Here is a 72,089-nt window from a genome sequence, read left to right as displayed (position 1 = left end):
GGAGAGTTCAGGCCCCCCCAAAAATTAAATTGATATGGGGCCTGGAAGGCCAGAATCCCCAAATAGAAACTGAGGTGGTGTGCTTCCAGCATGCGCTGAGGTTCGCTGTAACTCTTGAAGACAGAACTTGGATGTTCTTCGTCTCACAAAATAGTGAAAACCACATTGCGAGCAGTGATTGTCGTAGAGTGTATTGCGTGAAGTGCAGTTCATGTATCGCTTCACCTGGAAGATGTGTTGGGCCATTGGAAATAGAGGAGAGAAGACGTCAATGATAGGTGACGAGAGACAAGAAGCAAAAGGAGATATTATTAGAGAAATCATGAGGACAAGAAACCTAACAAAAAGCACTTCACCTGAATGCTCGTCACATTTGTAACATGATTGAAGAGCTAATGGCATAAATCAACACGAATGAAAATGATTTAGTAGACATTAGAGAGACACGGCAAAAGGATGGCCACGACTGCGAGTTAAATATCCAGGAGTTCGAGATTACTTGGAAGATCAGACTGCAGTGTAAAAATAGGTGGCGTCTCTCTGTTATACAAGGCCGACATCAGGGCAGTGTGAAGAGACACTATAAGTTCGATGGAGAATGAGTTTGAATTAATTTGCGTGGTAACTAGAAATTCTATGAAGAAAAGGTCACTGATAGGTATAGTCTACAGGCCAGCAAATACTAACATCACATTGGGGAATGCAATAAACAAAGAAATGAGCAATGCCTGTAAAAATGGGTCGGCTGTTATCATTAGGGATTTTAATCTACATGTAGCTTGGTCGAAGCAGCTCAGTCACAGTATATTTGAGGAGGAGTTCTTTGAGTGTACCCGTGATAGTTTTCTTGAACAGTATGCAATGGAACCGACGAGAGAGAAAGCAATCCTCGATCTGGTCCTGTGTAAAGGAACAGAAATAATTAATGACCTCATAGTTAGGGATCACAGTATGGCAGATCTTAGAATTCAGACGGGGAGTGTGAAGATAAAATCCAATACCAGGATCCTGTGCATGTTCAGGGGGGCACAACAATGGAACGAGAGAGCACCTGGCTAAAGTCGGCTGGAAACAAAGGTTATATGGTGGGAAAGATATCGAACAGTGGAGGACTTCCAAAAAAGAATTTTTTGTACAAGTGCTCAGTAAAAGTATATTCCGGTGAAAAGGAAGGACTGTCAGAAAAGGGGTAATCTGCCCTGCGTGTCTTAGGAAATAAGGGAGGCGATCAAAGCAAAAAAGAAGGCATACAAAGTGGCCAAGAACAGCATGCAACTGAAAGGTTGGGAAAACATTAAAGATAAACATGAGGAAAAATAGCTAGCAAAGATTACAAAGACGGATAGCAAAAGTTTCTATAAAAATATAAAACGAAAAAAGAGTGGCTAAAGTAAAGGTTGGCTCTTTCGAGGATGAGAAGGGACATTTAGTTATGCGATGTGATGAAATGGTCGAGGCATTGAACAAGTATTTTGTGTCAGTCTTCACAGTGGAGGATGCGAATAACATGCCAGTAAGTGGCAAAGAGACAAATGTAGGTGAGGTCCTGGAAACAAACATGATGACGGAAGAGGTAGTGTTAGGCAAGCTAATGGAGGTGAGGATGGACAAGTCTCCTGGCCGTGTGGGAATGCATCTCAGGGAATTGAAGGAGATGGCGGGAGAAACAGCAAGTGCACTAGTGGCAATTTTCAAATTCACTAGACTGCCTGGCAGTCCCAGCAGATTGGAAAACAGCTATTGTGACACCACTGTTTAAAAAGGGAGGTGGATAAAAGATTGAGAGTTATTGATCAGTTAGCTTAATTACTGCAGTGGGGATGATGCTTGTGTGCATTATCAAGGAAGAAATAGCAGGACATCTCGATAGAAATTAGACAGATGTAACGTAGGTTCATGAAGGTTCAAGCAGAGATGTTATGTTGCAGCTGTACAAGGTGCTGGTGAGGCTATCCTTGGTTTATTTTTGGTCCCCTTACTTGAGAACGGATGTACTGGCACTGGTGGGGGGAGGGGTGCAGAGGAGGTTCACTGGGTTGATACCGGAGTTGAGGGGGTTGGCCTATAAATAGAGACTACGTGGATTAGGATTATTTTCTTTGGAATTTAGAAAAATGAGTGGGGAATCTCACTGAAACATGAAACATTGAACGGAATAGATTAGAGAGAATTATAAAAGATGCTTCCACTTGTGGGTGAAACTCGGACAAGAGGGAATAGCCACAGGATTAGAGGGAGCAGATTTAGGACTCAGTTCAGAAGGACCTTCTTCACCCAGACGGATGTTCATATATGGAATACCGTGCCCAGCGAAGAAGTTGACGCGAGTTCACCATTTTTTTTGAAGCTAAGAGTGATACTTCTTTTGAACAATAAAGAAAAAAAGGGATACAGTGGAAGAGTGTGTAAACGGATTTGAGTCTTTAGAAAGATCAGCAATGATGTCATTCAATGGCAGAGCAGGCTTGAAAGGCCGGACAGCCTACTCCTGCTCGGGCTTTTAGGTTCTATGCATTTATGTGTCACAAAAGCAGCTATGCAAGGGGAAGACTCCATGGGGCGTGTTGGGGGAGGTGTTGGGAGTGAAGGCACAGTGCAGCAGAGTTTCCTGTAGGGAAACAGAAGGCTAATAACATGCTGGCCTTCATAAAAAGAGGAATTGAGTATAGAAGCAAAGAGGTGCTTCTGCAGCTGTACAGGGTCCTGGTGAGACCACACCTGGAGTACTGTGTGCAGTTCTGATCTCCAAATTTGAGGAAAGACATTCTGGCTATTGAGGGAGTGCAGCATAGGTTCACAAGGTCAATTCCTGGAATGGCAGGATTACCTTACACTGAAAGACTGAAGGGACTGGGCTTGTATACGCTTGAGATTAGAAGACTGAGAGGGGATCTGATTGAGACGTATACGATTATGAAAGGATTGGACACTCTGGCAGCAGGAAACATATTTCCGCTGATGGGGGAGTGCCGAACCAGAGGACACAGCTTTATAATACGAGGTAGACCATTTAGGACAGAGATGAGGAGAAACTTCTTCATCCAGAGAGTGGTGGCTGTGTGGAATGCTCTGCCCCAGAGGGCAGTGGAGGCCCAGTCTCTGGATTCATTTAAGAAATCGTTGGATAGAGCTCTCAAAGATAGTGGAATCAAGGGTTATGGAGATAATGCAGGCACAGGATAGTGATTAGGAATGATCAGCCATGATTATATTGAATGGCAGTGCAGGCTCGAAGGGCTGAGTGGCCTACTCCTGCACCTATAGTCAATTGTCTATTGTCTATTGAATGGTCGCTGTGGATGGTGGACAGGGACGGGAGAGGGATATAAGTCTCATGATGGCATCTCGCTAGAGGCGGTCGAAATTTTTAAAAAATCGATGATCACTTAGTCACCACTGTGAATTCATTAGCCAACTTTTATAGGTGCGTAATTGAGAGCTTTATGTCTGGATGTATCACTACCTGGTATGGCATCTGTACCATTCAAGATCGGAGACCGTTACAGCGAGTGATGAACTCGGCCCAGATAATCACAAAGGCCAACCTATTATATGTTTACATATTATTGATACATCTTTGCTACTTAACACTGCGATCTGCTTGTATTGATCGCAAGATAAAGCTTTTCACTGTGCCTCAGTACACGTGACAATAAATTCAATTCAATTCAATTGTGGAGTGTTGACGAAATGGATTTTCGGAGCAGCCTGTGGTGGAGCCAAGTAGGGAACAGGCAATACTAGATTTAGAGTTGTGCGATGAGGCAAACGTGACAAGGGAGCTTAAGATGAAGGAACCCTTAGAAAGTGGTGATGATAATATGATTGAATTTACCCTGCAATTTGAGAGGGAGAATGTTCAATCAGAGGTAACGGTACTAAAGTTGAATAAAGGCTATTCCAGAGGCATGAGGGGGTGGGGGCGCTGGATGAAATTGGTGGGGAGAGGAGACTAGCAAGAAAGCAGGAAAGTGGAAATGCAATGGCAGGACTGTCTGAGCGTAATTCAGCAGACACATCCGAGATACATCCTGTGGAAAATGAGGCATGGTGCATAGTGGATGAGGCAACCATGACTGACTGAGGAAGACATTGATAGCATAAAAGCAAAAGAGAAAACATATAATGGAATGAAGGGCAGTGGATAATCAGAGGATTGAGAAGCTCACAAGGACCCATAAAGGGCAACAACAAAACAAATGAGGAGTGAGAAGATTAAATATAAGAAAACTACTAATATAAAGAAAGACTATAGCTGTTTCTTTATTCAAATAAACGCAAAACAGAGATAGAAGTGGACAATGGGCCACTGGAAAATGACACTTGACAGATAGCAGTGGGGAACAAGGAAATGGTTGAGGAACTGAAAAAATTATATTGTGCTGGTCTTCACAGTGGAAAACATGAGTTATACCCAAACATACAAGAGAATGGGGGAACAGATGTGAGTCTAGTGGCCATCACTGAGAAAGTGCAAGAAACACTGAATGGCCTGAAGTTGGATAAATTATCTGGATCAGGTGGAGTACCCGCCAGGTAGACAACTGAAGAAACAGTGGAGACGTTAGTGGAGAACTTTCAGGAGTCGCTAGAATCAGGAAGGATGCTACAGGACCGAAACATCACAAACGTGACACCCGATTCTAAAAGGAAACAGCACAAAAGCTGGCAAATTGCAGACCAATCAGCCGAATCTTCGTTGTGGATAAGGCCCCAGAATCCATTGCGTTGGAAGAAATTTCAGAATACTTGGAAGTGTATGTTTAAATAAGGCAAAGTCAGCATGGTTTCAATAAGGGGAGGCCGTACTTGACAAATCTGCAAGAATTCCTCTTTGAGGAAGTACCGAGGAAGGTAGACCAAGGAGAGCAATTGGATGTTATGTGTCTGGACGTCATGATGGCCTTTGATATTTGCTGCACAGGAGGCTACTGAATAAGATAAGAGCCCATGGTGTCGGAGGCAAGGTGCACTTTGCAGGACAGAAAGCAGTGATTGGGAACAAAAGGATCCTTCTTAGGATGGCAGCTGGTGACAAGTGGCCTTCCTCAAGGCTGTATTGTGACCACAACTTTTCATTTTCTCCATTAGCGATCTAGATAAAGTATCTGAGGGCAACGTGTGTCAACTTGCAAACAATGCAAAGGTTGAAGGACAGGTCGCATTGAGGAGGCGGGGATACTGCAGAAGGATATGGACATGTCGGGAGCATCGGAAAATATAATGGCAGATGGAGCAAACTGTGGGAAAGTGTGAGTTGATGCACTTTGGTAGGAAGAATAAAGATGTGGATTATTGTCTAAATGGGGCGAAAGTTCACCTGTCTGGTGTGCAAAGATACTTGAGAGTTTTAGCCCAGGATTCTCTCAAGATGAGCTTGCAGGTTGAATCTGTAGTTTGGAAGACAATTGCAATGATTACCTTTTTTGGGACAATTTGAATATAAAAGCAGGGATGCACTTCTGAGACTCTAGAAGGGTCTGGTCAGACCACATCTGGATTACTGTGTGTACGTTTGGTCCTCAAATTTCAGGAAGGATGCACTGGTCCTGGTGTGTGTGTTCAGTGGTGATTCACGATTATGGTCCCAGGAATGAAAAGCTTGACACTTGAGGAACGTTTGACGACTCTGGGTCTATATTCGATTATGTTTAGAAGGATAAGAGGAAATCTAATTGGTCCTTAGAGGATCGTGAATATCCTGGATAGAGTGGATGCTGGGAAGGTGTTTCCATTTTTAGTAGAGACTAGAATGCAAAGGCACAGCCTTGGAGAAAAGGGAAGACATTTGAGAGCACTACTAAGAGACACATATTCAGCCACAGAGTGGTGAATTTATGGGATTCATTGCGAGATAAGGCTGTGGAAACTAGGTCTTTGATTACATGTAAGACTGAGATATGGAGCAGCGTGGTTTTCAAGGGGATCAAGGTTTATGGGACGAAAGCATGAGAACTGGGTTTAGAAAGTATCTACCATGATTTAATGGCAGAGCATACTCACTGCGCTGAATGGTTTAATTTCAGCTCCATTGTCTTATGGACTTATGCATCGAATGACCTCCATCTGCAAGTTCCCGACCAAGGAACGTGCCAGCCTGACTTGGAGCATTGACAGCGAAAATCTGATTGAGTGCTGATCTAGACTTGATGGGCCAAATGGTCTATTTCCGCCCTCCATCTTCTATTTTATCATTCGTCTGAAAAAAAAAGTGATTACTGCAATGACCAGACTTGTGGCCGGTCCCCTGACTCTTCTCTGAACAGGCAGTTGCTAAAGTTCCAGCATCATTTCCCTGCTCTTATATTCCCACCTGCGGTCAAGAACAGAAAGTATCTCTTACCCCGCGAAACCACTTGATCCCTTCTCCAATCACCTTCAAAGATTCGTGAATGCCTACTCCAATTTCTCTTTTATTACTGTAAACCACTCAGTATTCACACGTTTATCATTGTTCCTCCCCAAATTCATTATCACCCACTTCACTGCATTGAATTCCTTTCAGCACTTTTTCTTGCCAATTGTTTCCAATCTCCCTGCAGTCTATAGCTGTCTTCCTCATGGTTAACTACATGACTAATTGTTACAAGATTTGAAAACTACTAAATGATGGTCACGACAAATAAGTATGATTATTCACCTATATGAGAAAACAATGGAACTCATAGAATCCATGGTTCATAACCTTGCAGAGGACAGCAGAACTGGAGACTGTAAAAAAGGTGATCTAAGATTCCAGAAGGATTTTAATCCAATGCGTCTTTGGGCTGAAAAATGTCACATGAAGTTCAATCTGGATAAATGGAAGGTATTGCATTTTGCTACATCAAATAAGAGTAGGGATTATACAATTAGTGATTGGGGGTTGCATCGTGTAGTGGAACACGGAGGGCAGGAATGCAAGTTCATAATTTTTTTTAGTTTGCTTCATAATTTGACAGAATGGTTAAAAAATTGTCATTTTGCCTTCGTTGCTCAGTCGTTTTAGCGTTGGAGTTGGTATGTTATGTCGAAGTTGAATAGGACTAAAACCAACGAGGTAAATACAAGGACTGCGGATGCTGGAAACCAGAGTCGAGATGAGAGTGGTGCTTGAAAAGCACAGGTCGCGTTGATATAAGCCAACTCCACAGTCACTGACACCAATCTCTTCCTGTCTGATATAAATCAGCCCCGCAGTCACTGACACCAATCTCCCCTTGTCTGATATAAACCAGCCTCACAGTCACTGACGCCAATCTCCCCCTGTCTGATATAAACCAGCCTCACAGTCACTGACGCCAATCTCCCCCTGTCTGATATAAACCAGCTCCACAGTCACTGACGCCAATCTCCCCCTGTCTGAATTAAACCAGCCCCACAATCAGTGACACCAATATCCCCCTGTCTGATATAAACCAGCACCACAGTCACTGACACCAATCTCCCCTTGTCTGACATAAACCAACCCACAGTCACTGACGCCAATCTCCCCCTGTCTGATATAAACCAGACCCAAAGTCACTGGCGCCAATCTCCCCCTGTCTGATATAAACCAGGCCCACAGTTACTGACACCAATCTCCCCCTGTCTGACATAAACCAGCACCACAGTCACTGACGCCATTCTCCCCCTGTCTTTATAATCCAGCACCAGTCACAGACACCAATCTCCCCCCGTCTGATATACACGAGCCCCTCATTCACTGACACCAATCTCTCCGGATTTCAACCAGTCCCCCAGAGAGTGATACCAAACTCCCCAAGTCCAATTTAAACCATTCCCACAAAATCTTTCACCAATCTCCTTTTGTCAGATATAATCCAGCCCCAGTCACTGACACCAATCTCCCCCGTCTGATATAAACCAGCCCCACAGTGACTGACACCAATATCCCCTATCTGATTTTAACCAACCCACAGGCACTGACACCAATCTCCCCCGTCTCATATAAACCAGCCCCACAGTCACTGATGCCAATCTCCCCCTGTCTGATATAAACCAGCCCCACAGTCACTGACGCCAATCTTCCCCTGTCTGATGTAAACCAGTCCCACAGACACTGACACCAATCTTCCCTTGTCTGATATAAACCAGCCCCACAGTCACTAACGCCAGTCTCCCCCTGTCTGATATAAACCAGCCCCACAGATACTGACACCAATCTCCCCTTGTCTGATATAAACCTGACCCTCAGACACTGACACCAATCTCACCCTGTCTGATATAAGCCAACCCCCAGTCACTGACACCAATCTCACCCTGTCTGATATAATCCAGCCTCACAGTCACTGACACCAATCTCCCCCTGTCTGATATAATCCAGACCCACAGATACTGACACCAATCTCCCCTTGTCTGATATAAACCAGCCCCACAGTCACTGACGCCAATCTCCCCCTGTCTGATATAAACCAGCCCCACAGTCACTGACACCAATCTCCTCAGGTCTGACATAAACTTTGATTCCCATTCTTCCTGGTAGGAAAGTAGGGCCATGTCTGCAATGTTCAAGTCAGTTAGAATTGTCAGCAAGGATTCATCAACACTTTCTTATCGGAGATTTTAATGTTGGGGAATTTTTCAGACATCAAATTTCAGTTCTTTGCCCAGGGAGCAAGTTCCATTTGAAGCAGAAATTCAATATTAGTTGCACACTAATTGCCTGTGAATTTTTTCTGAATTGGACAGAATGATCACAGAGAGCTGGTTTTAAAGGGTCGCGATACCCTGAAGAAAGCTGTCAGCTACAATGACAAGAATCTTCAACTCTACTCTCGTGATAAGGAAGTAACTTCAGCAGAAACAAATCCTAACTGTAAGAATGTACTTGATTCAATGCTGGATGTCACGAGCAACAGGAGTAATGGAATATTCCAACCTCTGCAGTTACATGTAGACTTGTTCAAAGTTTGTGCGAAGATTTGTAGCTCGGGTGCTCGTTGTTGTGGTTCTGTTTGCCGAGCGGGGAATTTGTCTTGCAAACGTTTCGTCCCCTGTCTAGGTGACATCCTCAGTGCTTGGGAGCCTCTTGTGAAGCGCTTCGGTGCTGTTTCCTCCGGTATTTATAGTGGTTTGTATCTGCCGCTTCCCGTTGTCTTTTCCAGCTGTCCGCTGCAGTGGCCGGTATATTGGGTCCAGGTCGATATGTTTGTTGATAGAGTCTGTGGATGAGTGCCATGCCTCTAGGAATTCCCTGGCTGTTCTCTGTTTGGCTTGCCTATAATGGTAGTGTTGTCCCAGTCGAATTCGTGTTGCTTGTCATCTGTGTGTGTGGCTACTAAGGATAGCTGGTCGTGTCATTTCGTGGCGAGTTGGTGTTCCACGAAACGACACGACCAGCTATCCTTAGAAACTACCTCTGACGACCCATTTAACCTTTCTCCTAATAACTTAAAACTATGTCTCCTCGTGCCAGTCAATCCTGCCCTATGGAAAAGTCTCTGGCTATTGACTCTATCTATTACTCTCATTACCTTGTATACCTCGATCAGGTCTCCTCTCTTCCTCCTTCTCTCCAGAGAGAAAAGTCTGAGCTTCGTCAACCTCTCTTCATAAGGCAAGCCCTCCATTCCAGGCTGCCCTGGTAAACATTCTTTGCACCCTCTCCAAAGCCTCTGTATCTTTCCTATAGTCGGCCAACCAGAACCAGACACAATATTCTAAGTGTGGTCTCATAGGGGCTTGTAGAACTGTAGCAAAACCTCTCGTCTCTTAAACTTGATTCCCCTGTTAATGAAAGCCAAAACACCAACTGCTTTCTTAATAACCCTATCCACTTGGGTGGCATACTTGCGGGAACTATGTACTTGAACTCTGTTCCTCCACACTGCCAAGAATCCGGTCTTTAATCCTGTATTCAGCATTCTCGTTCAACCTTTCAAATTGCATCATTTCGCATTTATCCAGGTTTAATTCCATCTGCCATTTTTCAGCGCAGCTCTGCATCCTGTTTATGTTGTGCTGCAGCCTGCAATAGCCCTCGATACTATCAACAGCACCTCCAACCTATGTGCCATCTGCAAATTTACTAATCCACCCCTCAATCTCCTCATCCAAGTCATTTATAAAAACTACAAAGAGCAGAGACCCCACTCAAGACTGACCTCCAGGCAGAACTTGCCATCTACAACCACACTCTGCCTTCTGTCAGCAAGCCAATTGTGAATCCAAATAGCCAAATCTACCAAAACTCATACCTCCTGACTTTATGGATGAGCTTACCATGGGGAACCTTATCGAATGCCTTGCTGAAGTCCTTATACATCACATCCACTAGCTCGATCTTCATCAATCTGTCCTGTCACTTCCTCAAAGAACTCAATAAGATTTATGAGGGATGACCTGCCCCTCACAAAGTCATGCTGACTGCCTTTAATCATACTATGCTTTTCCAAATAGTCATAACTTCTATCACTCAGTATTCTTTCCAAAGCCTTGCTGACCACAGACGGAAGACTGGCTGGTCTGTAATTGCCAGGGATTTCCCTATTACCCTTCGTGAAAAGAGGAACAACATTCGCCTCCTAACAATCCTCCTGTCCGACTCCCGTGGAGAGTGAGGATGCAAAGATCTTCACCAGCGGCTTAGCAACCTCCTTTCTTGCTTCCTGGAGTAGCCTGGGATAAATCAGGTCTGATCATGGGGACTTATCAATCTTAATGTTTGCCAAGATTTCCAGCTCATCAACTTCATCAATCCTGATCAGTTCAAGCCTGTATCGCAGCTCCTCAAAGTTCTCAGTCACAACAAGGTTCCCCCCCCCCCCCTTAGTGAAAACCAAAGCAAAAAGCCTCATTTCGGGCTTCCCCTATCTGCACAGACTCCACGCACAGGTTCCCTATGCTATCCCTGATTGGCCCTACCTTCTCCCTGATCATTCTCTATTCCTCACGTATGTGTAAAATGCCTTTGGATTCCCCCTAATCCTTCTTGCCAAGCCTTTTTCATGCCCTCTCCTGGCTCTCCTCAGTCCATTACTGAGCTCCTTTCTAGCAAGCCTGTAATCCTCTAAAGCTGTGCTAGATCCTTGCCTCCTCCAACTTACGTAAGCTGCCTTCTTCCTTTTGAGGAGAAGCTCCTCTGTTCTCGTTACCCCTTCTTACCCGTCTCAGAGGAACATATTTGTGCATCACTCGCAACAACTGCCCCACATGGCTGCTGTGCCCTTTCTATGGCACAATTGCTCCCAGTCTGTACGTCCCAACTCCTGTCTGATCGCGTCATAATTTCATTTTCCCCAGTTAAAATATTCACTTTTTAAAATGTTTAATGTTCACTTTTAGGATTAAAGAATAAAATTGATATATTTTTTAAAAATAGTGGTATTTGGGAGTCCTCTGTCCCTTTACCAGATTACGAGGCAAGGTGAGTTTTTCTGCGTTTGGTTTAAATTGCAGAAGGGCTCACGGATCTTTTTTCTGTGCTGTAGATCTCTGTAACTCCATGCTGTCCAGGTCCTGTCTGCTGTGGATGGTGCAAAGCTTTTCCGAGGCTGTGCATCTGGTTGTAACATTCTGCTTCCAAGTTCAAATACCGATAGCATTCAGTTCCTGATTCATTGTGTTGGATCAGATTTTGACTGTTTTTGGTTTGGTTTGAGTTTCCATTCTCTGGCCCTCTCCTGATCCCCTGTAAAAGAAGTTTATAAAAGTGATCACTGTCAGGACAGGAGAGAAGTTCAGACCATTTCCAGTATTGGTGAATTATTTCTCCCTGTCATGTTCCCCCCCCCCACCCCACCCCGAGCTGTGAATGCCTGTCCCCACCCCCTAGAGCTGTGAATGCCTGTCTCCCCCCACCCCCAGAGCTGTGAATACCTGTGACCCCCACCCCCCGAGCTGTGAATGCCTGTCCCCCCCACCCCCCAGAGCTGTGAATACCTATACCCCCCAACCCAGAGCTGTGAATGCCAGTCCCCACCCCCGAGCTGTGAATGCCTCCCTCCCACTCGCCCAGAGCTGTGAAATCTGTCCCCCACCTCCCCCAGAGCTGTGAATGCCTGTCCCCTCCCACCCCTAGAGCTGTGAATGCCTATCCCACCTCACCACGAGAGCTGTTAATGCCTGCCCCCCCCCAGAGCTGTGAATGCCTGTGCCCCCCACCCCCAGAGCTGCGAATACCTGTCCGCCCACCCCCAGAGTTGTGAATGCCTGTCCCCCCTTCCCCAGAGCTGTGAATGCCTGTTGCCCAACCAGAGCTGTGAATGCCTGTCCCCCTTCCCCAGAGCTGTGAATGCCTGTTCCCCCACCAGAGCTGTGAATGCCTGTCCCCCCTCCCCCAGAGCTGTGAATGCCTGTGCCCCTGCCCCCAGAGCTGTGAATGCCTGTGCCCAACGCCCAGAGCTGTGAATGCCTGTCCCTCCCCAGAGCTGTGAATGCCTGTGCCCCTCCCCCCAGAGCTGTGAATGCCTGTTCCCCCCTCCCCCACTGCTGTGAATGCCTGTCACCCCACCCCCAGTGCTGTGAATGCCTGCCCCCCCAGAGCTGTGAATGCCTGTGCCCCTCCCCCCCAGAGCTGTGAGTGCCTGTGCCCAACCCCCAGAGCTGTGAATGCCTGTCCCCCATCAGAGCTGTGAATGCCTGTCCCCCCACCCCCAGAGTTGCGAATGCCTTTCCCCCCAGACCTGTGAATGCCTGTCACCCCCTCCCCCAGAGCTGTGAATGTCTGTCCCCCCCCCCAGAGCTGTGAATGTCTGTCCCGTCCTCCCCCAGAGCTGTGAATGCCTGTCCCCCCACCCCCAGAGCTGTGAATGCCTGTCCCCCCACCCCCACCGAGCTGTGAATGCCGGCCCCCCTCCCCCAGAGCTGTGAATGTTTGCCCCCCCACCCAGAGCTGTGAATGCCTGTACCCCAGAGCTGTGAATGCCTGCCTCCCCCACCCCCCGGGTCAGTCCCACAGGCCCCGCCCCATCTCCATTGTCTCCACACGCACACACCAACACACAGACACATACACAATACACGTGCACACACACACACACACACAAATACAGACACACACAAGCACTCACAGAACAAAATGACATCTTGTGTTAAGAATGAACAAAGCTGCACCTCAACCATCACACCTTGAATCTTGGGAGGAGCTGTGTCATTGAAATTTGAGAGGTTATGTCTCCACATTATTTTTCGGGTGAGGTGATGAGTGATATTTTGAGGTAAATGGGATAGCACTAATAATGTCCACGGTTTTCTCAGGGCAATATCCTCTTAAACATTGAAGATAGGAGCAGGAGAAGGCCACTCAGCCCTTTGAGCCTGTTCTGCCATTCATCATCATCCAGCTCAATAGCCTCGTCCTGTTTACTCCCCATGACCTTTGGTCCTATTTGCTCTAAATGCTACATGTAGCCGCGTCATCAATACATTCAATGCTTTGGCATTAACGAGTTCCTGTGGTAATGAATTCCACCGGCTCATCACTCTTTAGGTGAAGAAATGTCTCCTCATCTCCATCCTACATGATCCACCCCGAATCCTCAGTCTGTGTCCCCTGATTCTGGAAACACCCACCATCAGGAGCATCCTCCCTGTATCTACCCTGTCTCGTCCTGTTAGAATGAGATCCCCTCCCATTCGTTTAAACTCCAGCGAAAACAATCCTAAGCTAGACAGCCTGTCCTCATATGTTCGTTCCACCATCCTCGGAATCAGTCAGGTAAACCTTCGCTGTACTCCCTCCAGAGCAAGAGCATCCTTCCTCAGAAAAGGAGACCAAAACTGCACACAGTGTTTGAGGTGTGGCCACACCAAGGCCCTGTACAACTATAACAACGCATCCCTGCTCCTGTACTCGAAACATCTCTCAATGAAGGTCAATATAACATTTGCCTTCTTGACTGCCTGCTGCACCTGCATGCATACCTTCAGCGACTGGTGCACAAGGACATGTGGGCCCTGCAGCACACTCCCCTCTCCCAAATTGCAGCCAGTCAGGTAGTAATCCACCACCTTCCTTTTGTTTCTAAAGTGAATAACCTAACATTTATCTAAAATAAACTGCATCTGCCATTGATTGGCCCGCTCACCCAATCTGTCCAGATCATGCCATAGGGTCGCTGCATCCTCGTCACAGTTCACCCTCCCACCCAACTTGGTATCATCTGCAAACCTTGAGATGTTACATTTTATTCCTTCATCCAAATCATTAATATATATTGTTAATAGCTGGAGTCCCTGTGGCACCCCACTAGTTACTGTCTGCCTATTTGACACGGGCACCTTCAGCCCTCCTCTGTTCCTTCTCTGCCAACCAGTTTTCTATTTATCTCAGTACACTTACCCCAATCCCATGTGCTTTAATCCTGTACAGTGACCTCTTAAATGGGGCATTGTCAAACGCTTTCTGCAAGTACAAATATACCATATTGACCAGTTCCCCTTTGTCAACTCTGATAGTTACATCCTCACAGAATTCCAATAGATTTGTCAAGCATGATTTCCCCTCCATAACTCCATGCTGACTCTGATTGATTTTGCCACGGCTTTCTCAATGCTCTGTCATAAAGGGTAAAGGATTTGAGAATTTTCCCCACCACTGATCTGAAGCTTATTGGTCTCGAATTCCCTTTCTCTGTATCTCTCTTTCTGAGTGTTGGAGTGGCAGTAGCTGCCCTCCAATCTACAGGGACTGCACCAAAATCTAAAGAATCCTGACAACCAAAGCATCCATTATTTCTAGAACCACTTCCTTCTTTGCTCTGGGATGCAGATTTATCAGGCCCTGAGCATTTATCAGGTTCAATCCCTTCAATTTCCCAGCACCATTTCTCTACTAATATTGACCTCCCTCAGTTCTTCCCTCTCACTAAATCTTGCATTCTCCAGGATTTCTGGTACTTGATTTGTATCTTCGAGTCAGAGAGTCCTAAAGCACAGAGACATGTCGTTTGGCCCAAAGTGGTCCATACTGACCAAATTGTCCACCCATGCTAACCCCATTTCCCTGCATTTGGTCCACATCCTGTCCATGTATTTGTCAAAATGCCTTTAAATGTTGTTAACGTACCCACCTCAACCACTTCCGCTGGCAGCTCATTGCATACACGTGCCAGCCTCTGTGTAAACAAATTGCCCCTCAGGTTCCCTTTTGTACTTTTCCCCGTGAACCTCGATTCCCAAACTCTGGCAAAAAAAGACTGAGTGTATGCCTCTCATAATTTTGTACAGTTCTGTAAGGTCCCCTCTCAGTCTCCTAGACTGCCAAGAAAAGAAGTTCTAGCTTGTTCAGCCTCTCCTTATAACTCAGACCACTGAGTGCGAGCAACATCCTTATAAATTTCTTCTGCACTCTTTCCAGTTTAATAACATCCTTCCTCGAGCAAGGTGACCAATACTGAACACATGCTCCAACTGCAGCCTCACCAACCTCCTGTACAACTGTCCTTTTTTGTGAAGACAAAACTAAAGTATGTATTCAGTTGCTCAGCTGTTCCTTTGTCCTTTGTTATACATTTCCCCATTTCTATATGTAGGGACCTACATTTGTCTTCACCAATCTCTTTCTCTTCACGTACTGTAGAACCTTGTAGTGTCAGTCTTCATGTTCCCTGCAAGCTTACTTCCTTTTTACTGTGTTTTCCCCATCTTAATCAATCCCTTGGTCCTTCTTTGCTGAATTCGAAACTGCTTTCAAACATCAGACCTATTATTCTTCTTAGCCAATCTCTATGCTTCTTCCTTCAATTGGATACTATCTAATTTCCTTTATAGGCCATGGATTGGCCCTGTTACCCATTTTGCTTTTGTACCAGACAGGAATAAATAGTTGTTGCAGTTCCCCCATGAGTTTGTTGAATATTTGCCAATGCCTATCTACTGTCGCACCTTTAAGCAACTTCCACTAATCTATCAACGCCAACTCATGCCTTATATCCCTTCATAGTTTCCTTTATTAAAATTCAGCACCCTAGTCTCCAAATCAGCTGGCTCACTCTCCATCCTGATAAAAAAGCTGTATCATGTCATTGTCGCTCTTCCCCAAGGAGTCACACGCAGCTAGATTGGCAATGATTCCCTTCTCATTACACAGTACCCAGTCTCAGATGGACTCCTCTCTAGTTGGTTCATCCACATGTTGGTTAAGAAAACCATCCCATATGTAGGCCAGGAATTCCCCCTAGTAGACATTGTGGCTAATTTGATTTGTTCAATCTGGATGCAGATTAAAATCACCCATGATCACAGATGTCTCCATATCATTAGCTTGGCTAATTTCCTGTTTAAGGAGAAAGTGAGGACTGCAGATGCTGGAGATCAGAGCTGAAAATGTGTTGCTGGAAAAGCGCAGCAGGTCAGGCAACATCCAAGGAGCAGGAGAATCGACGTTTCGGGCATAAGCCCTTCTTCAGGAATGAGGAAAGTGTGTCCAGCACACTAAGATAAAATGTAGGGAGGAGGGACTTGGGGAGGGTCGTTGGAAGTGCGATAGGTGGAAGGAGGTCAAGGTGAGGGTGATAGGCCGGAGTGGGGGTGGGGGCGAAGAGGTCAGGAAGAAGATTGCAGGTTAGGAAGGCGGTGCTGATTTCGAGGGTTGGGACTGAGACAAGGTGGGGGGAGGGGAAATGAGGAAACTGGCGAAATCTGAGTTCATCCCTTGTGCTTGGAGGGTTCCTAGGCGGAAGATGAGGCGTTCTTCCTCCAGCCGTCATGTTGCTATGGTCTGGCGATGGAGGAGTCCAAGGACCTGCATGTCCTTGGTGGAGTGGGAGGGGGAGTTGAACTGTTGAGCCATGGGGTGGTTGGGTTGGTTGGTCCGGGTGTCCCAGAGGTGTTCTCTGAAACGTTCCACAAGTAAGCGGCCTGTCTCCCCAATATAGAGGAGGCCACATCGGGTGCAGCGGATGCAATAGATGATGTGTGTGGAGGTGCAGGTGAATTTGTGGCAGATATGGAAGGATCCCTTGGGGCTTTGGAGGGAAGTAAGGGAGGAGGTGTGGGCGCAAGTTTTGCATTTCTTGCGGTTGCAGGGCAAGGTGCCTGGAGTGGAGGTTGGGTTGGTGGGGGGAGTGGACCTGACAAGGGAGTCACGGAGGGAGTGGTCTTTTCGGAACGCTGATAGGGGAGAAGAGGGAAATATATCACTGGTGGTGCGGTCCGTTTGGAGGTGGCAGAAATGACGATGGATGATACGATGTATATGGAGGTTGGTAGGTGAGGGCCAGTGGGGTTCTGTCCTGGTGGTGATTGGAGGGGCGGGACTCAAGGGCGGAGGAGCGGGAAGTGGAGGAGATGCGGTGGAGGGCATCATCGAATTTCCTGTTTCATACTATTCCAACATGACCACTGCAGTCTGGGGGTCTCTGTATGACACCCACTAATGTTTTTGTCCTTTGGTATTTCATAGCTCCACCCACACAGACTCCACATTGTCGAAGCTAATGTCCTAAAAAGAGATGAGCAAAAATACGTGACCAGGAATTGAGATATTTCTGCTCAAATATTGATCTTGGTTTGATGCTAATTAGCCTTGTCGACTTTCAATGAATTGCTTCATAAAATCTGGGAGCGCCAGCAGAAGGTGATGAGCTAGAACATTTGTGGAATTGCTTTCTCAGTAAATGAACATAGATACATTTTGTTGAGATTTTCACAGTAGATGACAGTGCTTCTCCAGCAGTTGGAAGTGAGGGCTGATAGTAGACCCTTCACCCAACACCTTCACTCACAAAACGTTAAGGCACACAAAAGATTGACTGAGGCTACTTAGTTTAACATCATTTATTGAAAAAAAATGGTCGAGTGTTTAAAAAAGGATGTTACAGCAGAAAACTGAGAATGGCTTTCTAAAATGGAAATCTTGCCAGATAAAAGTATCGGAATTCTTGGAGAAAATGGAGGAAACCGTGATTGTAATATGTTTTGATTTTCTGAAGGCGTTTGATAGCACCCATGCATAAGATTACTGAATAAGATAGGAGCCTTGGCTTTGGAGGTACTGTATTAACATGGAGAGAGGATCTTTGAAATCCCAATCAGAAAAGTTTGATTAAGAGTTTTATTGTACAGGATGTCAATCTGTGGAGTACCACATAAATCTGTTCTGGGGACAAAAAAAAATTACAAAGTATTTTGATGACTGAGATGAGGAAAGTGAGTATATTGTAGGCAAGTTTGCGAATGACTCAAAAATTGGAGCAGAGACAAGTGGTGAGTATGACACAAAAAGAAGTTTGCGGAGGGATACAGATAGGACAAGAGAGTGAACAAGGAGCTTTGCATAATAATGTAATGTGGATGAAATAAATGAGAACAGACATAAACAGTGAAGTTATGCATTTTAACGGGCAAGATAGAGACTGAATTCAGAAATCTACAGGGAGTCAACATCTCCGAACCACAAAAAGTTAGCTTTTAATTTCAACTGTCAATAAGGATGGCAAATGTCATGTTGGGGTTTGTTTAAAAACTAATGGAATATTGACATTAGGAACAGTCAGATAGAGCAGCTAATGTGTGGCTGAGGAGCTGCTGCAGGGGTTAGGATTCCCATTTTTCAATAACTGGGATCTCTTCAGGGATAGAAATGACCTGTATAAGAGGGACCGGAATTGGAAGGGGACCGATATTCTTGTGGGGAAATTTGCTAGCGGTGTGCTGAAAGTTTTAAACTAGTAAGGGGGATGGTGGGAACCAACAAGATAGTGAGAAAAGAGAAATGTTTGAGGTGAGATGCGGTGAGCAATTCTAGGGGTCAAGGCAGACAACAGTTTGGCAAGAGCGAGGTAAGACTGCGAAACTGCATTTACTTCGATGCAAGAGGCCTCACATGTGAGACAGATGAACATGGGGAATAGATGGGAATGTGGGACAAGGATATCATTACCATTACAGAAATGTGGCTCAGGGGTGAGCAGGGCTGGCAGCTTAATGTTCCAGGAGATAGATGCTATAGAATATATAGACAGAGGAGCAAGACAGGAGATGAAGTGGTGTTTTTGGTTAGAAAGAACATTACAGCTGGATGTAGAGAGGATATTTCTTGGAGACTGCCCAGTGAAGTTATATGGATGAAACTTAAAAATAAGAAAGAGGTGATGACCTTGCTGGGATTGTAAAATGGGCCTCCTAATAGTCAGTGGGAAATTTTGAAGCGATTATGCTATTTGTAAGAAAAAAGAATAATGGTAGGGAATTTTAACTTTCCAAACAGAGTTTGAGGTAGTGTTAAGATCTTGGAATGTGGAGAAATTGGTTAAGTGTGTACAAGAAAACGTTGTTATTCAATATGTGGGTGCACCTACGAGACAGTTCGCAATACTTGACCTTCTGTTGGGAACCAAGGCAGGGCAAGTGGCTGAGGTGTCCATAGGGGCAGGCTTCAGGGAAAGTGATCATAATTCTATTGGTTTAATAATAATGATGAGAAAGGATAACATTGATTTAAAAATGAAAGTTTCAAATTAGAGTGTGGCCAGTTTCGATGGTATTAGACTTTGAGAAGTTGGTTGGGGGAGGTTATTCACAGGTAAAGGGATGGCTGACAAGTGGGAGGCCTTTAAGAATGAGACAATGAGAGTTCAGTGATGGTATGTTTCTGTTTGTGTGAAGGGCAAGGCGTGGGAAAAGCTCAATGATGAGGGAAATTGCAACTCCTGTCCAGAAAAAGAAGGGAGCATTCATCAGATATAGACAGCTGGGATTGAGTGATCCTGAGAAGGGTATAAGGGCAGTAGGAGTATACTTTAACAGGAAATCATCAGGGAAAAAATGGGACATAAAATTGCTTTGGCAAATAGAATTAAGGAGAATCCGAAATGATTCTAAAATTATTTTAAGGTTAAAAGAATAACTACGGAGAGAATACAGGCCTTAAAGATCAACATGGCTTTCCTGCAAGTCACCACAGGAGATGGCAGAGACACTAAGGAAATATTTTGCATCAATATTTACAGTAGACAGGAGCATGGAAGCTAAGAAACTTGGGAAATAAATAATATGATCTTAAAATGAGTTTATTTTACAGAAAAGGAGGTGTCGGAGGTCTTAAAGTAGAAAAATGGAAATAAATCCTGGAGACCTGATTAGGTATTTCCCAGAACTTTGTGGGAAGCTAGGGAAGAGATTCCTGGACCCCTTGCTGAGATATTTGTATCGTTGATAATCATAGATGAGATGCCAGAAGACTGGAGAGTGACTAATGTGGCAGCATTATTGAAGACAGTTGTATGGAAAAACAAGGGAACCGTAAACTGGTGCCCCTTTCACACCGGAGATGCTGCCAGAGCTTCTGAGCATTTCCAGCAGTTTCTGCTTTTGTTTCTGATACACAGCATCCACAGTTCTTTCCGTTTTTATTTAGTAGTTAGAGAACATTACTTTTTGAATTGGAGGCCTGTTAAAACATAACAACATCCGAACATAAGAAATACAATCAGGAGTAGGCCATCTGACTCCATGAGTCAGCTCTGCCTTTCAATAATATCGTGGATCATCTTTCAATGGACTGAGACTCCACTTACCCACTGCTCACTATAACCCTTCATTCCTTTACTGTTCACAAATCTATCTTCACCTTTAAATCATTCAACAGGTTAGCCTCAGCTGCTTCACTAGGCAGGGGATTCCAGAGATTCACAACCCTTTGAGTGAAGACGTTGGCTTGACCAGCTATCCTTAGTAGCCACACACGCAGATGACAAGCAACATGAGTTCGACTGGGACAACACTACTATTAGGACAAGCCAAACAGAGAACAGCCAGGGAATTCCTAGAGGCATGGCATTCATCCACAGATTCAATCAATAAGCACATCGACCTGGACCCAATAGACCGGCCACTGCAGCGGACAGCTGGAACTGACAACCGGAAGCGGCAGATACAAACCACTATAAATGCCAGAGGAAACATCGCAGAAGCGCTTCACAGGAGGCTCCCAAGCACTGAGGATGTCACCTAGACAGGGGACGAAACGTCTGCAACACAAATTCCCAGCTCGGCGAACAGAACCACAACAACGTGCACCCGAGCTACAAATCTTCTCACAAAATTTGAGCCTCCCTGCTTCTGCCTTATCTATCGCATTTATAATTTTACAATCCCCTCCCTCATTCTTCTGAATTCCAATGAGTATAATCCGAGTCTTCTTATAAGCCAACCCCCTCATTTCCAGAATCAATGTAGTCAAACTCCTCTGCAAACCCCACTCCAGTGCCATCTCATGTAAGGCGATGAAAAGTGTACAGAGTACTCCAGGCGTGGCCACACCAGCTCCCCATACAGCTACAGCAGAAAGTCCGAATTTTAACCTCTATCCACTGCCAATGAAGGACATTATTCCATTTGCCTTCCTAGTTAGCTACTGGACTTGCAAACCAGACTTTTGTGTTTCATGTACAGGAACACCCAGGTCCCCCTGCACAGCAGCATTCTGTAATTTTTCACCATTTTAAAGTAGACCACTTTGTTATTATTCCTACCAAAATGGATGACCTCATGTTTACTAACATTGTACTCCATCTGCCACATCCTTGCCCACTCCCTTTACCTGTCTATATCCTTCTGCACACTTTGCTCCATCACTCATTTAAGTGGCTTCTGCGAACTAAAACACACTACACTTGGTCTCTAACTCGAAGCAATCTCTCTGAATTGTAAACAATTGCAGTCCCAACAATTGTAAACAGTTGCATTCTCAACACTGATCCCTGAGACACATCACTAACCACTGATTGTCAACCAGAAAAACACCCATTTATCCCCAGTTTTTGGGTTCTGTTAGTTAACCATTCTTCTTTCCATGCTAATGCATTGCCCGTAACACTGTGCATCTTTATCTTATGCAGCAGCCTTTTGTGCAGCACCTTGCTGAATGCCTTTTGGAAATCTACATACACCACGTTCACCAGTTGCCCATTGTCTACCACGCTCATTATAACCTCAAAGAATTCCAATAAATCAGTTAAAGATGACCTGCCTTTCATGAACCTATGATTCATTAAATAAATGTAGGTGTTGCATTTTTGTAAGGCAAACCAGGACAGGACTATTGCAATTAATGGCTGGGCCTTGGGGGGGGGGGTGGTGTTGCTGAGCAAAGAAACCAAAGGGTGCAGATGCATCATTCCTTGAAAGTGGAGTTGCAGGGAGACAGGGTGGGGAAAAATGTGTTTGGCACGCTTTCATTCATTGGTCATAATGTTAAGTGTAGGAGTCGAGATGTCATGTCTCAGCTGTACAGAACATTTGTGAGGCCACATTTAGAATTATTATAGACAAATCTGGCTGACCGTTTCTATGAAGGATTTTGTGAAACTTAAGAGGGTGTAGAAAAGATTTCCAAGAACGATGCTGGAACTGGAGTGTTTAAGGTATAAGCTGAGGCTGAATAGGCTGGGGCTTCTCTTTTCCCTGCAGTGAGAGAAATGGAGGCTAAGGAGTGGCCTGAACAAGACTTATAAAATCATGCGGGGCATTGATATGGTGAATTGCCAAGGCCTTTTTCCTCGAGCGGGAGAGTCCAAAACGAGAGGACAGCGGTTTAACGTGAGAGGAGATACGTTTGAAAAGAACCTGAGGGGTAACCTTTTCACGTGTATGTGTGGGAAAAGCTGCCAGCGGTAGTGGTGGAGGCGGGTTCAATTACTGCATTTAAAAGGTACCTGGATGGGTGTATGAACAGGTCACATTTAGAGGAAGATTGGCCAAATGTTTGGCAAATGGTACTCAGTCAGATTGGGATATCTGGTCAGTGTAGTTGGACCGAAGGGTCTGTTTCTGTGCTGGATATCTGTATGACTATAATGTTTGTTAAAACTGAAAAGAAGCTGTATTCTTACCACAGCAGGAATACTGTGACCTGTTCTTGGGACTCATATCACAAAGAAAAGGTACACTGGACAGAGAGACAATCCACACGAGGTTCAGTCGACTGATCCTAAAGATGGAGGGACTGTCTTGAGAGTAGAGATTGAGTCGTTTGGGCCTATACTCATTAGAACATAGAAGATTCAGTATTGACATTCTGAAACATCTATTATTTTCAGGAAACTTGATGGTGTAAATGCAGAAATGTTGTTTCCCCTTGTGGGAGAGTTTCGGACCAGGGAGTAGAATCTCTGAATTAGAGGTCACAAATTTCGGGCAGAAGAGAATTTTGTCTCCCAGAATGTAGAGAATTTGTGGAATTCTTTACCACAGAAAACTGTCGAGGTTTGGTCATTCAGTATTTTGAAGGTTGAAATGGACAGATTTTGATTGGTAATTGAATCAATGCTGACAGTTAAAACGCTGGAAAGTGGAGGTGAGGGTTATCAGTTCAGCCATGATGTCATTGTTTGGAAGACCAAACCCCATTGGCTGAACTGGCTGCTTCTGGTTCCCTATCATTGACCTTTGCTCTAAGTTAGTCTTTTCAGAATTATCTCGGCCTCATTTAAATTAACCTCCATTTCATGTTTGAAGCCCAGCTGCTTCGATGCCTCCTCATCATGAAAAAAGACAGGGATCGCCTTTCTCCCTGTTTGATGGCATGGCATTCTGCCTCTAATGCAGTGACTGCATTTATAGTCCTCCAGTTCTGTTGAATATTTGTCAAACACAACCACAGCTATCACAGAAAAGGTTAAAGACAGATCAAAACTACATTTAAACTACCATATCAAACGCATTGTCGGTATGCATTGCATGGAATACACACATTGCATATTAAAGGTCTCTCTGCACTTATCCATTAAACACTGCAAGGGTTGTTCATAGATGATTTGCTTATGTGTGTATGTATGTCTGTGCCTGTAGATGATAATCTACTTGTATAACAAAGTTTCGATGCATCGTGTTGTTCCCTTTTTATTCTGGTATCAAGCATTTCAAAATCAGAATGACAGTGGGTAGGAGTTCAAGCCCCTTTACACGGCTACATCAAATGTTTTCTGTGATTGTACAGCTCATGTAATGTGCTGGGTAAATCTCCCTCTATATTGTGCTGTCCAATGCAAACATGTCAAATACATTTTGGTTTAGACACAGTATAGATCCGCATCCAGGATTCCCTAAAGAAAACCCTCCCAGAGCAGGTACAACACAGAGCCGACACAGAATAAATCACCCTCTACAATATTAAACATTCCATGAGATGTGCAGTAAAAGTTAATTATAGACTAAATATGCATTGCACTGAACCATTAAACATTCCTCAGCCAAGAATAATACTGCTGAGTTACAATGAAAACACTATCACAGTAAAGTCTTTCCGATCAAGCATTTCCAGATCACTCAATACTCAGGCAGATTTTTGAGAAAATCTGGTTGTACTGACTCAAATCTCTCGAAAGAAATGGATGAATTTGGCTGAGAGCATATGTTGGTGAGGTGTTGGCTTCATGTTATTAAGGAAAACGTTGTCCGATTGTGGAGAGGCAAAACAAGGCATCAGATATTAAGGAAAATGGGGGGAGGCAGGAGGGGAAGAGAGAAAAAGAGAGACAGAAATATTAGCTGTGCCAATGTATCACTTAATTATCGTTTTATTTTTACTAAACATGACAATTGATACCTGTCATTCAACAATTATACAAATTATGTATTAAAACGTCCTAACATCAATTAGTATTGGAATCCATTGAGTTATTTGCATTTTTTCCACAATTCGTGTGCTGTGCTTGTGGGGAAATATAAATTGCGGTTTTGTTGTTCTGTAATTTATTCTGAGAATTCTATTTCTGTGTTTATTTACATAAATGCTTAATTGGTTTCAATGAAGTGATGGGGACAGCAAAGCCAGATGAAAGAAGTGATTTGTTGGTAAGATTCAAATCGAAACAAGTTTATTGAAAGAATAGTGACCATTTTCAGAAGTGAATACCAATTTATGAAGACGAATTGCAACAGATTTTATTTATTTCTGAATGATAAACACAATTTAAAACTTTTATTTAGGTTAAATATTCAGTGCTGAAAATTCTGCAATTAAACTTCAATGTTGAACTGGATCTACTCTGAATGTCGCTGCTGAAAATGTGTTGCTTATGCCTGAAATGTCGATTCTCCTGCTCCTTGGATGCTGCCTGACATGCTGCGCTTTTCCAGCAACACATTTTCAGCTCTGATCTCCAGCATCTGCAGTCCTCACTTTCTCCTACTCTGAATGTCCCAATAATTTATATTGTAGTCCGTTTAGACAGTGCAACATCACTCAAAGTGCATTTTAGAATATTCACATGAAATACTTGAAATGACATCAGGAACTGCGTAACAATTACATTTAATTGATGTAGTTGTTGTGAGGTTTTGCAACACGTTTTACTTTCTGGTAAGGGTCAGGAATGAGTCCCTATCCCCAACTGCCCATTCAATAGCTTGCTAAAGCCACTTCAGAACACAGTGGGTCTGGAATCTCATGTCGGCCTGACCATGGAAAGGTGACAGATACCTTGTCATTCGTGAACCAGCTGTTTTTGTATTTTTTCCATTGACTCGGGTGACATGGTCACCATTTGGCTTTCTTTCCCATTCCAGGCTTTCTTAGAATTCAAATTTCACTCTGGGCAAACAATGGTATTCCAAACGCCGTCCATTCAGCATCAAACTGGAGTTTGGGAATACTGGTGTCATGGTGTCACCGCTGTGATCCTAATATTGGGAATGCACAGAAAGCGGTCACAAACAGAAATGCAATCAATCTGACACTTTACCTCATGAACAAATATTGGAGTGCAATACTGGCAAGAACTCTCCTGCTGTTCACAGCAACATCACAGGAGACTTTGCATCCAATCATCAATCTAAACTGTGTACTGGACTCTGTCTGAAGAGCCTGACTCACCATAATTTGCATTTTTTGAATTCTTCACTGACTTATGAAAAAGTTAGTCACATATCCCAAGAAGGTGCTCATCAGCTACCTTTTTGAAGGCCTGCTCCTCGGATGCTGCCTGATCTGCTGTGCTTTTCCAGCACTACACTCTCAACTCTGATCTCCAGCACCTGCAGTCCTCACTTTCTCCTGATGGGTTTCTTAGTCAGGTTCGGCACAGGAAAGGACCATCACCTTATTGTTGAACGGGTAGGGCAGGCCAGGTAGGAAGGTCAGACGACCTCCTCTGAAGGACAATACTGAACCATGTAACATGCTTCAAACCTTTGGTAGGTCTGTGATTATCGTTCATTATTCCAGCATTTTCATTTCATACTCTTTTATTAATTGAAGCTACCACGGTAGGGACTGATTCTGGAACTTTACTTCAAACCTTTTGATTGCTTATTACATACTCATAATGCCTCCTCAACCACTTTATCAAACTGTCATGTTAGCTTCAATGAGTTTTTTATTGACTCCTGGAACATGGTGGTTGCTTTTACTTGTCCGTAGTTGTCCTTCAGCAGATGGCAGTAAGCTGCCTTTCTGAAATAACATGTTCCAAAATGGCCTGAGGAAGGGAATTCCAGATTTTGTCCCAATTATAGTAAAGGATCGGTGACGTATTTCCATGTCAGGATGCCGAGTGTTTTAGAGAGGAGCTTACAGTGGTGCTGTTCCCTTGTATCTGCTGCTCCTGTCCTTCGAGATGCAAGTGGTAGTGGGAAGGTACTGTCTCAGGAAGTGGCTAAGTTACTGCAGTGTAGGATTTTAGATAGTGCATATGGCAGGTACTAAGAATCAGATTTCGAGGCAATGGACGCTTGTGGATGTGTTGCTGATCAAGTGGGATGCTTTGTCCTGGACAATGCCAAGCTTCTTGAGTGCAGTTGAAGCTGTTCCTATCCAGGCAAGGGGCGAGCTGTGCTATTAGCCTCCTGACCTCTGTCTCTTAGACAGTCAATTGGCTTTGCGAGTCAGGAAGGTGAGTTACTCGCTGCAGTATTCCTAGCCTCCGGCCTGCTCGTACGACCATTGTATTTATATGGAGTTTCCAGCTCAATTTCTAATGAACAATATAACCCAGGGTGTCGATGGTGCGGGATTCAGTGATGGTAACACTATTGAATGTCAAGGGGTTTTGGTTAGGTTGTCTCTTATTGTCAATGGTCATTGTCTCGCAGCTTTGTGGTGTGAATGCTATGTGCCACTTGTCAGCTCAAGTCTGGAAATTGTCCAAATTTTGTTGTGTTTGAATGTGGACTGAGGAGTCACAAAAAAGTGCGAGATTAATGCAGATTTCACGTCTGACCTTCTGATGGAGGGAAGGTCATTGCTGAAGCAGCTGAACATGATTATGCCAAGGACACGTTCTTCAGGAACTCCAAAAGGGATTTGCTTTGGCTGAGACGACTGCCCTCTAACAAGCAGAGCCATCTTTCAATGTGCGAGGTATGACTGCAGGCAGCAGGGAGGTTGTCACCTGATACCCATTGAACCCAGTTTTGCTAGGCTCCATAATATCACCCTCTGTCGAATGTGACCTTAATGTGAAAGGCTGTCACTCTCCCCTCATTTCTGGAATTCAGTTCTTTGTCCATGTTTAAATCAAGTCTGTAATTCAGACATGAGCTGAGTAGGCCTTGCGTAACCCACATTTACACAGGTTATTGCTGAGCTAGTGCTGCTTGCTAGCACCTCCCTACATCTAACTCATGATTGAGCATAGACTGATGGGGCAGTAATTCGCCAGGGTGGTTTGACCTATTTTCTGTGCACAGGATGTGCCTGGCCTATTTTCCACATTGTCCATGCCAGTGTTTAAGCTGTACCGGGATTGCTTGGCTAGCACAAGTCATCAGTATTATTGCCAGAATTTTGTCAGGCTCCATAGCATTTGCAGTAACCCCTGCCACCCCCCCCCCCCCACCTTACCCCCACCACCACCTTACCCCCCCCCCCCCGCCCCCACCGGCCAACAGTGTCTTGATTTCACATGGAGAGAGGCGAATTCCCTGCTGACAGGTATCTGTGATATTGGTGATCTATGAAAGATGCCGAGATGGATCACACAATTGGCACTTCTGGCTGAAGATTGCTTTGAATGCTTCAGCTTTAACTTTTGTGCTGATGTGTTGTGCTCTCCAAAGCAGAGCAAGGAAATATCTGTGGAGCTTATTCCTTCAATGAGTTGTTTAATTATCAACTTTAATTCATGTCTTGATGTGGCAGCGCTGTGGGCTCAGACCCCTGTTTCCTGAACGAATGGTCTAGGCACAATATCTCCAGACTATAACTCCAACCCCCACTACATAATGTGGATATTCACAACAAAAGATCGCTTATCCTTTGTATTGTGTAGATTCCAACAATGCTTCGTATATTCGCTTAAATTGTTAGTCTCGAAAATGCTTTACTTCACAGACTTTAGGATATAATGTTCTGGTTTCAATTCTTCTCTCCGACAGGCAAGGCCATCGATGTCACACTGGCTTTCCTCCTCACTAATTGCAAAACCAAACGTTTTTCACCTCATCTTTGAACTTACTGATCAAAATTGCTACATTCTTGACTAGACCGTTCATATACGCTGCAAACATCAAAGGATCCAGCAACCAGTCATGTAGTAAGCCACTGGACACAAGATGTCTTCACAATGACTACCTTTGACCATTACCTTCTGCCAACAAATAAACCTTCGAATCATTTGCCAAACTGCACCAGATCCCATGAAGCCTTACCATATTAAACATGCAAGAGCTGGTCAAAAACCTGATTGAAGTCAAGAAGCACTTTTTACACCCGATTTCACATCTCATTGCCTCTCCGGAAAACAGAATCAACCACTTCCGATATGATATCACTTCCACCAAAGCCATGCTGAATTTTATTGCTTAAACCTTACAATTCCAACTTTTAATGAATGCTGTCTCTTAGATTTACTTATGAACTTCCCTCAAGCTTTCTACTTTTAAACATAGGTTTATGAGTGAAATTACACATTGTCACTTAGCTCCTTTCACCCGATGACAACTCTTCTTATCTCTCTGACAGATAATTTACTCTAGCTGAAATAATCTTGTGTCTCTTCTGTTTCATTCTGGGACAAGGGAATGGAATTGAATACAGTGTTGAAACCAACAGCAATCTGTCCGTTTGTTCTTGACACTGTCAGTGTGTGTTCACCCTCAGAGGCAGGAAGACTTTGTGCTGATAATACGGAAAGTAGCGCCTGATGTATCATTCTCAGCTGGCACACAACTTCCTGTTTCTATGTGCCAGCAGCAAGCCACACATCTCACTTCTGATCAGAAAATAAACCCAGGGGATGCAATCTGGCGGAAACATCTGCCAATGTGGCCTATATCAGGACACAGACTATGAAGTGATTACATTGAAGTGACATTTGCAAATTGACCTTTCGATCTCTGTTTCACGGTCTGATTCCAGGACATCATTGGACGAGTCTCTCGACCATCTAACAAGCTCATTCGAACTAACGTCTGGGACATATCGACATGCACCTTGTCATGTCTTTGATCTTGTACTACTTGTTACTCTCTTTTCAGATTTAATGTTCCCAGTTTTTAATTCTGTCTTCTGTATTCATCACCTTCCCAGCCGAATACATTCTGTTTGATCTGTTTTCTAAATTTTGATCAACTAAACAAATAATACAGTTTTTACAGACAGGTATGTTGGTGTGTCAGATTAACAGAATCAATATATGGAGAGATCACCTTGGCTGTATCTAACTCTGACCGACATTGAATTCAAATAAAGCACAGCACTGTATGGTTTCAATCTTTGCAAATCCTCTCTCTTTGAAAGAGCTTGTTCTAACGGTTAATTCTTTTCTTGATTATTTCAGAAACTATGACTAAAAATCCCTATTTTAACAAAGTTTCAAATATTATTAAAAGTTGCAGCCCTGGCATTTCCTAAAGTGAACTTTGTGGTGTTTAAATGTTCTGGTCAAAATTTGCTTCAAGCAGAAGACTGAAACATTGGTTTCTCCGAGTTCCCAGCCATTGCACTTGCAGTTCCATAATAACTGCAAGCTATTGCTAAGCCCCAGAGAGAACAGAATGTCCAGGCCCCGTACACATCCAAACGCCATGATGCAGGCCTCGAAGCCCTCCGTTTCTTCCTGTCACGCCAACCCAAGCAGTACATGCTCAACCTCAACTACATTTCCTTTCAATCCTCCCACTTCCTCCAAACCAAAGGGGTAGCCATGGACACCTGTATAGACCCCAGCTATGCCTGCCTCTTCGTCAGATATGTGGAACAGTCAATCTTCCACAGCAACACCGGTATCATTGCCCATCTTTACCACCGCAACATTGATGGCTGTATCAACGCCACCTCATGCTAACACAAGGAGATTAAACAGTTAATCAACTTTACTAAAGCCTTCCACCCTGACCTAAACTTCACAGGGACCATCTCGGACACCTCCCTCCCTTTCCTAGACCTCTCCACCTCTATCTCCAGTGACCGACTAAACATTTACTGCAAGCCCACTGACTCCCACAGCTACCTGGGCGACACTCCTCCCACCCAACTTCCTGTAAAAATGCCATCCCTTATTGTCAATACCTCTGCCTCCACCGCACCTGCTCCCAGGAGGACCAGTTCCACCATAAAACATCCCGGATAACCTCCTTTTTCAAAGACTGCAATTTCCCCTCCCATGTGGTCGACGATGCCCTTGAACCCCATCCCTCCAATCGCAACAAGGAGCCCTCCTGGTCCTCATCTTCCACCGCACCAACATCACATACATCATATCATCCTCCGCTGCTTCCACCACCTGTAAACAGACCCCATCACTCGGGGTATATTTCCCTCCCTCCACCTATCTGCATTCCGGAGATACCATTCCCTCCGCGATTCCCTCGTCAGGTCCATGCCCCTCCACCAGCCCGCACCTCCCCCCTCACCTCCGACAAGGCTCCAGATGATCCTCCCACATCCCGGAGAAATTTATCTATACTTCCACAAATGTCATCCACTGTGTCTGTTCCACCTGCTGTGGTCTCTTCTACATCAGGGAGACAGGACACTAACTTGCGGATCATTTCAGAGAACATCTCTGGGACACCCGTGCTAACCAACCCCAAGGCCCCGTGGCTGACCACTTTAACTCCCTCTCCCACTTCACCAAGAACAGGCCGGTCACATTCTGTTCATTTCCAATGAATAAATACAAAATAACCGAGCCTGAATTTGGGATGATATTAACAGGATTTATTTTGATCTAAGCATGAACAGATCATTTTGACAAAACAGGTGGAGAGATTCACTTCCTGAAAAAGCAGCTCAAGTGGTATAAGCTGGCACCAAACCGAGTTTGGTCAATACTGAGGCAAAAATACAGCATACAGTCTTGAGTGAAATAAGTAAAGAAACTGTGTTAGCTCCGGAACAAGATAGAGTGTATTAAATATGAACAAAGACACAAGTATTTTAGGATATAATAGAAAAGTAATTTATGGTATATTGAAATGCAAACAGAGATGTGAATTTGTGTCTCTACATTCTGCCTAGCTAAATTAATCATATCCGAAATGCCTTTGTTAAATTTCATGAATCATTTGTTGGTCCATTCCATGAACCTTGCGAGGTCCTTGTTAAATTCTGAACAATCGCCTTCCAGGTTCACAGTGGCTGCGAGTTTCATGTTACAGCAAATTGTGAAGTTGTGCACTGTATGCCAATGTCTTAGTTAAAAATTTAAAGCAATCACAGCTCCAAACATTTACAAAATATCACTATGGATCTTCCTGGAATCCAAAAAAATTGTCCCTTTGATCAATGATTTCTAAAATTTACTCACATATCTGTTGTGAAGGACGTTTTCAAATAACTTGAAGTGCAAATGGTTCACATCAGTCGGAATACAGAAACATTTCATGTGTTACCCCACACAAAAAGAAATCAAGCAATATTCACGAGTTGCTCTCAGCAAGTCTATGATGGACTGTTTTATCAAACAAAATAATTTCCAATGTTGTGAGGGCTCGTCTATCTTCTGTGCAATGGTCTGAATTTTGTGTCTGACTGCAGATGAAACTGGCTGATCTGGGTAAAAGTACAGTTTGTGCCTTTCACGTTGTTAATGTATATTGCTGACTTTAGTTGAAAAAGTGATGTTGTCCCAGGCATCGTCTGGCACCATTAATTAGACCATTAATTTCCACATCACTAGCCAGACTATCAGGTGGGGTGTATTGATCTCATTGAAACGAATGCTTGGAATATTTCCGGTATGAATCATGTGAAGTGGAGCCTCTGAACGAGACATAGAACATAGAACAATACAGTACTCGGGGAAAAACTGTCTCACTGTCTACTCTATCTATTCCCCTGATCATCTTATAAACCTCTATCAAGTCACCCCTCTTCCTTCGCCTTTCCAATGAGAAATGGCCTAGCACTCTCAACTTATCCTCGTGCGACCTATTCTCCATTCCAGGCAACATCCTGGAGACAAAGTAGGAAAGATGAATTTCGAGTAGTAGGATGTTTTCACGACAGAGAGAGATCACTTCGCCCATCGCACCTGTATCACGTGAAGATAGAGCCTTCCAGCCAACACCCACTTTATAGCATGTTGTCCATAACCATGCAGGTGATAGCACTGTAAACATTCGGGAACATTGTGTAGGGTCTAATCCATTATCAACATAGATATGATCTCCAATGCTGTAAATCCTGGCTTATGGGGAAGAAGTAGGGGCAGAACTGTATCAATATTCAAACAGTTGGTACAGCCCTGAGGAGCTAATAGGCCCATTTCTAAACGTTGTTCCTCAGGACATTTTGACTATTCTTGAGTTAATATCATTGTAAACTGACATGAATAAAATGCAGACATGTTCCCCAGAAATGCTGACAGCAACATACCTTTAATCAGCCAAGATCAGTAACATGAATTAAGAAAGTTTTGAAAAATCTTTCTTTTAACTGATTGTTGACAACACGGATTTCACAAAGTGCAAAGTACAGAGGGGTAGGGTGGAGGGGTGGGGGTGGGCGATGTTCACTATTCCCTGATGTCTGGTTGCGTTTGTGTGCAACAGATGAATCTGCGAACCAGATTCAGGATGGTACTACAGGTATTTCAGCAGATACTGTGTACACGGAATTCTCCCAAAAATCAACAATGACATGAACATTTATTTCTGATAGTGTTTGAAGCCAACTAAAATTGAACAATATGGTGGGAGAAGTTCCTTTCATTTCTTTGAACTAGTAACAAGGGATACTGTGTGTGGATCTGGGGTGGCAGGAGGATCTTTCACAGCAGAATGTGAGGGAACAGAATCATGTTGGAAATCCAGATAGACCGGAACTTGTTTCACTGCAGGGTGAGAGTTCGGGGGGGGGGGGGGGGGGGGGGGTGGACCTCATATAAGTTTATAAAGCCATGAGTGGAAAGGTGAATGGCTCTAATTGACATGATTCATACTGGAAATGTGCGAAGCTTTCGTTTCAAAAATATCACATATCAATAAACCCCACCTGACCCTACGGTTAGTGATGTGGAAATTAATGGTCTAATTAATGGTGCCAGACGATGCTGGAACAACATCTCTTTATTCAACTAAAGTCAGCAATATACATTCACAATGCGAAAGGCACAAACTGTACTTTTACCCACTTCAGCCAATTTCATCTGCAGTCAGACACAACTTAAAATTCAGACCATTGCACAGAAGATAGACGAGCGCTCACAACATTGGAAATGATTTTATTGTTTGATAAAAGAATCCATCGTAGACTTCCTCAGAGCAATTCGTGTCAACAAACTTGTTTTTTGTGTGTGGGGGTAACGCACGAAATGTTACTTTAATCCGATTGATGTGAACAAAATTTGCACCTAAGAAGTTATTTGAAAACGTCTATCACAGTAGATACGCGAGTAAATTTTATAAATCATTGATCAAAGGGGACAATCTTTTTTGGATTCGAGGAAGATCCATAGTGATATTTTGTAAATGTTTGGAGCTGGGATTGTTTTCAATTTTTGACCCAGACATTGGTGTATTTTCCCTATGGTGGGGGATTTCAACAATAGGGAACATGTTTTTCCAATGAGAGGAGAAAATTTTAAAAAGAGACACAGAGAATGGTTTGTGTGTGGGATGATCTGGCGGTGGATACTTACAACCTTTAGAAGACATTTGGATAAGTAAATTAATATCAAATGTTTGGATGGATATGGGCCAAGTACACACAGGTGGGATTAGTTTAGTTTGGGATTAGGACTGGCATGGACTGGGTGGACCGAAGGGTCTGTAACCATGCTGTATCACTACATGACTCTCTGACTATTTATCAATTTTTCTCAATACTAAACAGTGTTGTAGTGATCCTTGAATGAACTGTTGATGTTAAGGTTGTGTCTGAGACTCTGCGAATATTTCCTTCAATGAGAGGAGTGACTAGTTCTCCAAGTTACACAACTGAAAATAAACTTTTCTCCAGCATTGTTGCTGAGTCGTTTGTTTCTGCGGAGGTGGTGGTATAGTTTGCAGTTGGCTTTCCACCAACTGGTCAACCGTGAGACAAAATATCTTTGATCCACTGCAGAAACTCCACCTGCTTCCAGTAAATGAAACTGGGAACTCAAGGACCTTTTCTGTAGTCAGCTTAATTGCTGCCAACTCTTGGATCCGGCCGATTAAAGGGAAAATGAATCAACTAAAGTAAAATCCTACCAAACAAACTATATTTTCCCATTTACTCACAATGGATGCATTTCACTTGGCATTTCTCCCTTTAAAAGGAAAATCGCTGAATACAGCATTCACTGTATGACTATCAGAAAACAGAACATTGAATGTAATGACGTTCTGGTTAGTTCAGCCTGTTTATTGAGTATCTTTAAAGCTCCTGAAAATGAAGTTAATGGATCCAAAATCCCACTTTGCAGTAACATTTGTTATCATCTCAAAGTAAATTAACAAAATTGAATTGGTTCAAACTCACATCACTTGTTACACCATTCTCTGATTCATGTATCTCATTAAAACTGAGTGGGCCCTTTATACATGGTTAATACTGGTGTAGTGTAACCGTGAATTTTTGCAGATTTTTAACTGCCCTGTCAGAGCTATCAGTGAGCAGAGAAATGTACTGTTTATAACCTACATTCGTGGTAATTATTAATGTAATACTCTCTAACTTAACCAAACATTCCTGATGTACCCAGACTGTTACATGCAATGGTTTAGACGTTGAGGATTTTTTAAAAAAGTTATGGACTGTCTTGTTCTAGTTCATTTGATGCTCTTTCAAAAGTTTACCTAGGTGTTATGTATCACTGCGGACTCACATTTTGTTTCTCAAGCACACAGCTTTCCTTTACTGTGCATTTTAGTGTCGGAGCAATTTGAAAAAAAAAAAGATGCAGGGAGAGACATTTTACAATGTAAGGAGGTGCTTCTAATCTCCAGGTCCAAACTGTTTAGTGACATACACTCACATTCTGAACATAATCACTTTAGACATGCTCCATATTCGGTTGCCGAAACTGAATTTAGAAACGCAGATTAGAAATGGTATGTTATTTTGTAATGTGAGAGAGACTTTGAGTGACAGCAAAAATAAAGTCATTCATTTTGTTGGCTAATAATATTATTGAAGTTCTTTTTAGCTTTATCTGCTTGTGGTGGAATGTGGGATTAAAGGGAGTTAACTTCTAATTGAATATTCTTAATATAATCACTTTGAACACGCTCTGTATTCAGTTGCCTAAATTAAATTTTGAAATGTTTAGAATGAATTACATGTTATTTTGAGTGCGACAGAGACTTGCAGTATCCAGGGAAGAAAAGCTCAACTGTTTTATTAGCTAGTTATATGTTTGAACTTTAATTTTAATTTTATCTGCTTGTGAATGAATGTAGAAATAAAGGGAGCTAACTTCCAATTGAATTTGTTTTTATTTTAAACAAAATACATGGAACTATCATGTGAAACAGACCTGAAGCTACTCAAATTTACTTCCAAAGAAGCTATTCAGCAAAAGAAATATCCCAAGATGTGTATGTGTCCATGTTTAAGCAAAACCTCATGTAAAGGCATGATCCCATGTGTTCGGGCTGTGCAAGCTGATACCAGGATCCAGTCTGAGCCTCCAGCAGGAAACCAACATGTGGAAGCTGTAAGCCTGCCCCTTCCGATGGCCATATAAATCCTGGGCACTGGACCGTAATTCAACACTCCTGGGTCGGATCTGTTTTGAAAGATCTTAGCAGAACCGCTTCCCACAAGTTATCAGAATGATTGTGTTGACACTTTTTCTCAGTTTATTACTGACTTTCTTATCATGTGAGTGTTTGTTGTTCAAGTCTCTCTTTGTGACTGTCTCAATGTTAGTCTACGGCAGGAATGTAAAAGACTCAGCTATCAATTCACCAACATGAATGCTCATGGTTTATTTGTTTTCTTTTTTAAAGGTGTCCAGTCGGAGGTTGTTTTGACCCAGCCAGAGGCAGAGACTGGCCGTCCCGCAGGCAGCCTGAAACTGACCTGTAAAACCAGCGGGTTCAATCTTGGCAGCTACACCATGCACTGGGTCCGACAGGTTTCCGGACAGGGCCTGGAGTGGCTGCTGTACTACTATAATTCAAACAGCAATAACTATGCACCAGCGATTAAGGGTCGATTTACTGCGTCCAAAGACACTTCAAACAACATTTTCGCGTTGGACATGGAGAACCTGAAGATCGAAGACACCGCCATCTATTACTGTGCAAGAGATTACAGTGGGTCATAGTGTTGTGCACAGCGACATCCTCATACAATAACCACTGACAAGTGTTTATCTCAAATTGGTGATTTCTACCATGGCAGGAGCGAGATATAATGTGAGATGCAATTTAAACGCAATCCAGTAGTGCTAGTTTGTACAAATGTATAATTTTTTCTACCTTCTTCGTGTGATTGTCAAGTTAAATGCAGAACAAACCTGGAAAAGTATTCCAAGCTTTCAAAATACAATGAATAGTAAAAGCTGGAATAATGCACCGAATCATTTTTAGAGGAGTCTGAATCACTGCTTTCTAGGAAGTGAAGAAATTCTCTGCATTTTACAGTTTACAGTCTGTCATAGTATTTGACACAACGTGTCTCACAGTGATATAACTGGGGTCTTGATTACTGGGGCCAAGGGACCATGGTGACAGTGACTTCAGGTAAGACTCTTGAACTTTCTTAGTGACTTTTTAAAAACTTTCTATTCATGTGACTAATTTCTGAATTAAATGAAACTCAGATTCTGTGCTCAGTTTGGTTTGGTTCGGATTGATTTTTGTTCAGACTGATTACAGACTTCAGTTAAGGCTCAGCAAATAGTTACAGTGGGGATGATGGAGTCAGTTGCTCGGTGTATCTTTTTTTTTGATCAGATGGGCATTCTGTGTGGCTGGGTTACTTGAAACACCTAATGTCTCTTAATCAGTCAGCTATAAATAATGGTTAATGTCAGTGACTGTGAGTTTTATTATCAACAACAAACGCTAAGAAATCAAAAATGTTCGAGACATTACTAAAAATGATTAAAATATGCTAAAATATCATTATTAATTTCTTGAATATATGTTCTTACCCTGATTATATTTTCGCATTTATTTTGTTAATTATTTGATGACAAGCAGGTTAGAAACTGTCATACAATTTTCTTGCGGTGCTATATTGCATTCTGTTGATTAGATTCTGAGTTTGTTTTACTTGATTCTGTTGAATTGAGTTGATTGGATTTTGGCTTTGTTTTAGTTGATTCGGTTTGAACTGTGTTGATTGGATTCTGACTTTGGTTTTACTTGGTTTTGTTGAATTGTGTTGATTGGCTTTTGAAATTGTTTATTTGATTCTGTTGAATTGAATTGTTTGGATTCTGATTATGTTTCATTCAAATCTGTTGTTCTGAGTTGATTGGATTCTGATTTTATTTTCCTTGATTCTGTTGAATTGAGTTGATTGGATCTTATTCAGTTTGTGAAATTGATCAGCGTTTTCATGCTTTCTGTAATCGGTGTTTTCTCTCTGGTGAGGAGATTGACTCTCTGGATTACTTTTCATTACCAATATTTGTGAAGTTCTTTGGTTTTTCATGAATCATTTCTGCATTTGTTAAACTTATATGACACATTTTTCTCTGCTTGATTGAAAACATTACATCCATTTGTAACGGTCTGAAAAACAACTTAAGGCAGAAACCCGGAAGTGTGAGAAATGAAAAAAACGAGTTTTTAATGCATTGACTTTTAAAAGAAAACTCAGTTCTAATAGTAAACTAACTGAATTTTGTTTTGAGTAGCCTCATTCAAAATAAAATTTGGGACTAAAATCTGAAACTGCAGAATTGGTCAGATTAAGTAATTAAAACTAACTTAAAATTTTAATGTGGTAATATTTGTCCATTCAGTAATTTTGTTTTGACCATGAAGTGATTAATCAATATATGCCTTCAACCGCTCTACTGTGCGCTGCACAAGATTGTCACGATCAAGAAGGGTGTACAGGTTGGAAATAAATTGAACTGTTGCCAGAAACGTTACAGCTTTAAGTGTTAAGTCCCCTCACAAACAAGGCTGCTGTTATGACTTGCTATTTCTATTCAATTTAATCATTAGTTTGCTGGATTCTGAGCAGCTTTGTTAGACTTCAATTTGTTTTTTTTTTGTGAGGTTACATCATGTTCTTGGTTCTGTTGAAAATGTTTGCAGAGCTAGTTCTGCTGCATATTTGGGAAACTGTTTTTGGTTTCTACATTGTTTTTGCAATGTTAACACGGTTGGTGACAGTGAACCGCTCCAGGTTCCTCATTCAATGCAATCAGCATGCGAGGTGAAATTTCATAAAGCCTATTATTAGATTTGGATTTAGATTAGATTACAGTGTGGAAACAGGCCCTTCGGCCCAACAAGTCCACACCGACCCGCCGAAGCGAAACCCACCCATACCCCTACATTTACCCCTTACCTAACACTACGGGCAATTTAGTATGGCCAATTCACCTGACCCTGCACATCTTTGGATGGTGGGAGGAAACCGGAGCACCCGGAGGAAACCCACGCAGACACGGGGAGAACGTGCAAACTCAACACAGTCAGTCACCTGAGGCGGGAATTGAACCCGGGTCTCTGGCGCTGTGAGGCAGCAGTGCTAACCACTGTGCCACCATGCCGCCCACAATGGATGGGAAGAGACAAAGTTATACAAATGGCTAAAGCCAGAGAGATAGGAAGTGGGGGAGTGTAGGGAGGATTATCAGAGTAGAACAAATGATCAAGATTGCGTGGTTGAGGTCATGGTAGGATTAGTTTAAATTCAATACAAGAAGCCAGTGTAAGTTAATGAGGATGAGTCATGGCTGAGTGAGATTTTGGAAACTGCACAAGTTCGTCATAGGACTCAACTAGTATGATCATGATCTCACCCACTGTTTGAAGAGTTGTGGGGATCCCATGTTGCTTTCCTCCTTCTTGGATAAATGTTGAAATGTTACTTTCATTGTACAAACATTCTGGAACAATCCCTGGTTGTTGGAAGGTGATAATAACTAACATGGTTTATGTATTGTCAAAACATGTGGGCTGTGTTCTCTGTGATAGTGTCAAGCTCATTGTGTTCAGGTCTGTTGTGATGTTGTAGTAGAGTCCCTGATTCTGTGACAGGTGGCCTGTGTTCACTCACAACCTGTTAGAGAGGTATGTAACACAATCTCTTATCAGGTTACTTCAGTGCAAGAAAGCAGATTGACATGTCTGGGTGTTTGTTGGAATTCCACTCACAGAGGCCAATGAAATCTATTCAATCGCTGTCCTGATTTGTGTCTCTTAGATATTAAACAGAAGTTTGGTGGTTAGCAGCTTTTTCCAGATCAATATTTGTTCACAAGCTTTTGGGCATCGCTAGTTGGGGTTAATGGAGTAAGTGCTCAAAGAAATCCCAGCTTTTGACTTGCTGTTATGACAATATCATTTATAACTAATCCAGAATGAATCATTTTCGAAGCATATTTGATGAGATTAGGCTTAGGTTGTTTTACTTTATATTAAACCAGTGCTGGAGCTGAATTTGATTGTTCAGTACGGTGGGAGTTCCGCTGAATCCAACACTTGCATCAGATGGTGATAGCTCTTCAGTTGGTCTTCAATTGCTATCTCAGACCATCCAGTACCTCTGCTAAGAATTCTTTTTCCAACAGGAGTCAAGCCAACGTAATCACTGTTTATCTCAACAGGTGAGAGCTCTTGTGCCAAAAACATGAAAACAATTTGGCGAAGGGGGGGCGGGGTCTCTGGATGCGAAAGGTTAACCTTGCCTTCTCACCACAGGATCTGCCAGACCTGCTGAGTTTCTTCAGAAATTTCTGTCTTTATTTTGGTTTTCTAGCATTTAAAGTTTGTTGTTTCATTGAAAAAAGTTGTGTTCGATGAAACACGTTCTTCAGAGAAAAGATGCATTTGAACAAATTGCGAATGTTCAGAGATATTAAATATCAGAGAATCATTGAATTGGAGCGCCCTGATCTCGAGCTGTAGTTTCACAAGAAACTATGATGAAGTAACAACACACTCCAGAGTGCAGTGGCTGCTGTAATTGGGTGGAAGTTATTTTGATCACTCAGATAGAGAATGTCAATGATCCCGTTCCAAATAATCAACAGAAGGTTTTTTTACAGTATGTGTGAAACAATTAATTTGTTGAAATATTTTAATAAAAAGTGTTCACCACCAGTGCTAACTTAATGAATGACACAATGATAGGAAGGTAGGAGCAAGAGGAGGGCACTCAGCCCGTCGAGCTGTTCCACCACTTACTTAGATCATGGAGCATCTGTGAGCTAAATCCACAGGTCTCCCTTTGGCTAAAACTCTTCAACACCTTTGATTAACAAGCAAAAACTATCCCAGATTACTGATTTGACTGCCCGTAACAAAGGGAAACACCATTTGTGAAAGACATTCCTGTGAGTACTGTGACACAATGAGGCTGGAATTAATTGCTCATGAAAGTAAACTTTCAATCTCTGACAATTTCCAATTGAAACATCCCAATCATCATATTTCTTTAATGTAACACTATTCTTCCCTTGAATAAAGAAATATAATGTGTGATTGCCTTTCTAAAAATGAGGGAAGCTTCATTCCTATTATATAATTAAGAAATAGCTCTGCTCATTCAGTGAAAACACAGTCAAATCACACAAAAGGAAACCATGTCATCTTGTGTAGACACACAAGTGCCTCAAATAATTTTCAATTCTTCCAGTGGTTGTTTGAATCTCTAGACAGGTGTTGAAGTGTCAGACTTTTTATATCGCCTTGAGAAACCAGTTATCATCAGCCTATTGCTGAAGTTTGTGTGGTATTAGCACATTCACAGCGCTGTTGGGAAGTGAGTCCCATGGCTGTGATCAAGGAAGAGGAAACGGCAGAGAAATAGTTGAGAGTCAAGTTGAAGTCTAATTTGGAGGAGAGCTTTCAGGTGAAGCATTTACATGCATGTGCGCCCTTATTCTCAAGGATCACAGCTTTGGAACATGCTGCCGAAGGGACATGTCAGCATGCAAACTGGAAGCTGAAGAAGGCCCCGCGGCCCCTCTAGAATGCTATTCCATTCATGGGATCATCATTAATCTTGCTGCTCACCAGTCTTCCCAACACACCGATAACATTGAACCTGATTGTTTACTGTCCAGCAAAAGAATGGTGAACCTTTGGAATTCTCCACCACAGAAATTGATTAAGGACAAAACATTAAATGATTTCAATAAGGAGATAGGTTCCTTCAATCCTTAAAAAAATGCTCCGGATATGTGGGAGAAAGGCAAACAGGGTTCAATATTGGTTGAAAGCCATGAAAACATTGCATGGGGCATGGTTTGTAAGTTTGCACGTAATGCCGACATTGGTGGTATAATTGGCAGTGAAAGTTATCTAAACGTACAATGAGATCATGATCAGCTGGGCCAATGGGCTGAGGAGTGGCAGATGGAGTGTAATTTAAATGAATACGACGTGTTGCTTTTTGAGAAGACAAATCAGGTCACGACTTACAGAGTTAATGGTAGGGCACTGGGTAGTGATGTTAAACACAGGGCCCTGAGGATCCAGACTCAGAGTCTTACAGAGTTAATGGCAGAGCACTGGGTAGTGATGTTGAACACTGAGGACCCTGAGGGTTCAGACTCATAGATTCTTGAAAGCGGTGTCTCAAGTACCTAGTGTGTTGAAGGTGTTTGGCACATGTACCTTCATTGGTCAGAGCACCGAGTGCAGGAGTTAGGGCTTCATGTTGTAACTGTCCAAAACATTGGAATGAACTGCCAGAGGAAGTGGTAAATGCAGAGACAGGTCCAACATTTAGAAGACATTTGAACAGCTCCAGGAACTGGATCGGTCTGGATGGATATGGGCCAAAGGCAGGCAAGTGGAATTAGTTTAATTTGGGAACTCTGGTCAGCATGGATGAGCTGGACCAAAGGAACTGTTTCTGTGCTGTATGACTTTATGACTCACTGACTTTATGGTGGAGTAGGCTCAAAGTTGGAAGGTGGTGAGCAAGTGAGGGGCTAGATTGGGCATGTGGGAGAGTTTGGGCTGGTAGGCTGTGAGGTGTTGGCTGGCTGCTGGGTAAGCTTGCATGCACTCTGTCTGGCAAGGTGGCATCAAGGTAAATGGTAATGGTCACAGGATAATTTGGTTGAATTGTGCTTGGTAGGTGAGGGGTAGTTTGAGCTGAAATGCAGGAGGTCTGTCTTTGCCAGGCTGGTTAGTGCAGAGGTGGGCAGGATGCCAGGCTGGTTAGTGTAGAGGTGGGCAGAGTGCCAGGATGTTTCGGGGGTGGAAGGTCACTGTAATGAAGTGACAGGTGGACGTGTTGTCTAAATGCAAAGCTCAGAGTCTGGCAAAATGGTGGGTTGTAAAGCACAGATGCGAAAGGAGCTAGGATGCAATGTGCACAGGTTGACTTGGGTAAGGTGAGAGGTCAGTGATCAAGGACTGAGGTCACGTCTTGGGTAGTGGGCTTTTGTCCGAGGTGGTGAAAATGATGGTACCAGGTCCAGTCAGGCCCAGATTCACCATGGGCCAGGTGCAGGGCGGCAGGAGTGTAAATGAGTGAAAGGAATTGAGATCATATGTCCATCTGGAATATAGAATATAGAACATTACGGTGCAGTACAGGCCCTTCAGCCCTCGATGTTGCGCTGACCTGTGGAACCAATCTGAAGCCTATCTATCTTACACGATTCCATTTTCATCCATATGTTTATCCAATAACCTTTTAAATGCCCTTAAAGTTGGCGAGTGTACTATTGTTGCAGGCAGTGTGTTCCATGGCCGTACTACTCTCTGAGTAAAGAAACAACCTCTGACATCTGTCATCTATGTCCTCTCCTTCTAGCCATCACTATTCAAGGAAAAAGACGTTCACTGTCCACTCTCTGTTTATCTTTTATGTCTCAATTAAGTAAACTCTCAACCTTCTTCTCTCAAATAAAAACAGCCTCAAGACCCTCATCCTTTCCTAATTAAACCTTCCCACCATACCAAACAATGGCATGAGTTCAGCCGTGACAGCCATCCTCCCCGTCCCAGTGCTCAGCTCCTGCCTGTGCTGCTGCTGCAGTGACCTTCCTCCCAGAGAGAACATTCTGCCTTACATTGATAAGTGAGAAAGGCTCACTGGACCTGATTTCCAAGTATGGGGACGGCAAACACGGGGGGACACAACTTTAAAGTGAGGGGAGATAGGTATAAGACAGATGTCAGAGGTAGTTTCTTTACTCATTGAGTAATAAGGGTATGGAATGCTTTGCTTGCAACAGTAGTAGATTCGCCAAGTTTAAGTACATTTAAGTCGTCATTGGACAAACATATGGACGTACATGGGATAGTGTAGGTGGGATGGGCTTCAGATTAGTATGACTGGGCAGCGCAACATCGAGGGCCGAAGGGCCTGTACTGCACTGAAATGTTCTATGTTCTATGATTCACTCTGATTTCTCTCCGGGGGTACTGCCAGCTGTTGGGTATTTCCAGCAGCAAGGCACCTAGTGGGGCGGCACGCTGGTTCTGTGGTTAGTGCTGCTGCCTCACAGTGCTAGGGACTCGGGTTCCATTCCAGCCTCGGGTGTCTCTCTGTGTGGAGTTGGCACTTTCTCCCCATGTCTGTGTGCGTTTCCTCCCACAGTCCAAATATGTGCAAGTTGGGGGAATTGCAAATGTTGTATTCAGTGATTGGGAGTTTAGGTGCATTAGTCAGGGTTAACTGTAGCATAATAGGGTAGGGGAATGGATGCGTTACTTTTGAGAGGGTGGGTGTGGACTTGTTGGGCCAAATGGCCTGTTTGCACACACTGTAGAATTTCGATGAATCTGCATTTCCTTGGTTTGTATTTTGTGAAATGTCTCTGCACTTCACAGCAATCCATTGAAAGTGTCAGTTGGTGAGATCTTCAAACAGTTACTGGGGTGGGATCAGGAAGTTCTTCTTCCTAAATTATATGGTAATGGTCAAGGTCGAGGGCATGTTTCTAAAGAGGGAACCAATGATCATGATCAGCAACTGGTAGGAAACAAAAATAAACCCCAGTTATGCTGTCGACTTCAGCGGGAGCATACTGGCAAACGTTTACAGCTGAGGATACATTTGAGTAACTGATAAGGTCAAATTAACAGAAACTAACATGCTCAATTGGTCATTCTATTGTAGAGACACCATCGCTCCCCACACTTTATGGCCTGGTCTCCTCCTGTCAGGAGCACAACACCGGTTCTGTGATCTTTGGTTGTTTGGCGATGGACTATTCCCCTGACGTCACCAAGGTAACCTGGAAGAAAGGTGGGGAGCTAATCACGACTGGATTGAAGACTTACCCATCAGTGAGAAACAAGAAGGAACCTACACCCTGAGCAGCCAGTTAACCCTGCCCGGGTCAGCGGTAGATTGCCCCAGCAAAATCTCCTGTGAGGTTCAACACAGCGGGACACACAAGAGCAAAGAAATGCCATGTGCAGGTACGTGTTGTAGGAACTGAGATAAACAGATCATCTGTGATTAACATGAAGAAGGCATTATTTATAACCGTTTTCACAGACTCACCTTATGCAGCACAGGAAAAAGGCCCTTTGATCCACCCAATTCACGCCTATCAATAACAGCCACCTAACTATTCCAGTCTCATGTGCCAGCCTTGTGTGACTTGCCCTTGCAAGGATACTTCATACTTATAATGAGGGGCTCAGTCTCTACATGACTTATAGGTGCTGAACTCCAGGCTAACACCACCCTCTGTTTGATTTTGTTTTCCCCTGAGATCCACTTGGAACCTCCTGGCCTTACCTTCACCCTGTGCCCCTGAGGCATTGATCTCTCCATCAAGGGGAAAGGTTTCATCCAGTTTACCCTGTCTATGCCTAAAATAATTCTAGACATCATGATAATCTTCTCCCTAATTCTCCTCTGCTCCAAGGAAAACCCCTGTCTATCTAAACTAGTTTCATAACTAAAACCCTCCAACCCAGGCAAGACCCTGGCAAATCTCATCAATACTGCCTTCAGTGTAATCACATTCCTTCCATAACATGCACACAACGCTTCAGTATGGCCTAACCAGTGTTTTATTAAGTTCCAGTATCATCTCACCCACTCTTCATTGTCAATGTCTCGGCTAATAAAAGCAAATATCCTCCCACTTTCTTAGCCTCTTTATCCAGACGACACAGTACTATAGGGGATCGGTGGGTACATGCACCAAAGATCCTCAGGCCTTTCCAGGGTTCCACCATTCAAAACGTCATACCTCACAGATTCTTCTGCCGAATTACATCACCTTACATTTATTCAGAATAATTTCCATTTGCAACTTTTCTCTTCACATACAACCAACCTGTTTATATCCTCCTGCAATCTAAAGCCATTATGCTCATGACTTACCAACATGACAGTTTTCATTTCATCTGTGAATTCACTGGTTAATCCTCCTAAATGTGAGTCTCAATCATTGGTATGTAAGAGAAATAACACGGAAATCAACACTAATCCCTACAGAACACCAGGAGACATAGATTTCCAGTCACGCAGACACCCGATGACTATTAACCCCTGCTCCCACCACTCAGCCAGTTCTAGATCCAATCTTTCAAATTAACTCGGATCCCATTGGCTCTGATTATTGCTATCATCTGGACATCGAGTTATCTCTATGAAAACTACTATCAAATTGTTACACGTGACTTCCTCTCAATAAAACCGTGCTGAAAATTGTTGATTTATCTTGCAAATTTCACTTCTCAATAGTTTCCTTATCACTGAGACTAGCTTGACAGATCTGTGTTTTCATTATTTATCCCTTCCTTCGTCCTGCATAACAGTGCAACGTTGGCTGATCTACACTCACTTGGCACAACTGCTGTGGCCAGACAGGAATTCTAAATTATTGTCAGCGACCCAACTATTTCATCCTTTGCATCGCTCAACCGCTTGGTATACTTTTCACCTGCCCTGGAAATATAACCACTTTTCATTCAGCAAGACAACACAGAACATCACGTCATGTGTCCTAATTTCTGAAAGTACATCACAATACCCCTCCATGATTTCTGTCCCCACATTGTCCCTCTTACTAGTGAACACTGACACAACACATTCGTTTTGACCACAACCAAATCCTCCGGCTCCACTCCAATAATAACACTTAATGGGCATTATTGTTTCCCGAATAATTCTTTTATTATGAATGAGTCTGTAACTTTTAAAAATATTTTCCTTTATTTTGACTGCTATTATTTTCTCATGGTCCCTTTTGCTCTTCTAATTCCTTTGTCTTTCAAACTCCCCCTTGCACGTTCTGTACTCCATATTAGTTTCTATTGTTTTGAGATTTCAGTATAGACCGGAAGCCTCCCTTGTTTCTCTTTATCTCCCCCTCCATGCCCTTTGGTGTCCAGAGCCCGCTGCATTCTTGGTAACATGCAGTGGCTTCCTGGGAAATGTCCTCCCTGTGATTTTCCTATCTCTTTCTTAAATGTGTCACACTGCTCTGACCCAGATTTACCAATAAGTGTCAGCTTCCAGTCCACTCTGGTCAAGTCATTACCTGATCTTAGTAAAATTGTCCTTCCCCTTTTCAGAACTTTGGGCCAATTTCTATTCCTTTGCAGTACAATCTGAAATCCAACTGATTTACGATCACTGTCTGCAAAGTGCTCCACCATTGATGTTTTACCCACTGGGTCGACTTCATTCCCAAAAGTTAAGTTCAGGTTCACCCCTCTCTTGCAAGGTCTGGATTAAAATTCTCTGTATTAAACACATACTTTGTTCAAATATTCTCCTGGGGGCATTTTCAGAATTGTGCTTCCTCTAATTTTTGACAAAATGAATATCCAAGCCTATGCTGAGGAAGTTAAAAACCTCTTTTCTCATTCCCTATTTAATTTGCATGTCTCTGAAATTTGCCCATGTATTTGCACTTGGTCTTTTGGACCAATAGTAAGGTCTATCGTGCTCTCCCAGTAGTTATGTTTGCTGTGTTTTGGTTTTGAAGTACTGTCCATTTGCCTTTGTTCAAGGAGGTATCCATGATTTCATTTCTCTTTACAGCCTAAAATACTCTTGTCAGAATTGCGACAGAAGCAACACTCTGTACAGCACATCCCCGCCCCCATCATTTTCTACCTTTCCCTGTCTCGCCTGAAGGCACTAAATCCTGGAATATTGAATAGCCACTCCTGCCCGGCTCTCAATATGTCTCCGTGATAGCAACGGCATCATATCTTCATTTATGCCAGTAATTCGTCTGCCTTGTTCATCCGACTCTGTCATTAAAACGAATACCATTCAACGTTGCTATCTCCCTTCTGACGTTACCGGCCTATAGTTTCTCTGCCTCCTTGACTCCCTTGCTGTGTCCTCTAACTTTAGCCTTTCACATTGTCCTGCTGATCTTTCTGTGTGGATCCCAGCTTCTCCAGCACTCTGCACAATTATGATTCCTGTGTCCATTAACCAAAAGAAACCTTGATATATGAGAACTGATTGTATTTGTTATGAAATTCGTCAGATAATATATGTGATGTGTTTCCTAAAGGTCCAGATATTCTCCCACCAACCCTTCTCCTAACTGTGAGCTCCAGTGAAGAAATCGCAAGCAGCAAGTTTGCAACCGTCGTCTGTTCAATCATCGAGTTCCATCCGAAGTCAATCTCCGTGAGTTGGTTGAAAAATGGCCGACCCTTGGATTCTGGCTTCTTCACGTCTCCCGTGTGTGAGGCAAACGGGAACTTCTCGGTGACGAGTCGGCTGATGGTCCCTTATGGTGAATGGTATAACAGTGCGGTCTATACCTGCCACGTCACTCATGGAGAGAACACTCAAAGTAAAAACATCACCGCACTCCAGGGTAAGAGACACAGACTGAGAGAGCTACAAATCATTCTGAACTCTGATGTGACTCAAACACACTAATTTATCAGGCATAGTAAACAGCACGGTACAGCTTCTCGTTTCCCAACATGCCACGTATCTCATTTCAGTTTGAGTGTTACATTAGCATTGCTCATTATTCAACCTTTTGGCAAGTCAGAAAAGCATGTTTCCTCTCTGTTGAAGATAGATATATAGACAGTGAGCTTTGTTAAATAGTTTGTTGCCTGACCATGCTGGGAGAGGCATTCAGAGTGCTGAATGCTTGCCTGGTAGCTGCTTCAAGGATAAGTTTCGGGTGGAGGGGGGGTATTGGAGAGATATGTGATTGAAACATAGAAAATACTGAGAGACTGAGGTCGAGTGAATGTGGAATAGATGCTTTGACTGGTAGGCGAGACTAGGACCCAAGGGCACAGTCTCAGGATCAAAGGGGCACTGTTTAGAACTGAGATGGGGAGGGATTTCTTCAGCCAGAGATGATGAGTCTGTGGAACATGTTGCTGCAGAGGGCTGTGGAGGCCAGGCCATTGTGTGTACTCAAGCCAGAGATAGATCGGCTCTTGTTTAGTACGGGGAGAAGGCAGGAGAATGGCTTTAGCCCGAAATGTCGATTTTACTGCTCATCGGATGCTGCTTGACCTGCTGTGCTTTTCCAGCATCGTTCTGATCTAAACTCTGGATTGGCCGAACAACCTTATTCTGATCCTCTATCAAATTGACGTAGTGAAAATATGCAGTGACCCTTACTTGAAAATAAATCAAAATGCGTTCAATGCTTCATTCCCTGCTCAATAATGACCTGTTTATTGGACATTGTACGACATCGATTTTTATCTGGTACTGAGCTCTTTAACTTCATTTATGGGATCAGACCACAGACCAAGTGGCTATCACATTTGATAAATTGGGATAAACGTGATCTCACTGAGCTGCCTTAAGATGCTCTCTGTAATTAGTGGATGAGGCAGGAGAATAAATTCTGATGGGAATGCTACAATAGAGATGAATGAACTAGGAACTCAAGACAGGCTGATTTAGCCTGGTTTGGGGTGGCGATGTTTACACAGTGAGTAGTGGATGTCTATAAAATTAGTGACATTTCCATCGCGTTTGTAGATTAATTTAAGACGCTTTTGTTTGTTTTTTTTTTCTCCCCTGCTCTATGAAGAAATTTAAAAATGCAGCTTGGTAAATAAAGTGAAAGTACAGACCAGTTATGAACTAACTGAATGGAGGGAAAGACTTAAGGAGATGGGTGTCCTTCTCGATATCCAATGCTGTACTCAATGTCTTGTTTTCAGATCTATTCCAAACACAGCCCACGAGGAACAATGACATAAATTAGAGAATGACATCACACCAATAACGCAAAGTATTTTTAATCATGTTAAATATAATGAACATAATTTCCATGGCTGTTCACTGCTCCTGTAACACTTTAGAACTCTGCAAAGAGAATAATAATTATTTATTATAATCTGTCCAAAATTTGGGATGTGATTTGGCAGTCAGTGTGACCAGCTGCACTTGCACCTAAAGGTTATGAACATGGAAATGAACTCATTATATTCAGATTACTCTTGTCACAAGTATCAATGGATGGTCTTAAGTGAGAGACAAACTCCGAAAGAAAGATAATTCCATGGGTTACATGATGGTATCTTCGATGATTTTACTTTTTTCACGGTTTCACTTGTTACAAAGCCAGTGTTCTTTCGGAATAATTACACAGGGTATGTTATCGGTAATCACAAATGCTTCACAGATCAAAATACATCAACAATAGTAAGCATCGTTTCAGCAATAGTTGGAGTTGCCATTTTGAAGGTGGTGTCTTCACCCTGTGAAGGGGTAATCTGAAGATTGGCTGTTTGTATCAGAAAGGGGCATTTTTCATTGACTTTGATTTTTGTTTCATAGAAGATACCGAGTGCCACCCTAACACCGTTAAAATCCTCCCACCGGCAGTAGAACAAATCTTACTGGAGGCGACGGTGACGTTAACCTGCGTTGTGTCCAATCTTCCTTCTGGAGTCAATGTGACCTGGAAACAAGAAAAGAAGCCTCTGAAATCAGAGATTGCTGAGCAGCCTGGACAGAATCCCGACAGCGTGATCAGCAAATTAGACATTTCTACTGAAGCCTGGCTGAGTGGCGTTACTTTTGAATGTGTGGTGTACCATCAGAATCTACCGACTCCGCTGAGAGACTCCATCCACAAGGAGAAAGGTGAGCGGTGAGATTAAAGCACAAAGGATCCCATGTGTAACCAGATCCAGTTACATCAATGACAGGCTTTGATTGGTAATGAACCAACACCGTTGGGGGCATTAATGATGCATCTGAAGGCAGGATAGCTAAGTAGCTGATTAAGAAAAAGATGGACCAAAGGATATTGTATTCTGATTAAGTCAGATAAGGTGGGAAGAAGCCTGAGTTGTGACGCCACCATCAGCAATGACAAATGGACAGAATGTCCTCTTTGTGGGCTGGAAACATGGAGGCAACATTCACATTAAACTTTCCTTTTTTTAATGAACAGTATGCGTACCATTCTGCTCCTTTAGAAAACGAAAGTAAATAAATCCCAAATTAAACATGGCGTATTTTAATATTTAGTGAAATTGTGATATTGGTTCAGGATTTTTTTGGTTGATTTATATTTGTCTCAAATATTCTGCAGTGATTAATCCACTGGAGCCGTCAGTGTCGGTCCTCCTGCCACCAACAGAAGAAATCTCCACTCAGAGGTTTCTCTCCCTCACCTGTTTAGTGAGAGGTTTCTCCCCCCGAGAGATCTTTGTCAAGTGGACAAACAATGACAAGCCGGTGAATCCCAGTAACTACAAGAACACCGAGGTTATAGCGGAGAGCGACAACACCTCCTTCTTCATCTACAGCCTGTTATCCATTACAGCGGAGGAGTGGGCCATCGGTGCTTCTTACTCCTGTGTGGTGGGACATGAAGCGATTCCATTGAAGATCATCAACAGAACAGTCGATAAATCCAGCGGTAAACCGAGTTTTGTAAACATTTCACTTGCACTGATGGACACTGTTAATTCATGTCAATAAAAATCTCAAAGTTGCATTTAATAATTCAACAGAAGTAATGAAGTGTTTCTTTTCCTCCAGTTGTGAGTTAAATACTGAATTAGTTGTTTCTCACTCTGACTTACATTGCATCTGTGTAGTTAAAGTGGATTATTAACAGGTCTAGAACGAGTGTCTTGTGCAGTTAATGTTCTCTGCTCAGATACACCCTGGGTCAGAGATAGAGTAAAGTTCACTCATTGCAGGATTCCGCCAAGGACGTTCTCCATCCTAAATCCCTCTGTGACAAAATCTGACAATGTCCATTTTATGTCAAGGGTAGGGAACGAGTTTTGAACTTGGTGTTTTGATTCCCCCAATTCTTACAAAATTCATGTCAGTTTTAAACTGCCAAATTGCACCAATTGGAAATGTAAATTTAAGACACTTTAAAATTAAATTTGATTGGAACATACCAATCGTAAAGAGTGCAGAACAGTTTGAATATAACCTTTGTTTCTGGGGAACTGCCAGGGATCTTGCGCCAGCGCATGAGTTGACAGAATGTATCTTCACTTTCACACCAAAGAGAATCAACAGATAAGTTGTTGTGGAGCAGAGGGGAGGGGAACGATGAATGGTCTGTCCTCTTGCTCCCTGTGCAGAGTTTTCATGGTGGATGTCCTCTGTAATGTAACCCAGTTGCTAACAGGAACAGTCAGCTTCTTGCTTACTGTCCAAAGATTTAACATTTCCATGCAAAACAATACATTTGACGCATGTTAGACACGCTTGGCTCTGTTTACAAATGATTAACATTGAGTCCCATAATCCAAAACTGGTGTTTGCATCATCCCAGTTTGAATTCCATAGTTTTGTCTCAGTTTTCTGGAACACATGGGATCAATTCTAGTATTCGAATACCTGATATCATTTTGTTTCATACAGAACACAAGTAGACATTTTCTAATAAACATATTCAGAAATGTTATCTCTGGGGCAGTGGGGATTTGAACTCACGCCTTTTCTCTCAGAGACAGAAGTTCTATCACTGCAACAGAGGAGTTGCTCATAAAACGCTTATCTCTGCACAACGATGGGAAATGTTTCCTGCAACACCAAGGTCAAAATCTAATTATGGGGAATGCATTAAAATTAGAACAATAAATTAGAATAATAAAAATTGCAGTCTGGTATAAGAACAGATACAGAGAGATGATCGCAAATACACACATAATGACACATATACGGGCTCTCACCTAAAGACACATATTTATGTGCACACTCAAATGTGCATATAGATAAGATGTCACACACGCATACTCGCACAGAGCCACACATACAAGTGGTACTTGAACACTCACCTAAGCTCATACAAAAACTCACATACACCGAAAGAAAATCATTTGCACAAATGAACAGGAGTACTCACATATAACCATGAGAAACATCGACACACGGTTACACACAAATGGGCATGAATACATATACATTCATACAGCACAATGCGTACAGACATACACACATGAACACACAGATACAAAATCTGAAAAATGTCCTCCCACATGTCAACTCACACAGGCACGTAAGTGCACAGAGATAAACATTAATATCATTATTTTCCAATTTTCAGAATCACAAACATACGATGACAGAGGCAGCTTAATCAGTTATTTTTAAACCACATTGATCAGCATGTATACAATGTCACTCGCACACACAAATTCAGAGTCTTACATGCAGACACACAAGTGCATAGATGAACAAATAGAGGGGCGTTTATTATATAAGGATAATGGGCACAAGGATCAGCAAGCATCCACAAACAATAGCACAAACAAGCTGATCAGGAGATGGTTTGGGAAAGATTGCCACACAAGCAATCATCATCATATAAATATAAACATCCATCAAAACATAACATTGCATGCTAACATTTATTAAGCATAAACATGAAAATAACCCAGTGTAGGTAGGATCTGAAACAGACACATAAGCACACATTTTAGACAGCACTAATGAAAAGTGAACACTCACAAAGACATTACAAGATAAGCATAGGCAGCAACGAAGTGGCATATTAGCATGATGATGCTTACACAATGTGAAAAGACCAAAATGTAGGTGCACAAACACATGACCACACCAGCAGTAAAGGAACAGGAATATGTTTATTGATGCAGACTCCAACATGGGCTAGAGTGAAGTAAGAGACTCTTATAACCACATCCACAAACATTAAAGGAAAACCAAACACACCAAGCAGTAGATCAAATAAATTAAGGGACACACGTACAAAAACTTATTCCTAAATATACAGATCCTTCAAACAAAAATATGAAGCAATGTCCTGACTGTGATGTCACTTATATGCATGATTTGCCAAGCAATTGGTCACCAATGCAAAAGATGAGAATCACATTTGAACTTTTATTCAGTGCTCGCCACAATTTTCAACTAAAGTACTGTCACAGCCTATATTTAAAATATAATTATATAATTAAAATCATCATTCGTAATAAGCATTCCTCAAATAATAATATCCTTAAATAATAGATGAAAAGAAAAATAATTTAAAACGTTCTGACATGGACAATGAAGAAAGAACATGTGCAGTTAGTATTTGTAATTTCTTGTTGAGTCAATAATGCACTAATAGATACAGATAAGAGTCACACTTGAGAAATCCCTGACTGCTTTATGAAGATGTAATGGTCTCCAATTACATGACTTGGATGCAGATAGATCGATCTGGATCAATAAACAATCTAAATGCGTTCTCTCGGCTTTATATTCATAGATTCAATAGATCGCACCTGGTTTGAAGACTATGAGGATGAAAACAGCAACATCTGGACAACTGCTTCCACGTTCATCACCTTGTTCTTCCTGAGTATTTTCTACAGCGCTGCCGTCACTCTGGTGAAGGTGAGAATAATCACATCTTTCTTCACGCCAAGCAGCCCAATATGTTTTGTGAAATCTCTAAGTGTGCCATTGAATAAACATTAAATCTGAAAGTCCCTGACCATAAACATCTGCGTCATTGCTTTCTCTCTTTTCCAGGTTAAGTGAATGAGTTGCGGACCCCTTTGATTTTCCTGATCTGCTTATCAAGGTCTCTGAATTCCCAATCTCCAATCTGTCCTGTTGCTGACTCGAACAGTGAGATGACTTCAGTTTATCAGCGTGTAACTGAGACAATTATTGATGGATTTTCCTTTTTACTTTGATATCTTTGAGACGGTTGTGGTTGGAAGAATTTGTAGCTTCCCAGTTGTTTGAAGCCAGTTTGTTTTGTTTTTATTTGTTCCTTACTCAGAATGGTTGCCTACCCTTTCTGATGAGCCTTTGTATTCCCTTTCTTGTGACTGTTACTGATGTACAGAAAAGTCCCAGCTCACAGCGCATGTGTTCTCATCTCAATGTGGCATCCAGCCATTATATTCACTTCTGTTAGCTTTTACATCAATCTTTTGGATAAAAATGCTTTCTGAAATGGTTAATAAATCTCGAATGAATATGCACTAACCTTGAGTTTGCTTAATTCTTTCTTCAAGGTCAGTCAGTAATAATACATTTTCCCACATCCTACTCCTTTGCCAGCCAAATACTTTCACTTGTTCTGTTTGATTGTATTTTATCCAGTCATTTAGTTTAATGCTGCGCTACCATGCAGCCCACTAATGTAAATACATCTTTCACACGATATGCCTGATGGAACACTCCAGAGGCAGAATGATGAGAGAACATTTCCTCTTATGCACCAAGGGTCACGGCCTCGGGTCACCTCATGATAATTTTATAGGTTCCACCAGAAGCCGAAAAAAGGCAGACAACGGAGTTTTAAAGTTTACTCTACACTGTCTAAACTAAAAGTATTCCCAATGTCAGGGCAGCCTGGGTTAGTAATGCAGAAATCGCCACCTAAAGGGCCCAACAAAACATTCATCAGCTAAAAATGTCAACGTTCAGTCAGGTATTCAGACACAACACGTGCACAATCCAAGGGCAGATTCTCAGAACTGGAGTTTTTCTCACACATTAATCTCATGGAGCACAATTCCTGGGATCTACTTGACACACCATACCTGTCAAATCCCAGGGAATGAGACTGAGATCTGCCTGATACAGGGATATTACTGAACAGCAACCCTCAAAAATAATAAATCAGAGGGCACTGTGATCAGGCAAGGCACAGCTCGTGAGTACCTGAAATATTCAGCCATTGAGATCCATATGACGCAAGACGGAATTGAGAACCAATCACAGCAACTGGTCACAGAGTCTGGAAACTATCAGCAGAGGAGAACATTCTCAATTTCTCAGAGTTGGTGAGGTGTATCATCCCGGGAATAGTGTTATGAATCAGTCACGCACCTAATCTCATAACTTTGCTTTTTTTTTCAAAAACATGGCAACTGAAACTAGTTGCAACATTCCAGGTGAGACAAGAGACTTTTTTATTTCAGTTTAACATAATTGCTTTGTGTTTGTTCTCTACAGCGTAGGGTGATGAAGTCGGGTTTATTTGCTCTTCTGTCCATGTGTCATGGTACATTCCATGATTTGTGCACATCCCTTCACCCCTTTGGGTTTACCCCCTTACTATTGTATGTTCTCCTGAGTTCATCACAAAACAAAGAAGCAGGTCACCCCTCCCTGAGACTGAGATCTATCTGACACACCGAAATTAATGAATAACAATCCTCAACAATTATAAATCACAGGTTGATTTCGATCAGGGAAGGCAGAGATGAGAAGTTCTGGAAACCCTGCTCCTTTCCCACAAGCCGTCTGTCAAGCTTTGAAGCTCTTAGCTGTTCTTCCAATATCCTAACATTTTATTTTAAATTGCTATTAACATTTTTCTGTAATTTTGTATTATAGACCAAAGCACAGGTTGAACCAACAAGGACTCCAAACACTGAATGAAGTTCGTTTTTTAAAATTCTTGTTTCTATCCAGAATTTTCCTTCCACACAATGCACCCTTTTATTTCCCATCACCCAAGTCACCCATAGTATCTTTATTTTCAGCTACTAACCAACACCAGTAAATTGAATAATTTATGTTCAAAGTCCCTCCCATCATCAAAGGTACAGCAGAAGTAGGAAGAGCTAGAAGGAGATTGGAGTCAATTTTTCTTGTGGTGAAACATTACTTCTGTTCTAACACAAGGTATTTCTGAGGGATGGTCTAGTGAAGCTATGTGGATGGAACTCAGAAATAAGAAAAGCATGATTATTTTGATGCGATTGTAATAGTCCCCCCAGTAGTCAGAGTGAAATTGAGTAGCAAATATGTCGAAAGATATTATTTATATGTGAGAATAATAGGATTGGAATAATAGCAAATTTTAACCTTCCAAACATAAAATGGGACAGCCATGGTCTTAAGAGCTTGGATGGTGAGGAATTTCGTAAGTGCTAAAGTCAATTTTCTTCATTAATATGCAGATGTAACTATCACAGAAGGAGCAAACCTGACCTACTGTTGTGATATAAGGCAGGGCAAGTGACTGAATGGTTAGTAGGGGAGCTTTTTGGGGCCGGGGTCATAATTCGATTAGTTGTAAAATATTTATGGAAAGGATTGGCATTTTATATAAGTTAAAGTTCTTAATTGGACGAGGGCAAATTTTGATAGTATGAGACAAAAACTTTCAAGGGTTGATTGCAGTAGACTGTTTGCAGCTCAAAGGACGGCCGGCAAGAGTGAGGCTTTCAGAAGTGAGATAACGAGAGTTCGGAGGCGTGATGTTCCTGTTGGTGTGAAGATAAGGCTGGTAAGAGGAGGAACATTGGAGGAATAAAGATATTGAGGCTCTGGTTCAGATTAAGAATGAATCGTATATTAGAGATAGAGAAATGAGATCAAGTGAATCCCGAAGAGTACAAGAGGTGCAGGGACATTGTAAAGAGGGAAATGAGGAGGGCAAGAAAGGAAAATGAGATAACATTGGGAGATAATGTTAAAGATAATCCAAAGAGATTCGACTAGTACATTAAGAGCAAATGGGTAGATCATAGAGTCATAGAGATGTACAACTTAGAAACAGATCTTGCAGTCTCACTCGCCCATGCTGACCAGATATCCTAAACTAATCTAGTCCCATTTGCCAGTACTTGGCCCATATCCCTCTAAACCCTCCTATTCGTCTACACACTCAGATGCCTTTTAAATGTTGAAATTGCACCAGCCTCCACTGCTTCCTGCGGAAGTTCATTCCATACACACCATCCCCTGCATGAAAAAGTTACTACTTAGGTACTTTCAACTTTTCCCCCTCTCACTCTAAACCTATACTCACGAGTATAGGTTTAGATGAGACTCCACCCACCCCAGGGAAAAAAGACCTTGTCTATTCAATGTATCCATGCCTCTGATGATTTTATAAACCTTTATAAAGTCACCCCCTCAGCCTCCAACGCTCCAGCGAAATCTGCCCCAGCTCATTCAGCCTCTCCCTATATAACTCTACATGGCTGTGAATATGTATAAGCCTAGAGGGATGGTTTCATAAATCATGTTACATTTTATATAAACGCTGTTTTATCTTATTTTCATTTAGTTTAAAATGGAGGATGGGTGCTTTTTCAATTTCATACCAGTAGCACAGAAAGACCTGGGGAAATAAACTGCAACAGAAAAGAAATGGACAAAAGTGATTGCAGTACGGATAATCTCACCATATCATTGGTGTAAAAAATAATTCCCTGTTTTGACCTTGAAGTTAATAGAGTCTATTAATTAATTAATTAATTAATTAATTCCTGAAGAAGGGCATGTGCCCGAAACGTCGAATCTTCTGTTCCCTAGATGCTGCCTGACCTGCTGTGCTGTTCCAGCAATAAAGTTTCAGCTTTGATCTCCAGCGTCTGCAGACCTCACTTTCTCCTCTATTAATTAGTCCTGTGTGTTTAATAATTTTCATCTATCTGTCATTCTACATTTAGTTGTTATAGTTACGTGTGGATTACTGCACCTCTCTAAAAATTCAAAACAAAATAAAGTAAAACTGCAAATTAATATTGTATCTAATTACGAGAAAAATAATTAGCAATTCAATGACACCAAATTGGAAAGGAATGTTGAAATGTAGCCAATTCTGAGGACTACAAGAAGTTGCAAGAGATCATTAATTAATTTACGGCAAGTTCAAATAATTAGCAAATGAAGATCCACACAGATAAACGTAAGGTGTTACATCTTGGTAGGAATAATGTGCAGGTCACTTATTCAAAGATGCACGTCTAAGTGAGGGAGACAAACAAAGGGATTTCAGACAATTACATCCGTCACTAACAATTTCACCACAGGTTCCAAAGGCAATAAAAATGCAAACAAAGCTCTAAGCTTTATCCCTAAAGGGATAGATTTGAAAGTCGGGGCACTATAGAAATTTGGTTGACTATAATTAAGAGTATTGCCTGCAGTTCGAGTTGACATACTATAGAATGTATGAGAGAGAGTGAAGAGAAGATTTATAAGAATGCTACACAAGTTTCTGGCTGTGTATATCAAGGAAGAATTGTTGTGCTGTTCCCTTCACTCTTGTTAAGAAGGCTGACAGTTCTAAAATTATGAAAGGTTTTGAAAAGAGAAGGTACAGAGAAAACATTTCACTATGGGGTAGAACATAACTAGAGGCTGTCAATACAAAACGTTACCTCAAGAAATCCAAAAGGGAATTCAGAAGAAACCTCTTCACTGAAATAATGATGAGAACGGGGAATATGTGACCAGACGGAATAGTAGAAATCAATAGTTTAGATGTATGTCAAGGAAACAAGGCGAGCACTCGGAAGGGATGGGAATAGAGAATTACAATGGGTGATTTAGATGAGAAAAGATGAGAAACACCTTGAGTGGAAAAAAAACGCTGGCATGAACTGATTGTGCCAAATGGTCTGTATTTCCTCTGTAATCCTATGTAGAAAATCACCATTGTATGAAACAAAAAGTGTATTAAGAACATCGAGAAGAATTATAAAGTTTCTCACAAAAAAAGTCTCAAGTATTCAGCACTGAATGTAAATGATTTTATCACATGGCCACACTTCACTATTTGCTTGCTAGCACTGAAACAGCAGTAATCACAGTACTCTTACTAGGAGTAGGAGCAACCCAGTATCCATGCACCAATTATGGGGGATCTTAATGACTTATTAGATTAGATTAGATTAGATTACTTTACAGTGTGGAAACAGGCCCTTCGGCCCAACAAGTCCACACCGACCCGCCGAAGCGCAACCCACCCATACCCCTACATTTACCCCTTATCTAACACTACGGACAATTTAGCATGGCCAATTCACCTGACTCTGCACATCTTTGGACTGTGGGAGGAAACCGGAGCACCCGGAGGAAACCCACGCAGACACAGGGAGAATGTGCAAACTCCACACAGTCAGTCGCCTGAGGCGGGAATTGAACCCGGGTCTCTGGCGCTGTGAGGCAGCAGTGCTAACCACTGTGCCACCGTGCCGGCCATTAATGGTCTCAGTAGAACCTGCCAACCTGGTCCTGGGAATGTTGTGACCACTCTAGCCCTCACGGCTTCTTTCACTCACTTACTCTGATTTCCAGTTCCCGTAATGATCGCCACCATGGACAGGAGACTGTTCCAGTATGCAGATGGGATACCCTGTTGTGAGCCATAAGGTACTTCATTAGGAGGGACATCCTGCAGGTGTGTCTCTAGGATGCAGGAGGAGGTCTCCCACACAATGGAGGACCCACCTACTGCTAACAAACTGCCAACATTGGCGGGAACAGACTCTACATTGACTACCTGAATGGCCATCCTTTCCCTAATTTGGGGTCAATAAAATACTACGGAGGTGGAAATATTAGAGCCATTGAAACTCCTTCCGTCCCTTATTATTATCCACCTCATGACCTTGCAGCCTGTACCTAGAGGGCTGACAGAACCCAGTCCCATTCCAATACTCAAGAACATGAAGAGCTGGCAAACTGGTCAAAATTGATAAAGCTTAACACAAACAGTCTTGTCCTGAGTGTTAAATTCTAAAGTGTAACTTGAGATGAGTTCAATTAAAAATGGCAGAAGTACCGAAACAACCACTTCCATCCATCAGAAACAGATTTCTATGAATGGGAACGGGTGGTCCGCTATTTGGAATGGAGCAGTGCATTTGAAAAGTTAATGTGGAGCAGCAATGTTATATGATGGATGTGTGCACAGTTTGAAGCTGTTTGCTGATTCAGTTTTGCTAAAGCTTTGGCAGATACATTCCAATTAGAATCAATTAAATCTGCCAAAGTGGACATTAAATACTCACATTTATGAGATGCTTTAACATAGAACATAGAAAAGTACAGCACAGAACAGGCCCTTTGGCCCACCACAGTGGGCCGAGGTTTAATCCTAATGTAAAATATAATAACAACCTACACACCCCTCAACTCACTGTTAAACATGTGCATGTCCAGCAGTCGCTTAAAAGTCCCTAATGACTCTGCTTCCACCACCACCACTGGCAATTCATTCCATACATTCACAAATCTCTACGCAAAGAACCTACCTCTGACGTCTCCTCGACACCTTTCCCCTAATATCTTAAAATTATGACCCCCCTAGCACCAGTCAATCCTGCCCTGGGGAAAAGTGTCTAGCTATTGACTTTATCTATTCCTCTCATTATCTTGTATACCTCAATCAGGTCTCCTCTTTTTCTCCTTCTCTCCAGAGAGAAACGTCTGAGCTTATTCAACCTTTCTTCATAAGGCAAGCCCTCCAGTCCAGGCAGCATTCTGGTAAACCTTCTTTGAATGCTCTCCCAAGCCTCTACATCTTTCTTATAGTAGGGCGACCAGAACTGGACACAATATTCCAAGTGTGGTCTCATCAGGGACTTGTAGAGCTGTCGCAAAACCTCGCGGCTCTCAAACTCGATCCCCCTGTTAATGAAAGCCAAAACACCAAATGATTTCTTAACAACCCTATCCATTTGGGTGGTAACTTTGAGGGATCTATGTACTGCACACCCAGATCCCTCTGTTCCTCCACACTTCCAAGATTCCTGTCTTTAACCCTATATTTATTCGAGTCCGACCTTCCAAACTAGAAAAGGATGCACCAAATGCCAAACAGGAGAAGTTTATTGGCATGTATCAGAAGAGTTAGGACCAATACCAAAAACATGAAACCGGCTTTTAAGCAAGTTTTCAAAGAGAGAATGAGTACCAGAGGGCATCTGAGGAAGTTTATCAGTAAAGTACAGCTAATTAAGGGGGCTTGGCCATATTCATGGACAAAAAGATATAAAGCAATCAGAGAACCAAAGAACAGAGGGTGTATATAAGGGGTACATAAGACAGCGTGGATCAAGGCTTTGAAGAATTTAGAGATAGACATAAGTTTAAACTCAATACATTAGATGATAATGAGCCAGTTAAGATCTCAGTCCTTTCTCTATAAGCACAAGTTTAAGTTTACCAGTCTTGTCCAGGCCAGCAGTAAATGGGATTTTTATTTGCACTGTGCACATCTCCTGATTTCACAAGATATCTTAGTTTTGTAAATGCAACAGAATGCATTTTGCACCATTTCGGCAATTCATTAAGTAGACATTGACCAAAGTAAACAACTTTCCAAAGCTGTCTTTCAACAGCCAGACTGATACAATATTCAAAGAGGATCTTCATGAACAAAGTGGGCTTGTCAGGGGGTTAAATCATTTCAAATTCGAAAACTAGATTCCATTTTAATCATATCAGCTGGATGTTCGATACACCATTAACAAAAGGTTCCCAAATTCAAACTATATTTGCAAATACAGAAATATTTTGACATAATGGGAAACAACATTTTATACTGAACAAGAAAAGAGTTCTGATGCTTTGGAAAGTGCACAATGATAGATCGAGATGTTCCCAATGGAAAAATAGACTGGTCAGATGGTGATGGACAGTTGACAAATGAACTTTGTTATGTTTTCATTTGGCAGGTTACCTGAGTGGTCAAGGTATTGTCATGCCAAATGAGGCAGAGAATGGCCATCACCAATTTAGTCGAATCACAACAAGCATTGACAGTTAACTGCCAACCATCACCTGGTCCACTCTCCATACCTTTACCAATCAGCACTCATTACCCAGACAGATTAAATGCTTTCTCCCTTTCCATTGGAATTCTTGAGAGTGTCCTGATAAGTACAATATTAAAGACTTAAATAAAAAAAACTTTATTTTCATCAGTACTCAAATTTCCATGTTGTACCAGCTGGCAGAGGTGAAACTTAACTATAATGTATCAGGCCTACAATGAACTGGTAAAGTTCGGCACTGGTCTCAGAGGAAAACCAGCAACAATGTCCTTGTGGAGACATTACTTTGCCTTTGATCCGAGACAACAACAATTTCAAAGCCATTGAGGAACAGAAATTAATAGAAACAAACCACATGCACATACACACAGCACACTATTATTTAAAGTAATAGAGAGAAATTCTGCACTAACAGAAAACCTAATTTTCATTCTGAATGCTGAATGTGGCACCAAAAGCACCTTTGTGATAATGACAGTTTGAAAATCTAGCCCATATTGGTTTGCAGCAGTTGAAGAATTAGTCATTCTATTATGAACCCCGGTTAGTTCCGACACCAGTATGTGACCATAGATTCAGATTGTTTTTAAAGGCAGATATCAATATGAAGTTGCACAGTGGCAGGAGCACGGCTATCCTATGGACAGCACTAAAGAGATTTCACCCCCATTGGCCCTTTAATAAAGAAATGCGGCAAACCTCAGCGATAGGGAAATGTAAATAAAGGAATCACTATCAAGATTTCATCCAATTCGATAGTAACTGATACCTGATCACCAAATTCAGCTGCCACTTGAAAGGATGAAAGAAGCCCCATAAGGAGAACTCCAAATTTCACTTGATTCTGTGTCACATTATCGCAAGAGAGATTTGTAGTTGTCTTCGAGCAGATATCATATTTTTCCACAAACCACAGAGATCAGAACCGAATAATGCAGAACCACATCATAATTCATCTTGAGAAACTGTGTCAGTGGGTGTTTGGGTTTGCGGTGCCTCTGTATTCTGAGCTTCAGCCTCAACCTCTCGCTGATCCCTAGTTTTCTTGATAAGTTGCAGTTCCAGTCAGTTTCTATTTCATCGTTGTCCCAGATTATAGAGGTTTCAGTATCAGTGAGTTCACCAGTATAGCGCATTGGTTAAATCAGCAGTGGCTCCACTGAAAAGTCTTTTAAATCTTGAGGTTCATAGAACAGCACATAGTTATCCATGTTAAAAGATGTAATAACAATTAACAACATTGTATTTGATCTGCTATATTTCCCATTACTGATTGCAATGAATCTACCTCATGGGATACAGAAACTCACCAATGTGAGCAAAAACCTCTTAAACTTTGGCAAATCGCAGGCTATTGACTTAAGAGAATAAACTCCATACAATAATGCAACAAAGAAAAGCAGATTGAAGTCAAATGATGCACAGGTTTGATAGAGAGCAAAACCCTCTATAACCTAGCAGAGTAGAAAAGTTGCGCATTTATATAACATCTTAATACCACCTCAGAGTATCCTAAACATCTCTTTCCAGATCTCTGAAACAAGTGCAGAACCCCTGGGGCCACTGTCAACTACATACTATCAAACCCAGGGAATCATAGACGGAAATATCAGCATGTGCCCATGTAACAGTTTAAAATGTGTTTAACACATCCGTTCGAGTAACTAACAAAATGTTTTCGAGGTATGAACAGTAAATGAGAATATGTCACTTGGCCCTTCGAGCCTGTTCCACCATTCAATAAGATCCTGACTGACCCGATATTAACAAGCTTATAAAACATTTCGCTGACAATATCCCACTTTAGCTTCTCTCATTCTATCATTTTAGTATATTCCACTACGTATCTATTCTAATCTGAAGAATAATTTTCCTGCTGTTAGTCACTGTTCCACACTGTACTCCTTTCCTCATTCTCGAATTTAAAGAGCTTGAAATGCTTTTCCTCAGCCTATTCTTTAGACAAGATAAAATAGATTGCAACAGACTCCACTGTTTGCTTGTACTTGACACAATGAGAACTATTGAAATATTTCAATACACTCCTTTGGGGACAAATATGATTTGTTTTAATCCTTTAAAACTGGTTCAGTTCGTTTTATATTTGCATTGAATGGTATTTCAGTTTGATCCAGATGTTAGTATAAAGTGAAATGTTACAGCACTAAGCTTTATCTCATTCTCCTTTGGTGGAAGTTGGAAAGGAGTGCTTTCTTACAACAGAAGGTCAAGAGAGTGAAAAATGAACGGCAAAGATGAGTAATAATACATGCAGGTTCTGACAAAGTCAATTTTCAATCAGAGATGCTCTATACAACAACCGAAGTACTTTTGATCATGTAGTCACATGTCAGAAATGTGATATCTAATTTGTGTACTGTGAGAAAAGCAGGAAGGAGATGATGACCAGATGGCCTGCTCATCGGGATTGAGCGATAAATATTGGCCGGGACACCAGATATAATCTCACTTTAATTCAAAGTAATAAGGGTCGCTTTAGAGGGCAGTGTGGCTTTGGTTTAATGCATCATATACATCTGATGTGCAGGATTATCTCAGGATTGCATTGCCGTGGCAGTATCAATTAGTGTATTCTAAACCCGAGGGTAGATCTTGAACCCTCAGACTCAAAGATCAGCATTATACTCAGTTGCACCTGAGCAGCACACAATGCTCTGACAAGTGGCTTATTATTTACATCCCCGGGGATTAATGAAGCAATTAAGGGCAATTGCATCAATTCTGTATGAGATGCAAAACAGACCTCTGATGATAGAATGATAGTCTCCCTACCCTTGGTCAGTAGGCTTAAGTTCCTAAATTAGATTTAGTAGACTTGGATTCCTGTCTCACCTACTCCAGAGATGTGTCATACATCGCTGAACATTTTAATTTTTAAAAAAGGAAAATGGGCTGTTGTCATTTGGAAAGTGCAATATGTGTAATTAGGAATCAGCACTTTGGGTCACCTTTGCTGATTCCCTGTGTGTTCTACTGGAGTCAGTAATTTCTATCAGTGTCCACCGTTAAAGCTACAAAAAGTTCTGTAATAATTCTCCTCAGTAGGTCATTCTTCCCTTTTGAATATGGGCAGTGAGCACTCAGTCCTATCTCTTTTTTAGCAACAAATGGCTACCTTGCTTCCAGCCTGCTATCAGCAAGAGGTTAACTTGCACTGTCAAAGTGTGGCAACACAGAGAACAACCCTCCCCATACATGACCCAGGCGAAGATCACAAAATGCAGCACAAGCCAGTGCTTATGCCCAGAATTAGATCACCAGGAAGGATGTTCTCCATGGCTGGGGAGTCCCGAACCAGGCCTCACGGTCTAAGGACACTAGCTCGGGCATTTTGGACTGAGATGAGGAAACTTTTCTTCACCCTGACAGTGGTGACTCTTTGGAACTCACTGTCATAGAAATTGATTGAGTCCAAAACATAATAGATTTTTTTTCGGACTAAAGGGATCAAAGAATGATAGAACAGAGTACTGAGTTGGATAATCAGCCATCATCATTTTGAACAGCAGTGCATGCTTAAGGTGCTGAATGGCTTACTGCTCCACCTATTTCTGTGACCATTCTGTGGCTTGAAGAGATGGATTTTGTTCAAAAGCTAATCAAGATGATTGTGAATTAGACATTCCTCAAATTAAATTGAACAATGAGGAAGTAAGTCAGCAGTTATCCCAATGAGGAAAACTGGGATAAACTGCTGACTTACTTCCAGATGAAAATTGAAATGTCCTGAAAGAGTTGGTATAATCACATGGGGAGATATGTGGGAATAACCTGGGAATTACTAATCTCACTACACATAATATTGATTGAGGAAATGTTGTTCCAATCAAGCAATATCCTCTAGACCTAACCTTTGAAGGTTGGCACAGGTTAAGAAAGAGAGTGAACACATGCTGAAGCATAACATGGTCGTACATTGGATCAAACTTACTTTTTGACTGTCACTGTCTTTTCTCGTGAACTTAAATTGGCAACTTCCTTAGACTTTGGACAGAGTTTGGACTCCATGTTTGTTTCTCAGCTTCAATTGAACGTAAGGACAAATTAAGACACTTCAAGCAAGCACTTTCAACTACAATTAAAGAGGCAGCTTGATATAGCACTTGGAGCAAATGGGATCGAATGTCATGGGGAGAAAGCATGATTAGGCTATTGAGTTGGACAATCAGCCATGATCGTGATGAATGGCAGAGCAAGCTCGAAAGATTGCATGGCCTCCTCCTGCTCCTATTTTCTACGTTTCTAAACCGGCTTAAATACCCAAGAAAACTGAAGATTCAGAATTATAAGCCGTCATCAGATGATTTAGGTAAACAGGTTACACATTAGATTTTCTAATCAGCATATAAAGTTACTCCATATGATCTCCCAGTATTGTTGCTTGAGGCTGAGATTACAGTTCATGAGAAGCTTTCCCACCACTAAGATGAATCTGGTTGCTGGATTTATCCAGACAATTTTGAACAAAAATATTTTAAATGTTGTGATTCTCCAGTCTCTGATTCCATGCCTCTATTTGAACAGGATTAGGTTGTTGTGGATATTACCGCTGCAGCTTCAATGCCCCTCTTCTCTGTATCCTCAGATGTCTCCAATTCAGTTGTTGTCAGTTACCAACACTCAATGACAATCAGCCTTTCTAAATGAAGCAGAAACAGCTGGAGATGCTCAAGTGTCACAGGACTCAAAAACATTAACTCTGCTTTCCCGCCACAGATGCTGCCAAACCTGCTGAGATTCTCCAGCAGTTTCATTTTTGTTTCAGATTTCCAGCACCTGCAATTTTGATTTATTTTAGCCTTTCTAAAATTCTGTCAAACTTCATCTCATCCAAGTCTCAACTACTTTTTTTCACCATGAACTGGGCATGAACTTCCTCTTCATAATACCACAGCCAGGCCCCTGCACCTGTGAATTTTAAACAGGGGATTCATGATCATTGGCCCCACTCATTCTTTTGCCACCCTTTCACTAATGATGACTTTTAGATTCCGTTTTAAAGTTAGCTGTCAGTCTCCCTTAATCTTTATTTCCCCACTGAACTGTCTGTATTTAGCACGGTTCTCACTGGGGTTAACAATAATCCATATTCTTTGCAACGTCATGCAGGGAATTAGAGTATTGTTTTTGCCACCATTTCCTGCTTGTGGAAATGATAAGCTGTACTGTACAGCTGAAGCTAAACATTGCCCAGATTTGTGCTCAAATGTCCTTGCTCAAATGCCCTCTTGGCCCATTGAATTCAGCCCTCCTCCACCTCAGAATTATTCTGGATTTTTCCTTGTTCATTTTATACACAAGCTAAATTCTTTCGATACAAGTATCAATGCTTCCTTAAATGATCCCAGTCTAATATTTAATGCATTTTATACATATTGCGTGTATGCACACAAATTATGAAGTTGGCAGTGAAGATTGAAGATATCATTTGGATTCTGAACATTATAAATAGGACCGTGGCATGCAAAATAAGGAAATTATGACAAATGGTTGTAAACAGTCCTGCTTTTCCCTCATGTCTAGTATTTATGCAGCACGCTTCAGGAAGGGATTTGAGACGGTGCACAAAAGGTACACAAAATTGGTACCAGAGCTGAGTAACTGGACAACTATTTGGATGATTTGAAGAAGCTCGGGCTGCTCTTTTTGGAGAATTGAAGATAAATAAGACATTTTACACGTGTTCACAATCATGAGGGATTTGGATAGAGTAGAGTAAAAGGGTAGGAGAATGCATCTGGATTGGTTACTCTGTGGAGGGTTGGTGTGGACTTATTGGGCCAAGTGGCCTGTTTCCATACTGTGCGGATTATATTTAAAAAGGCATGAGAAGAAAAGGACACTGATTTAAGATGATCAGCAAAATAAATCAATGGTGACAATGAATACTTTAAAAAAAAACAGCATAGTTCTGAAACTGGAATGTTCTGCCTAATGGTATAGTGGAGGAGGCAGCTTCAACTGAGGTCTTCAAAAGGAATCTACAATTTTCATAAGGAGATGTTTTGCAGTATCACATAGTAAAAAGATTTGGGAGTGAACATAGGCAAGTTCATCTTTGAGAGCTGATCAATTCATTGTCTCCGAGTTGTTACCGTTTATCGTTATATAACATTGCACAAACTACCAGCTCACCAGTTATTTCCTAATGGTTTGTCATATTCTGAAATAATGACTTAGTCATACCTGCCATTAAACTTACTTTGCAATTACTTCACTTGATCCAGGAGAACCTGCATTCCCATTCCCCTCACAGGTTGCGCTGACAATGTTTCCACAACTGCTATTCATCAAAGAACACATATTAAATAATTTAACATCAGTAAACATATTCAGAATTAAGTCCAAAGCAATTTAACAACAAAAAAATCGCAGACTTGACAATCAATATTCCAAGCTTGGTCAACTAGTTTTCTTAAGTTAGTCAAAATTGACTGTGCAATTTTAATAAATCGCATTGTTTTGACATAGTGATAATAAAAGAACAGAGATATCCATGCAAAGTGAGAATCAGGTGTAACAGACCTTTATCTAATCGTTGTTCTGTTCAGAAATAGTGATTATAGACAGGAAAGGTCCTTTCAGTGTAAGTCTAATGAGTTGCTGTAGTCCATTCCGTAGAGTGTAAGTGTGAGGTAACCCCACATCGTAGCTCAGTGATGGTGAAGGGAGTGGAAATTAGGTACATTAGTTCTTTTGCCAGTCAATCAAACTGCTCTCTCTTTGATCATACTGAGCTTCTTGACTATTGTTGTAATTAAACCAATTACCAGGTGACCAATGAAGATTCCAATGCACCCGATTTTAGCCTTGTAATGGTGAAGTTAATTGGGGGTAATGACAAAGCAGTATACTTTATATCCTAGTCTTGTAATCTTGCTAATGTAACTAGTTATTGCTGCCTTCACCACCCATCCCCCTGGAGTGTATTGACAATGCTGTCCTATGATCTGGAAAATGTTGCTGGGACTTTATTTGTTTTCAAGATGCATCATGAACCATCGTGGTCGTGATGGTATGGGGTTCTTTAGACTTCCACAGGATGTCTACAGTACACCACAATGAGGGAGTGCTGGGGTTGAGGTGTGGAAGACACAGTACAGTGTGAAAAGAAGAGAAAACCATTTCTTTAGTATGTCACGATTGTTTATAGCCATTTCTTGGCTATACAAGACCTTCATACTGAAAGACAAGCAAAATTCAACGGACCATTGAAAAACTTTGGATGTGTTATGCTGATTCATGATTGGTCTCTCAAAATAAGCCAAGCATTTCTGAACCGGTCAAGCAGTTGTTTTCGGTGATTGTTCTCATCTCTGTTAGTGTTCACCACGCTGCCAAGGGATGCCTTCGTGAGGCAATCCTGAAATAATCTTTCAACAACTGCCAGCACTCCCCTTTCACATTATTGGATCCCTAACATAGCAGGTTTAAATCTGACAGTAGATCAAAATTACTTGCCAATCTGTTTCCTTTCGTTTCTGATAAACGTATATTTCTGCCTAATTCACAGTATGAGGTGTCAACATTTTCACAGCTGCATCTCATCATAAAGTACCAGTTTAATCATTTTAAATATGTGCATGATCACAAAGTTAATATTTGGCACTTCTTATCAACATCGAAAGTTTTGGCTGTGAGGGCAGGAGCTGGTGGTTGGGGAGTAAAGAGGTCAAATAAAGACTTTCTGCACTGGACAGAGGGAAAACATCCCAAATGCAAGGATTTAAGTTTAACTTCCTGATCTTATAAAAAGAAACTCAAGCTCTTCACTTACTATTGCTAATTTAACCCTTACAAGCACAATTTGTAACTCAATGTTTGATTCAGAATCCGAATATAGTTATTTCTCATTTTTCAAATTCATTGAAGGTTCATGTAATATTAGTCAGTATTGGCTGTATTGTTGAAAAGAAAATTTTATTCCTTTTCCTTTCCTCCTCCTTCATTCATTCGGAGTTTACTGCAAGATCTGACCATAATAAACCCAGAAGTAATTACAGATCTCTGACGCAGAGCAATGCCATGACCTCAGTATTTAGGCTTCAATTAATTGATGACATCAGTGAAACGGTGTGGATGTGATGCTGTCTCTATTGAATTCGCCATGAAAGCACTTTATAAGCTTGATTCAAACAAATAACTACTACGAGGAAAAGTGCCTGACTCCGTGGATACACATGGCCTCTGGCCAAATTAAATTATAAAATATGCGAAGCATTCAATGGCGACATTGTATAGAAGATAGACCAAGGCGAGGAGACCAGGAGCTGGTTCCCAATCCATAGCCATACTTCTTCAAATATGTAGCCATATTTCATCAAATGTCACCAAAGTCTGGAGACGATGGCAATGATTTTGGAGGGAGTGTGGAATGGTGGGTGGGGAGGTGAGGATGAGCAGGAAAGAGAAACAAAGAGAAGCGATGAGGTGGGTGAAGGAGAGAAACCCAATTTTTACTATAGCTCCAATGGCCAGGAACAGAACCTCAATATTAATCAGCAAGTAATTTCCCATCTCAGCATTTAGGGTGGTGGTACTACTGTTTAAGACAACACTGTCACTAATATTAAATTCCTTGGGAGGCAGTCTAGCAGCCTCTGTAATATAGCTGCTGTTGTCTGAACTGGCATTCATCGCGTTGCACAAAACATTTTGAAGGAATCAATGGCTCTTCAACATTCCCGTTTCACGTTGTTGTATTCCAAATGAAGCATAATTAAACCACATCAAAATCAGATCAAATCAAACTTGCTTCCTCAAGTCTGGCAAACTTTGATTCCTATCCTCCTGCCAATCTGGTCTGTCAAAACATCTCCAGCCACAAGTCATCGTGAATCACAAATTAAGCAAAAGGCTTACACCTATAAACAACTTGCAAACATTTGGAAATAAACCCTGAAGATCAAAAGGCTCTATTGAGCTGATACAACATTTTTTTAAAAAAAAGAAGAATCATTCTACTCACCAGAAGTAATGCAAGTATTGGGAGGGACTGTAGTATGGAATGGTTGTGTTTGCTATAGCACTGGGAGATGTTGTCAATAGGAATCCTGCTCTACAGAAACTCCTGTTCACATTACATTCTGTGAAAAAGGCCACTTTCAAAAGCTATGACTGCAATATATGTTGCCTTTTTTTCAACTTGCACAGAGGTTTGCAGGACACCATAGTCTGTTCTTTTTGAAGAGATGGGGATGAGGGGAGGTGGCCGATGTAATAGTATTGGGAAGCAGAGAGTTAGGTAGTCAATGTGTTTTCAATATGTTTAGCTTCATTGCACAGTCCAGTGAAGTGAACAATTGAAGGCCTGAACATTGAACGGCTGGAAATGATTATTGAACGACTTTGTGTTAGTGCATGCTCAATTATTCACTGGCTTTTAACTGGGAGGTGGTAGAACATAGAACAATACAGTACAGAACAGGCCCTTAGGCCCACGATGTCCTTGATCCTATCCGCCAGAGATTTTTCATGCTCTCTCCTGGCTCTCCTAATCCCTTTCTTCAGGTCCCTTCTGGCTATCCTGTATCCCTCCACTGCTCTGTCTGAACCTTGTTTCCTCAACCTTATGTAAGCCTCCTTCTTCCTCTTTACAAGACATTCAACCTCCCTCGTCAACCAAGGTTCCCTCACACGACCATTTCTTTCCTGCCTGACCGGTACATACATATCAAGGACACGTCGTATCTGTTCCTTGAAAAAGTTCCACATTTCCACGACATCCT

The 72,089-nt window shown here is 42.1% G+C and overlaps 1 gene segment (V, D, J or C); it reads left to right on the top strand.

Moving 5' to 3' along the window:
* The first annotated feature begins 36,771 nt into the window (after positions 1-36,771).
* Positions 36,772-51,341, top strand: LOC148147135 (Ig heavy chain C region-like). The segment is given in 5 exon segments: positions 36,772-36,984; positions 44,516-44,820; positions 47,895-48,206; positions 50,153-50,461; positions 50,916-51,341. Coding segments are annotated over 4 exon segments (1,026 nt in total).
* Positions 51,342-72,089: the final 20,748 nt, after the last annotated feature.

Source organism: Chiloscyllium plagiosum, unplaced genomic scaffold (assembly GCF_037043375.1).
Source record: "Chiloscyllium plagiosum isolate Xiang-an unplaced genomic scaffold, Cpla_swu_hap1 HiC_scaffold_18, whole genome shotgun sequence".
NCBI classification, from domain to species: Eukaryota; Metazoa; Chordata; class Chondrichthyes; order Orectolobiformes; family Hemiscylliidae; genus Chiloscyllium; species Chiloscyllium plagiosum.
This window is presented reverse-complemented; position numbering and strand designations above follow the sequence as displayed.